The sequence below is a fragment of the Vicia villosa genome, linkage group LG3, assembly GCF_029867415.1.
Source record: "Vicia villosa cultivar HV-30 ecotype Madison, WI linkage group LG3, Vvil1.0, whole genome shotgun sequence".
NCBI lineage: Eukaryota > Viridiplantae > Streptophyta > Magnoliopsida > Fabales > Fabaceae > Vicia > Vicia villosa.
In genome coordinates this window covers 46257006-46324316 of record NC_081182.1, presented here as the reverse complement: position 1 = coordinate 46324316, position 67311 = coordinate 46257006, and the positions used below count along the sequence as shown (strand labels likewise).

General features: G+C 34.4%; 3 protein-coding genes across 4 annotated transcripts; 1 reads left to right on the top strand and 2 right to left on the bottom strand.

Annotated features, from left to right (window-relative positions):
• The first annotated feature begins 31410 nt into the window (after window positions 1-31410).
• On the top strand, window positions 31411-34934 carry LOC131655613 (uncharacterized). The gene is made up of 4 exons (XM_058925447.1): window positions 31411-31748; window positions 31832-33277; window positions 33350-34297; window positions 34380-34934. Exons 1-4 carry the CDS (start codon window positions 31566-31568, stop codon window positions 34869-34871), a joined length of 3069 nt encoding a protein of 1022 aa, XP_058781430.1. The 5' UTR covers window positions 31411-31565; the 3' UTR covers window positions 34872-34934.
• A 2575-nt stretch (window positions 34935-37509) lies between these two features.
• LOC131661268 (uncharacterized) lies at window positions 37510-44405 on the bottom strand. The gene is made up of 5 exons (XM_058930738.1): window positions 43948-44405; window positions 43547-43847; window positions 38350-38508; window positions 37930-38225; window positions 37510-37831 (listed from the first exon to the last, which is right to left on the bottom strand). Exons 1-5 carry the CDS (start codon window positions 44134-44136, stop codon window positions 37610-37612), a joined length of 1167 nt encoding a protein of 388 aa, XP_058786721.1. The 5' UTR covers window positions 44137-44405; the 3' UTR covers window positions 37510-37609.
• Window positions 44406-56930: 12525 nt separating this feature from the next.
• Window positions 56931-62479, bottom strand: LOC131661266 (uncharacterized). Of its 2 annotated transcripts, XM_058930736.1 has the most exons (6): window positions 62089-62477; window positions 61706-62006; window positions 58770-58928; window positions 58343-58638; window positions 57710-57839; window positions 56931-57152 (listed from the first exon to the last, which is right to left on the bottom strand). In XM_058930736.1, exons 1-6 carry the CDS (start codon window positions 62284-62286, stop codon window positions 57148-57150), a joined length of 1089 nt encoding a protein of 362 aa, XP_058786719.1. In that variant the 5' UTR covers window positions 62287-62477; the 3' UTR covers window positions 56931-57147. The 2 variants fall into 2 exon arrangements, with proteins under 2 accessions (XP_058786719.1, XP_058786718.1); XM_058930735.1 differs by lacking the exon at window positions 56931-57152 and having other exon boundaries at window positions 57202-57839; window positions 62089-62479.
• Between the last annotated feature and the right edge of the window lie 4832 nt (window positions 62480-67311).

The window sequence follows — 67311 nt, the reverse complement described above, 5'->3', positions numbered from 1 at the left end:
ACACCTAAAGAAGGTAGGCTACATGTCATAAGAAAAATCTTTTAAATCTATAAGACCTATTTAAATAAACATGAACAACTTTATTATTATTATATTGCATTTTGTTCTTGAATTTAAAATACGAAAATAAAGCTTAGTTATCTTGAAAAATTTATGAAAATAAGTTGAAGAAAGCTTATGAGCAATGTCTTAAGTTGTTGTCACAAGTTGTTTTCATAATTTTTCTTAATCAAATAGTATCATAAAACTTATGCTAATAGGTAAACTCGAATGCGACAATGAAAATAAATTTTAGTTTTATTGATCTTTAAATTCGTTAGTCTATTTAACATTAGTTGAATTGCTTATTTAAAAATGTTCAAATGAAGAAGGCTTTTAAGTTGGCTAGTAGGCCAACCTGACCTTTGAAAAGGCTAGACTCATGCCTAAAAATAAGTCTATGATAGGCTACTAACCAGACTTAGGCTTTAAATTTTTAACACGTCAGACTCAAGCTTGGCAAAGCCTAACTCGGCGCAGCCTATTCCCACCCCTAGGAGTAAGTAATTGTAGAGTTTTTTTTATAAGAAAGCTTTTTTATCATTAAGAAACAACAAAGGAAGTAGAGGAAACATTTCCAACACTAGGAAAACCTCAAATCTAGGTTCTGAATCCATACAGTTTATTTAAATCAACTACATGGTGAGCATCCACATTAAACAATCTGTTCAGGAACATAATTGAAGCATCCTTAAAAATACTTAGAAGTTGTCTACAATATATAGTTATTGGATCAAGAATAGTAAGAAAGTGAATAGAGCTCATGCAGTCTACAACATTCATTGTCTACTGAATGAGCAACCTTGCAAGGTTTAACTCTCGTGCGATTTGCAAGCCTCCACAAGAAGTTTCTCACCTTGGTCTGCATCGGAGAACGCCTCAGATTTATCCAAATTCACCGCTTGAATTGAAGAGTCTTGGTAATTTTTGTAGGGTTTCCATGATACAATCTGCTTCTTTGGAATTTTCCCTACCAAACAGTAAGTTGTTGTCAACAAAGAAAAAGTGGGATATGACTGGGGCCTTCCTAACCACTTGAATACCATGAATACTTTTCTCAACGTTTTAATATCCTCCTAGTTCGTTAACCAATTAACATCCTCTTGCAACAAGGTTTCAATCCTCTTGATTTCTTTAGTCACCGTCCCTAGTTTATATTCTTTGAAATGATCTTCCAGCTCTTGAATTGATTTGAGTTTATGATACCCTTAATTATTATTTCCATGCCACATCTTCCATATTAATTTTCACAGTTGGGATCTCTTGACCACTGCTCTTCAAACCTGAAAACATAAATACATTTCTTGCACTTTCCCCCAGAAAAGGTTATGAGTTAATATGAATAGTTGTGTGATCCGACCCAAAACGAGGGAGATGAAAGACTTTTATTGGCGAGAGACTGCTGATTAAACTAATTGATGCTACTTCTGTGTCAAGGCGACATTGAATATTTTCTTCCTCTTGTCTTCCATTTGACCGAGTAAAGGAATATCCCTCGAAGCCCAAGTCAATTAATCTACAAAGTTTCAGTGTTTGACGACTCCAAGACATTTATTTAGTTGCTCTATTATTTACTCGTTTTTTTCCCATTCCCATCTAATACGTTGTTGAAATCCCCAAAGCAAATAATTTGATCTCTACATCTCTTTACCAGCTCTTTAACAAGAAACCAAGTCTTCTTTTTATTATGCTCCTCTAGAAACCCATATATGCCATCGAAGTACCACATTTGGTTATTATCTTCCTCTAGGACCGAACACCTATATGGTTGATTGAGACGAACAAGATAGTGATTTTCAAACTTTCCTTCCATAATAGTATAAGACCCCATGCTCTATCTTTTTCGTTCCCACTCCACTCACTACTTGACAGAAATATTAACCACACTTAAACTTAATATTTTGAACCTCTTCATGATTGAATCAATTTTCCATAAGAAACAACATATCAGGGTTTTCCATATGAATGAGACTCACTAAGGCTCAAACTACATGGGGATTCCCCAACCACTACAGTTCCAGTTTAGGAGTTTCATTGGGGTAGGCAGTGTTGGCCATCCAACACTACCTGTGATTCTTTTGAAATGGATTCCACTGGTTCAATAATTCGTTTCCAATTCTTCTATCCACTCCCACTTTCCTCTGGTGTTTCGTATGTGATCATCACATCCATCAACTTTTGTTTTCCACCATCCAAATCTAATATCTTTGTTAGGTTTGGATCAACATTCCTTCCAACCTTTATCCTGGTCCATTTTTTCTTTTTATGCTTGTTTATTTTGAGTTCGAGCCTCCGTATTTCCCTATATTCGATATATCCACAACTTCAAGGGACTTTGCAATCGATTTTATCTCCAGGATGTTGCTCTTTTGAATCACTTCCTTCGTACCAATAATATATCTTATTGGTGTCCAAGTTTCTTTGTTTTGCTGTACTTCTACCTCCCATTCTTTCTTCTTTCCTTTTGTGCCACATTTTCTTTATCTTGATAAGATATTAAATAAACTTCTATTGCACGTACTGGAGCTAGAATACTTTTTCTTTTATTGCTCAGTGACTCTGGGCAACGGAGAGGCCTTAAGCCAAATGCCATATGATGACTCTTAGTCATCTAAGTCTTGACATCCCTCTTCACTAAGGTCACCAAACACTTCACAATCCTTCAACTAGTGCCCTAGTCCTCCACAAGCCAAACAAGATGTCGGTAGACGCTCATATTTGAAGTGAACTCATAGTTTCTTCTCTTTAGATCGCACAATGGTTCCTATTTTCAATGGTTGTTTCAGATCCATTGTCACTTTTATTCGAAGAAAGCAGCCATTTTCTGTGATCTCTGTTATGATCCATCTCCTCTAAAGACCCCAAAATCCCTTCAATTTTTCTTGCCATCATTTTAAATATGAGCATAAGTGGTAATTTGTAGATCCTTACCTAGAACACTCCAAAGTGCATTTTCAAATCAGAAGATTGTTCTTCAGCTGATACACGAGCTAAAACTAGTAAGTTTTTGTCGAAGCTCAAAGGACCCTTTCATAGCACGCTTTCCAAATTTATCTTGGTAGAAAAACAAAATACGATTATATTTTTCCTCAACTCCTGGGTTTTCACTGGGTTCATTAGTTTCCATGCGCTAACCATGATGCTCATGAAAGCTCGAGCGTTGAAGCTATTATCCATCCATAGTTTTCCTACTAACGTTTGTTAAAAAATTTCTTCAACACTGACATTTTTGTAGCAGTGAAATCTTGAGACTAGAGCCATTGATTGACTCAGCTCAGACATTTTTAGTAGAGTCGCCACTACGCTTTATTGTTTCCAAAGGAAATGGGAAAAAGAGCGAAATAAAACCCATAGAAGTTTTTAAAATCAAAACTAATAAACTTATCAGAGATCTTTGGATCGGGGGTTGATTATGAAAAGGGAAGATATTAGAACCCCTCACATCTACGGTACTCCATATGAACCTCTTTGAATTATATAACTATTATTATTGTTATAAAACTGTTTTTTTTTGTGTTTTTGTTTAAATAGAGTGGAAGGATGAGAAAAAAATATTTTAAAAGTGTGCTCGATAAGACATCACATCTTAGGCCTACATACCCATTAAGTGTAATAGGGAAGTCATAGCTTTTGTAGTTCCTCTTAAAAGGAAAATAAAGAGCCAAGTGGCAAAATCTTTTTGGGTGTTGAGCATTAACAATACTCAATGGCTTTTTAAAATGTTAAGCTTTAACAATACTTAACAAGTTTTAAAAGGTGTCAAGCTTTAACAATACAAGGCAAGGAGTTGATTTAAAATAGATTGGTTGAGCTTTAACAATACAAAACTAAGGGTTTGAGTTAAAAAGGTTGAGCTTTAACAATACAAAGCACAAAGTAAAAGATTTTGGAAAAGAGAGTGAGTACCTTGACAATTTTAGTCAATACCATTCCCATTCTTTTGGATTTTAGGCAACATCTTAAGCAATCATCCATGATGAATATCTCAAGTGGTGTGTATGATATAACATGTGTATCTGGACACAATCAAGGGTGAGTTTAACAATATCAATGTATAAGCTCAAGGATAAAATTTTGATGAATAAAAGGATGGCATACCTCAAGATCATTTCATGTATGAATGAATATGATGTGATGATGGATAAATGTATCATGAATATGGCGTTAGTTCAACAAATGTATATATACAAGTATAATAACATAACCAACGTAGAAGTGTACAAGGATGTAAATCAACAAGCATATGTACAAGAAAATATCATAGCAACAAGTTAACATTAATATGGAGTTGCATTGGGATCAAAAGATCAAGGGATCAAGGATTGGGGTATAGGGTTTTAGTTATGTACACCTAATTCTAATTGATTCACAAGAGTATCTACAAGTTACTTGGTGAATATCATTTGAAAAATATTTGATTTAAAGGGCCTTTAAAAGGCATAAAGACATCCATTTTGATTTAATTAAAACTTGATTAAATAAATGATATTTTGGGGATTTTAAAATATATACTTGAAATATACAAGGTAAATAAGAAGTGTACAAAATTTCAAGTGAAAAAAATTGATTTGCTATTTTAATCAATTAATTAAAGTTGCAAAAGAAACAAAGGAAAATAGTGGTAAAAATAAGGGATTGCTACCAATGAGGTTTGAACCCACGCCCTCAAGGTTGTAAGTTAAAATATTAGCAAACAGGTTATGCGCTTTCAATCATGAAAAAAATTACAAAATGGAAAAAGGGGGATCAAACCCACGCCCTTGGCAAGGTGAGAGACTTAGAGGCGTGCGCGCTACCACTGGGGTGGTCATACATCCAATGACCAAAACACAAACAATTCAATATATTTTAAAACAAATCTCTTAGTTCAAAAAGATGAACTTCATCTTCAACCTTGAGACACCCAAATTTTGGAAATTGTATCTCTCTCAAAACTCAACCTTTTTCAAAATTGTAAAATGAAAGTTGTGTATTTTTCACTCACGATTTCAACCATGTATCAATCATCAATTTATTTAACCTGTAGCTCACAAATTTCCCAGAAAACTACATGAACCCTGTAACACCCTATTTCTCTAAGCATGAGAATAAAAGGTTAGTGGGACCTAATATCTATCAAGTGGCAAGAAGGTATTTATGCTAAGAGTTGCTAATAGGAAAATAAATGGAGTGGTTAAAATCAAAAGGAATTAGTTGGAAAATGTTCGGGTAGATTCAAAATAGAAGGGCAAGCAGCGACGAAGTGATCTTCGGTGATGGTTGAGAAAAAATGGGGTTGTACACCATGCCCTCTAGGGGAGAGGGCTATTTATATTGCTCTACTTAGCATGTGACTAGGTCAAGCTATATTTTGGGCTGGATGCGTTTCCAGGGCCCGAAAATATAGGTGATGATTGAATAAGTCTTCGTTCATCCGGGAAGACTGAACTAGCTGTTGGCGGGGACTGGAGAGCCAGCATGCTCGGATGGTCCACTGTTGTGGAAAGAACACCATTTAGGCATGCCAGGTAGATGGGCAAAAGAGGAAATGTGGCCTCTGTTTGCTTGAGCGACTAGGCCAATACTAATTGGGACATTTTTATATTTATGGACGTATTGGGCCAATTATGACAAATAAGCTAGTCCAGAACAGGAGCCCCCCAAGTCATTGCTTCCGAGCGTTGGAGTAATGACTTAAGTTTATGTAACACCCGAGGCCGAAGAAGGTGACGGGTGCTTACACCGCATGTAACACTCGAGGCCGAATATGGCAAGGAGAGGTCGCAACATCGGAATAAGAGGGATCCTGAGGCCATGCAAGTATGGGACTGCATAGTTGAAGGAAAGCTTATAAGGTTTGATGGATAATACCTATACCAACAAGATGCATCTTCTTTTCAGTATCCCATTCCATAAGAACTCCACAATTAAGCGTGCTTGACTTGAAGAAAGCGTGTGAGTGAGCTCAAAGCATGCTGAAAAGACCTGTGTTGGTTTGTGGAGTCATTCGATAATCCTAAAAGCAGTTTGGGGAGTTATAAATGGTATCAGATCGATACCTTTCCCAAAACTATGTGGTTCAAGGACGAACCATGCGGAAGCTGGTGGATATGAAACACCTGAGGCCGAAGAAGGCGAGAGATGGTCACGCTGCATGTAATACTCCATGTAATACTCGATGCTAAAATTTGGAAAGGAGTGGTCGTAACATCGGAATGAGAGGGATCCTAAGGCCGTGCAGGTACGGGAGTGCATGGTTGAAGGAAAGCTTATAAGGTTAGATGGGTACTACCTATACCAACAAGATACACCTTCTTTTTGGTAGCCCTTTCCATAAACACTACACAGTTAAGCGTGTTAGACTTCGAGCAATCTTGGGATGGGTGACCTTTTGGGAAGTTTCCCATAAAGCGTGTGAGTGAGGTCAAAGCATGCTGAAAAGACGCATGTTAATTACTGGGGCCAGTCGATAATCCTGAAAGCAGTCTAGGGCGTTACATTTCAATTACTTAAAAAAAGTTTCTTATTATATTTTGGTGTAATATAGTTCTTATTGATCACAAAATATATTATAAATCTATGATTATGAAAATTTAAACACAAACTTGATATTGGAAAAATAATCATTAGTATTCATTATCTAATCCCAATGTATTTTTTTATAAGTATATACATCAAAAGAATTTGCAGTTCTTAAAGTATATATAAAACATGCTTATTATACCAGCGCTTTAATCAGAAAGTGCTTCCTAATGATGCCTGACACCAACACTTTTATAAGAAATTATAAAAAAATGTGTCTAAAGATACCTACGCCAACGTTTTTAATAAAAATTGTTGCCTAAAAAGGACTTAAGTCAGTGCTTTTATAAAAAGCGCCGCCTAAAGAGAATTTAAGCTAACTTTTATAAAAAAGTGCTTCCTAACGAGAACTTAAGCCAGAAAACGTTGCCTAATGATTCCTTGCGCCAACGCTATTATCAGAAAGTGCTACCTAAAGTTAAATTAAGTCAACGCTTATACATTAATAATAAGCGTTGTCTATACCTGTAGCAGCACTTAAAAGTGTTGTCCAAGATATAAAAAACATTGGCTAAGGTCTAATTTTTCATAGTGTCTCCTCTCTCATGAACAATGTGAAGGATAGAAAAACACTTAGAAAGGGGGGGTTTGAATAAGTGTAGCTTTAAAAACTTGACAGATAAAAATAAATTGCACAGTTATTTTTATCCTGGTTCGTTGTTAACTAAACTACTCCAGTCCACCCCTGCAGAGATGATTTACCTCAACTGAGGATTTAATCCACTAATCGCACGGATTACAATGGTTTTCCACTTAGTCAGCAACTAAGTCTTCCAGAGTCTTCTGATCACACACTGATCACTCCAGGAACAACTGCTTAGATACCCTCTAAGACTTTTCTAGAGTCTACTGATCAACACGATCACTCTAGTTACAACTTGCTTAGTTCACTCCTAAGACTTCCTAGAGTATTTTGATCAACACGATCACTCTAGTTCCTTACAAGTTAATGTAATCAATCTAAGAGTATTACAAATGCTTCTTAAAAGCGATAATCACAACTGTGATATTTCTCTTAATCGTTTAAGCTTAATCTCACTAATATATTACAACAGCAATGTAGTGAGCTTTGATGAAGATGAAGATTCTGAGTTTTGATTTGAACAGCGTTTCAGCAAGTTTGATATAAGTTGTTTTGGTGCAGAATCGTTAACCTTGCTTCTCATCAGAACTTCATATTTATAGGCGTTGGAGAAGATGACCGTTGAATGCATTTAATGCTTTGCGTGTTCCGTACAGCATCGCATTTAATGTTATACGCTTTTGTCAACTACCTCGAGCCTTGTTCACGCTGTGTCGACTGACGTAGCCTTTAATAGCTTTTAACGTTCCTTTTGTCAGTCAGCGTAGCTTGCCACTTGTACTTTCTTCTGATCTGATGTTTGTGAATACAACGTTTGAATATCATCAGAGTCAAACAGCTTGGTGCATAGCATCTTCTGATCTTCTGACCTTGAAGTGCTTCTGAGCGTGATACCATCTTCTGAGCTTCAGTGCTTCTGATCTCATGTTCTTCTGATGCTTCCATAGACCCATGTTCTGATTCTGCTTCGACCATCTTCTGATGTCTTGCCAGACCATGTTCTGATGTTGCATACTGAACCCTTTGAGACAAAGCTTCTGAGCGCTGAATTATGCGTACTCTTTATATATATTTCCTGAAAGGGAAATTGCATTGGATTAGAGTACCATATTATCTTAAGAAAAATTCATATTATTGTTATCATCAAAACTAAGATAATTGATCAGAACAAATCTTGTTCTAACAATCTCCCCCTTTTTGATGATGACAAAAACATATATAAATGATATGAATTTGCGATCAGAAAGAGTAGAAGGCAAAAGACAAATTACACAGCTATAGCATAAGCATATGAATATGTCTCCCCCTGAGATTAACAATCTCCCCCTGAGATAAATAATCTCCCCCTGAAATAAATACTCGAAGAACTTTAATAAAAGACTTCCCTGATTATTTCGGTAGAGACGATCATATAAGCTTCTTGTCTTCAGAGAATTCATAGCTTCTGACTTCTGCTTCCATAGGACAGCTTCAGAACTAGAATTTCCTTAGATCCCTAGAACACTCACAGCTTCTGATTCCTGCTTCCATCTAGGACAGCTTCAGAACTTGAATTTCTTTGATCTTCTGACCATTCACAGCTTCTGATTTCTGCTTCCATTCAGGACAGCTTCAGAACTTGAGTTTTCTGGATCTTTAGAACATTCGCAGCTTCTGATTTCTGCTTCCCTCGGATAGCTTCAGAGCTTTGAATTTCTACCAACATCACTTCATGCTAGATTTGTATCAGAACATTGTTGAATGTACCAGAGCATCATCTGAGCATCTCTACATCCTGAAATGTTACAGAACAAAAACTAAACGACAAAAGTCAGCATGAACGAGTTAGAACATAAAATGTATGTTTGAACACATTATATGTATCAGAGCCATATAGGCTGAAATAATGTATCAGAGCAAATAATGTATCAGAGCCATAACATTATATGTATCAGAGCAAATAGAATTTTGTCAGAATAAATAGACAAATATAGATCAAATTCTATTATCAGTGCTTCTGATTCATTCTTCTTTCTTGCTTCTGATTTCTGAAGCTTGACAGCACTCAGCTTGCTCCAGTTTCCATGGTTTTGCTTCTTGTGTTTGCTTTGAAGATTCTCTTCACTTCTTTATACCTGCAAAACACTTAAACCATATAGAACTTGCAGTTCTTGTTAGTGAATGTGTGGGAGCTTTACCCGGCAACAGATAGATTTAATCAAATCATTTATCATTTATCTTCTCCCCCTTTTTGTCATAACATCAAAAAGCAATATTTCAAAAGAATTAGATGCATAAAACGACAAATAGAGTCACTGGAATGTAAAAGCAAAGAAACTTTTCATTGATAATCAAAAGAGGATTACAAGAAGATGTTTAACAAGCAGATGCAACAAGGAAAAATAAAACTACTAAGACCAAATCCTAGGACCCTAGCTAAGACAACGTCTGTGCCAGCATGCCATGAAGGAGTGAAACGCCTCATTGACTGCTTCTTGGGCTTTCAGGCGAGGGATCAGGGAGACTTGGTCCTGATGCAGATCTTCCACCATCTTTACCAGAGACAACATTCTCAGCGGGTGAAGATGAAGAGATTTCTTCAGAAGAGATTAAGGGAGAGGAAAGGTTAGATGAAGAGGAAGCTGAGTCTTGAAGGTCGAAAGATGAGGAAGAATATGGAGATGATGGAGGGCTTTCACCAGGGGGATGAAACACACGTCTAGAATAGTTTCCAGACAACATTGCTTCGAAAGGATTCACCTTGAGAGGATCATAGGTGATTTTGATCTTTTTGGGTTTGGAAGGTGATGTTTCAACAGCTTTTCTTTTGTTGTTTTGATTATTTTCATGATTTCCTGGGCTTGATGAAGAGTTCATGATGGATTTGCAGAAACTGAACAGGTAGGGTTTGATATGAATGCAAAAAGATAGAGTGAATAGAGAAAATATGAGAGGGAAGGAGAAGTGTTTGAAGAGTATTTAAAAAGAAAATAAAATGAAACGAATGATGAAAAGCATTTAATGTTACGTGACATGAGGAGAAATAATAATGACAAAAGACGTGATTAGCACAGTTACCTAAGTAGACGTCCCTTCAACTGCACGCACGTTTATCCATGAATAGTAACGACAGGTTTACTATCCCGAGATAAAAACTTAACAGCTGTTTTGCTTTAAAAGAGGTTCTGAATCAACTTAGACAATGAAACGTTAGTAATAACCGAATCATAATTTCTAAAAGATTTCAATCAGAACTTCTGATATATAAAAAAATAATCCATTTTCATTTCAGAAGTTACTCATACATAAGAACTTCTCATCTTCTCATTCTGGGCATAAATCCATACTGATGTTCTTCAGAATGAACTTAAACCTATCTTCAGCCAGGGGTTTTGTAAAGATATCAGCCCATTGATGGTCTGTATCAACAAAGTTTAAAGATATAACACCCTTCTAAACATAGTCCCTTATGAAATGATGTTTAATCTCAATATGTTTAGCTTTTGAATGAAGAATAGGATTCTTAGATAAACATATAGCAGAAGTATTATCACAGAATATAGGAATGTTACTCTCAAATATCTGATAATCTTCTAACTGACTCTTCATCCAGAGCATCTGTGTACTACAACCAGCAGCAGCGACATATTCTGCTTCTGTTGTTGATAGAGCAATAGTTGCTTGCTTCTTGCTGTACCAGGAGATCAAATGACTTCCAAGAAATTGGCAACTTCCTGAAGTACTTTTTCTTTCAATTCTGTCTCCAGCATAGTCAGCATCACAGAATCCTACTAAGTTGTATTCTTTAGATTTTCTGTAAACTAAGCCAACATTAGTAGTACCTTTCAGATACCTTAGAATTCTCTTAACAGCAGTTAAATGAGATTCTCTAGGATCTGATTGGAATCTAGCACACAAACAAACACTGAACAGAATGTCAGGTCTAGAAGCAGTCAGATATAGAAGAGATCCAATCATACCTCTGTATAACTTCTGATCTACCTTCTTACTTACCTCATCCTTACCTAGGATGCATGTTGGATGCATAGGAGTTTTGGCTTCTTTGCAGTCTAGAAGATTAAACTTCTTCAGAAGTTCCTTCACATACTTGGTTTGGTGAACATACGTTCCTTCTGATGTTTGATTTATTTGTATTCCGAGGAAATACTTGAGTTCTCCCATCATGCTCATTTCAAACTCAGCCTGCATAGACTTAGCAAACTCCTTTCCAAGTGTAGCATTAGATGTTCCAAAAATAATATCATCTACATATATTTGACAAATTAAAATATCCCTTTTAAAGGTTTTACAAAAGAGAGTGGTGTCCACTTTTCCTCTAGTGAAACCATTATCCAGAAGGAAAGAACTTAAGCGTTCATACCAAGCTCTGGGAGCCTGTTTCAATCCATACAATGATTTCTTAAGTTTAAAAACATGATTAGGAGACATAGAGTCTTCAAAACCAGGAGGTTGATGGACATAAACTTCTTCATCTATATAACCATTTAAGAAGGCACTCTTAACATCCATCTGATAAAGAGTGATGTTATGTTGAGTGGCAAAAGAAATTAATAGACGAATAGATTCTAACCTGGCCACTGGTGCAAAGGTTTCTGTGTAGTCAATCCCTTCTTGCTGACTATAACCCTGAGCCACCAGTCTGGCTTTGTTTCTTACCACTTCACCTTTCTCACTGAGCTTGTTTCTGAAGACCCATTTTGTACCAATTATATTGAATCCATCTGGTCTAGGAACAAGATCCCAAACATCATTCCTTGTAAACTGATTCAGTTCTTCTTGCATAGCAATTATCCAGTCTGGATCTTCTAGAGCATGATCAACAGAAGTTGGCTCGATCAAAGATACAAGACCTAATTGACAGTCTGCATTGTTCTTAAGGAATGCTCTTGTTCTGATTGGATCATCCTTCTTTCCAAGAATGACATCTTCTGAGTGACCAGAGATGAGTCTGGATGATCTTCTGACAGATGGTTCTTCAGAAATGCTTAGATCCTCCAGAGAAGCTGATACTTGATCTTCTGGTTCTTTGCTTCTGAGGAGCTCTGCTTCTGATGCGTTGCTTCTTGGCTCAACAACTTCTGATATATCAATATCACAATCTGCAAAATTATCAAACTGCTTTGGTTTTTCAGAACCAAGCTTATCATCAAACCTGATATTGATTGATTCTTCTACAATCAATGTTTCAGTATTGTATACTCTGTAGCCTTTTGAGCGTTCAGAATATCCAAGAAGGAAACATTTCTGTGCTTTGGAATCAAACTTACCAAGATGATCTTTAGTGTTCAGAATAAAGCATACACATCCGAAAGGATGGAAATATGAAATGTTGGGCTTTCTATTCTTCCACAATTCATAAGGAGTCTTATTTAGAATAGGTCTGATAGAGATTCTATTCTGAATATAGCATGCAGTGTTTATTGCTTCTGCCCAGAAATGCTTAGCCATATTAGTTTCATTGATCATGGTTCTGGCCATTTCTTGCAGAGTCCTATTCTTTCGTTCTACAACCCCATTTTGCTGTGGAGTTCTAGGACAAGAGAAATCATGGGCAATACCATTTTCTTTGAAGAACTCTTCAAAGGATCTGTTCTCAAATTCACCACCATGATCACTTCTAACCTTTATGATTTTACACTCTTTTTCAGATTGAATCTGAATGCAGAAATCAAAGAACACTGAATGAGTCTCATCCTTGTGTTTCAAGAATTTTACCCATGTCCAGCGGCTATAATCATCTACGATGACTAATCCATATTTCTTCCCTCTGACAGATGCTGTTTTGACTGGGCCAAACAGATCAATGTGCAAGAGTTCTAATGGCCTTGAGGTAGAAACAACATTCTTGGACTTGAATGCAGGTTTGGAGAACTTGCCCTTCTGACATGCTTCACAAAGAGCATCTGATTTGAATTTCAGATTAGGGAGTCCTCTGACCAGATTCAGTTTGTTAATCTGAGAAATCTTTCTCAAACTAGCATGACCTAATCTTCTGTGCCAGACCCACTGCTCTTCAGAAACAGACATAAGACAAGTCACCTTCTGACTCATAAGATCTTGCAGATCTGTCTTATAAATGTTGTTCTTCCTCTTGCCTGTAAATAGGATTGAGCCATCCTTCTGATTTACAGCCTTGCAAGACTCTTGATTAAAGATTATATCATAACCATTGTCACTCAATTGACTGATAGATAAGAGGTTATGTGTTAATCCTTCTACAAGAAGTACATTAGAAATGGAAGGAGAGTTACCAGACTTTATAGTTCCAGAGCCAATTATCTTGCCCTTCTGATCTCCTCCAAACTTGACTTCTCCTCCAGACTTAAGCACCAGGTCTTGGAACATAGACCTTCTTCCTGTCATGTGTCGCGAGCATCCAGAGTCCAGGTACCATGACATGTTGTGCTTTGTCCTTTTTGCAGTCAAGGATATCTGCAATAGGAATAATCTTATCCTTAGGTACCCACATTTTCTTGGGTCCTTTCTTGTTAGATTTTCTCAAGTTCTGATTGAACTTGGGTTTAACATTGTAAGCAATAGGAGGAACAGCATGATAATTTTTAATGTGAGTTTCATGATATTTCCTAGGTTGTGTCACATGCTTTTTGGTGTGTGTTATGTGAAAACTTTGAGCATGTGAAGTGTGCCTAATATCATGGGAGTGGCCATACTTGAACTGATCATACAATGGCTTGTATGTGATTTTCATTTCATCAACAGGTTCAAGTTTGTATGGGGTTTCACCCTCAAAACCAATGCCTACTCTTTTGTTTCCAGACACAGCATATATCATAGAAGCTAGCTGACTTCTGCCAATACTTCTAGATAAGAACTTCCTGAAACTTAAATCATATTCTTTCAGAATATGGTTTAGACTGGGAATGGATTTTTCTGAATCAGAAGGAGATCCAACATTATTGGATAATTTTAAAAGTTTTTCTTTTAATTCAGAATTCTCCAACTCAAGCTTCTTTGTTTCAAATTCAAATTGCTTTTTCAGCTTTTTGTATTTGAGACTAATCTGAGACTTGAGTTCCAGAAGTTCAGTTAGACCGGAAACTAACTCATTTCTAGTAAGTTCAGAAAATACCTCTTCAGAATCTGATTCTGATGTAGATTCTGATCCGTCATCTTCTGTCGCCATCAGCGCACAGTTAGCCTGCTCATCTTCAGAGTCTGAATCATCTTCTGACTCATCCCAGGTTGCCATAAGACTTTTCTTCTTATGAAACTTCTTCTTGGGATTTTCCTTCTGAAGATTTGGACATTCATTCTTGTAGTGTCCAGGCTCATTGCATTCATAGCACATGACCTTCTTCTTGTCAAATCTTCTGTCATCGGAAGATTCTCCACGTTCAAATTTCTTTGAACTTCTGAAGCCTCTGAACTTCCTTTGCTTGGTCTTCCAGAGTTGATTTAGCCTTCTGGAGATCAGGGACAGTTCATCTTCTTCTTCAGATTCTGATTCTTCAGGATCTTCTTCTCTAGCCTGAAAAGCGTTAGTGCATTTCTTGATATTAGATTTTAATGCAATAGACTTACCTTTCTTTTGAGGCTCATTTGCGTCCAGCTCTATTTCATGACTTCTCAAGGCACTGATGAGCTCTTCCAGAGAAACTTCATTCAGATTCTTTGCAATCTTGAATGCAGTCACCATAGGACCCCATCTTCTGGGTAAGCTTCTGATGATCTTCTTTACGTGATCAGCCTTGGTGTATCCCTTGTCAAGAACTCTCAATCCAGCAGTAAGAGTTTGAAATCTTGAAAACATCTTTTCAATGTCTTCATCATCCTCCATCTTGAAGGCTTCATACTTCTGGATTAAGGCTAGAGCTTTAGTCTCCTTGACTTGAGCATTTCCTTCATGAGTCATTTTCAAGGACTCATATATGTCATATGTCGTTTCCCTGTTAGATATCTTCTCATACTCAGCATGAGAGATAGCATTCAGCAAAACAGTTCTGCATTTATGATGATTCCTGAAAAGCTTTTTCTGATCATCATCCATTTCTTGCCTTGTTAGCTTTACGCCTCTGGCATTTACAGGATGTTTGTAACCATCCATCAGAAGATCCCATAGATCACCATCTAGACCCAGAAAGTAACTTTCCAGTTTATCTTTCCAGTATTCAAAGTTTTCACCATCAAATACCGGCGGTCTAGTATAACCATTGTTACCGTTGTATTGCTCAGCAGAGCCAGATGTAGATGCAGGTGTAGGTGTAGTCTTTTCACTTTCATCAACCATCTTTTACTGAAGCGTTTTTCTCTTTCTGAATCTTTTCTAAACACGGTTAAGTGCTTGCACCTTAGAACCGGCGCTCTGATGCCAATTGAAGGATAGAAAAACACTTAGAAAGGGGGGGTTTGAATAAGTGTAGCTTTAAAAACTTGACAGATAAAAATAAATTGCACAGTTATTTTTATCCTGGTTCGTTGTTAACTAAACTACTCCAGTCCACCCCTGCAGAGATGATTTACCTCAACTGAGGATTTAATCCACTAATCGCACGGATTACAATGGTTTTCCACTTAGTCAGCAACTAAGTCTTCCAGAGTCTTCTGATCACACACTGATCACTCCAGGAACAACTGCTTAGATACCCTCTAAGACTTTTCTAGAGTCTACTGATCAACACGATCACTCTAGTTACAACTTGCTTAGTTCACTCCTAAGACTTCCTAGAGTATTCTGATCAACACGATCACTCTAGTTCCTTACAACTTAATGTAATCAATCTAAGAGTATTACAAATGCTTCTTAAAAGCGATAATCACAACTGTGATATTTCTCTTAATCGTTTAAGCTTAATCTCACTAATATATTACAACAGAAATGTAGTGAGCTTTGATGAAGATGAAGATTCTGAGTTTTGATTTGAACAGCGTTTCAGCAAGTTTGATATAAGTTGTTTTGGTGCAGAATCGTTAACCTTGCTTCTCATCAGAACTTCATATTTATAGGCGTTGGAGAAGATGACCGTTGAATGCATTTAATGCTTTGCGTGTTCCGTACAGCATCGCATTTAATGTTATACGCTTTTGTCAACTACCTCGAGCCTTGTTCACGCTGTGTCTACTGACGTAGCCTTTAATAGCTTTTAACGTTCCTTTTGTCAGTCAGCGTAGCTTGCCACTTGTACTTTCTTCTGATCTGATGTTTGTGAATACAACGTTTGAATATCATCAGAGTCAAACAGCTTGGTGCATAGCATCTTCTGATCTTCTGACCTTGAAGTGCTTCTGAGCGTGATACCATCTTCTGAGCTTCAGTGCTTCTGATCTCATGTTCTTCTGATGCTTCCATAGACCCATGTTCTGATTCTGCTTCGACCATCTTCTGATGTCTTGCCAGACCATGTTCTGATGTTGCATACTGAACCCTTTGAGACAAAGCTTCTGAGCGCTGAATTATGCGTACTCTTTATATATATTTCCTGAAAGGGAAATTGCATTGGATTAGAGTACCATATTATCTTAAGCAAAATTCATATTATTGTTATCATCAAAACTAAGATAATTGATCAGAACAAATCTTGTTCTAACACAATGTGAATGACATACGGTCACCTATAAACCAAGTCACTATTAAGTAATAGAGCTATCCATTTGTAATCCACCTTAGCTTTCATATTCTACCTTTGCTTTCAAGGTTATTGTTAGTACCCTATGAATCATATTGATAAAGGCCTTAGTTGGCCCACCAGTTTGGTTACTTGTTATTTTTTTTAAAGGATAATCACTCAAATCATCTTGCTAACTTTTCTTGTAATCTGGGAGACAAAAATGCATCGTATGTTGAAATCATTAGAGATATTCTGGCTTTCGATCATGCCACCACTAAAAGTTGGCCTAAATTCTTGCTAGAATCTTATTTTAACTTCCGGTCTTAGCTTTTACGGTACCTTCCTGGGTTTTTTGGCGGTTAAGGAATAAATGAGACACTTGTATGTTGGCAATGAATTAAGGATGCATCATGGTCACTCACATATTTAGGGAGGAAAGTCACTGGGTAGAAAATTGGCTAGTTTAGGTTTAACTTTTGCTAACTACACTTGGTGGGATGATATACATAGAATGTAACAAAAGCTTTTGATAGAAATAGGTTAGGGCTTCATAGCCTAGGAATTTTCTAGCCTTTCATTTTTTTGGTATCCCTACTTCTACCCCCTTAGTTTACCCTCTTTTTACAATATATTTAAATAATGTATCCGTTTTTGCTATAAAAAAATTGGAGAGTAAAAAAATAAATAAAAAGGTTTTGATACTTAATTTAGAAATTTGAAAGGAAAATTATAATGGATTAAATGTACTTTTGATTTTTTTTTTTATAAATAAATGTCCCCCCTCCCTCCAATTTTAAAAACCAATTTTTTATCCCTCCAATCTTAAAATTTTTGTTCCTTTGATATGGTCCTTTCCCTATTTTGAGGTCCATTTTGATGTAAGAGAAATGCCTAGTTGAATAAATTTAAGATGGCAAGTCAACCAAATTACCGCTAATATATGTTACAAATATTAAATTTGTTAATGTCGACGGTGCACGCAAATAAAATTGACCCAAAACTGTGGGGGACGTGACTAAACTTTAGTAAAAAAATTAAATTCTAGGGTAAAAAATGAGCATATCCATAATATTGTGTAACTAAAAAAATTAAAAAGAATGTTTAATAATTATCTTTCTTTCTTTTTCTTTATATAAAAGGAGGGGCGGTATAAGAGATTAATATATCTAATGAAATTTACAAATAAGGATTAAAAAAAGAGAGGACTGGGACCAAAACTATCCAAAAGAGCTAGTGTGGGTGCATTTCAAATTGTAAATGTGGGTAAATGTGGGTGCATTTTAAAAAAAGAGAGGACTGGGACCAAAACTATCCAAAAGAGCTAGTTTCATGCCCTATAAATGTGGGAAATTAAAAAATTTATGATATACCTTTCTAGAATGAAGAAGAGGTCTATAAAGCACCATAAAAATTTTGAGAGAAAATAACAATATAAAATTCATCTCGTAAATTTATACATGTAACAAGTTAAAGATTGTGTTTGCGGAATGTTTTCAATATAGTGGATATTTAGACGTATATAAAATATGAACAAATGACAATTAATTTCAAAATTATTTGACATCCCCAAAATAATTATGATATATCTAGTAAATATTATATAGTAGATATGAATATAAAGATAATTGATGGAAAATTAAACAGATTATATATGCACAAGTATTATAACATATAGAAACATTATTGAATTGGAAATATAAAAAAAATATTTCTAAAAATATATATAAATTTTTATTTAAATAATATATTATAAGTAGTTTGAACTATATCTAAATTAAATAAAATATAAAAAATATTTAAAAAAATTAAATTTGTGTAAAACTAGTTTCCTTTGAATATTAAGATTTAGAGTTTACTTTAAAATAAAATATTTCAAACAAGTTTTTTTTAACTTTTATCATGTAAAAAAAATTTAAAAAATAACATTGGTTTGGTAGAAAATAAATCCATTACACCTTTTGATTTTGAATTTACCACCATTGAGTCATAGAAATAATGAAAAAGGAACATAATAAACAAAAATATTATTACAAAAGTACCAATCAAAAATATTATCACACTATTCACTTGTTGGCCCGTAATTAGATTTCTAACGTCCACCTTATATTTTTTTTCTTGCTTATAAATAAGGTTCACAAATTCAACTTCAATCAACACACATATTACTATATTTTATAAACAATAGTCATGGCTTTGAACAAATTATCTTCCATAATTTTAGTGCTTTATCTTCTTTCTTACTCAACATTCATCAATGCCCAAGGTTCTCCACCATCACCAAATCAAACACCTTCACCCACTTCTGCTCAACCTTCATCCCAAGGTAATTGCCCCATAGACACCTTAAAGATGAGGGTTTGTGCTAATCTTTTAGGATTGGTTCATCTTGGAACTCCTCCTTTGGGTAGTGAATGTTGTGCATTAATCGATGGTTTGGTTGATTTAGAAGCTACAGCTTGTATTTGTATCGCACTTAAGGCGAATGTGCTTGGAATCAACTTAAACATACCTATCGACCTCAGCTTGATCCTTAGTGCATGTCAAAAAAGTGTTCCTCCTGAATATAAGTGTGTCTAGGGATTTAAAATAATTTATTTGTCATTATGGAACAAATGTGTCTAAGAATTTAAAATAAGTTATGTGTTTTGTTGAATAAGTATGTATGTGCACTATCATACTTTGTGATATAATAATTGTTAACGACATGTTCTCTAACATTTGCATTATTATCTGTTGAAAGTCACGAGCTACATTTAACTCAGAAATGTGACCAACATGAGTTAATAAATCTCGGGTAAACTTCAATCAATAATATAAAATATTTTGCAAAATGAGTAGATTGAGTATGTTGGTAACTTTTTATTATTGTTGTTGTTGTTGTTGTTGTTGTTGTTGTTGTTGCTTTTTTAAGGTGGTTCATTAAACTAATATATCGAGCAAGCTTGTTATTCCTAAATTCGTATATTATGTTTTTGTGATATATCATGAAATATTATGTTTGTCTGAAATATGTTCTAGAGGTTCTAGTTTTTATAATTGAAATTTTTTAAATTAATCTGCTGCAAAATTCTGAAGGAAATTTGATATAGTCGTGTTACTAAACAAGTTTTTTGTTGGCATTAAACCAGCTGAAAAAAACGTTCTACACAATTTCTTGTAGAGTTTTATGAAATAAAATATGATTAGTGAAGATTTGACATCTCGTAAATTTCATTTTGAGATGATGAGAGATGACAACTTGATGATCTTAAAATTCAAAATAAAATTCTTAAAAAATATAGAATTACTTGCGATGTGAAATTAGTTAGTTCTAGTTTTTGTTGACTCGGTTGTGAAAATTTCATAATCTTTAAACTCTGAAGTATCAAACTTTTTAAATAAGATATAATAAGCTGAGATGCAAAATGCTAGCTCTAATTTTAAAAGCATGTCTTGTGAGAGCTTAATGATATTAAACTCTAAGATTATATATATATATATATATATATATATATATATATATATATATATATATATATATATATATATATATATATATATATATATATATATATATATATATATATATATATATATATATATATATATATATATATATATTGTTTTTATTAAAAAGAATTGGTGGGGACGTGACATCCTATTTATAACCTAGTTTGAGACATTTAAGTTCCAACAATATAAAGATTATAAATTTGATAAATAAAAAACAATCAAACTTTATATCTACCGACACATAAACTACATGGCTTTGAATTCTTCATTAAAGTAGGAAATACGAAGGAGCAAGACATAACTCTTGTCAAGCATAATAACAATAAAAAATCGTTTTTTATCGTTGTCTAATAAATTGTATATTATAAAAAGAAAAGTACATATTTCAAAATTAACAATATATTAGCACAACTTATTAGTGGTAGCCATTGTCGAACAAATTTTGTAAGGTTCTAACACATTACCTATCCATAATCGATCCCCGAACCTAAACTCCATTTTTAATTACTGTTTTTTTTAAGGATTTTTCTAAATTTCCTCTATTTTAATTATTATTGATTGTGACTTCTTTCTTTTCAAACAATCTCGAATTTTTAAGCTACAACATAATTTGGAAAAATCTTATTTTTTTGTAAAACAACCTATGGCAGTTAAAAAATTTAAGCAGATATCAAGCAGCAAAGAAATAAGAAAAGAAATGAAGATAAAAGAAAATTAATAATATATTATAAAGATATACGGTTAGAGAGATTACACCAGAATTTATACAGGTTCGACATAACAACTAAGCCTACTCTTTTCTCCAATAATTTCTTATTGAGAGTTCCACTAATCAAACTTGTTGACCTTATAGGGATATACCTACAAACCTTATTAAAACAGATGAGAGATTACAAAGATATAGGGTTAGAGAGATTACACCAGGATTTATACAGGTTCGACATAACAACTAAGCCTACTCCTTTCTCCAATAACTTCTTATTGAGAGTTCCACTAATCAAATGTGTTGAGCTTCTAAGGATATACCTACAAACCTTATTACAACATATGAGAGATTTTATACAGGTTGATCCCCAAAATCAAACAGAGCTTTTAACGTATTAGCTCACAAACCAGATAGATATTTTGACGTACTAATCTACAAAAACATGACAGAGATTTTACAAACAGAGCCTTTAGATTTGGTATGTCACTGAGCTTTGTTAATTAAAAACTTTTATTTCTGTTTAAACAAGTTTATTTTATTATTTTCTAAGTAATACCTTAGTTTAAAGATTACATAAATGTTTTATCAGAATGGTACATAAAATGAAAGATTTGAAAGAAGACATAGTCAGGACAAGCATGCATCTAATGTTTAAGTAATTTCGAAAAGATATAGGTTTTCACTGTTTTGCATAAATGTAATTTTGAACTTGTTTAAGAGGGACTATGAAGTTTATTCAAATTTCAATTACTATAAAAAAGTTTCTTATTGTATTTTGATGTAACATAGAACTTATTGATTACAATATATTATAAATCTGTGATTTTGAACATTTAAACACAAACTTGATATTCTAAAAATAATCATTAGTATTTCTTGTCCAATCCCTTTGTACTGTTTTATAAGTTTATACATCAAAAGAATTTGCACTGCTTAAAGTATATATAAAACACGCTTATTATACCAGCGCTTTAATCAGAAAGTTCTTCCTAATGATGCCTGACACCAACACTTTTATAAGAACGGTTGTCGAAAAAGGACTTACATCAGTGGTTTTATAAAAATCGCTGCCTAAATAGAATTTAAGCGACGCTTTTATCAAAAAGTGATGCCTAAGGATGTCTTACGCCAATGCTTTTATGCAAAAGTGCTGCCTAACGAGCACTTATGCCAGAAAGCGCTACCTAATGATTCCTTGCGCCAATGCTTTTATCAGAAAGTTTTACCTAAAGTGAACTTAAGTCAACGCTTATGCATTAATAATAAGTTTTGTGTATACCTATAGCAGCACTTAAAAGTGTTGTCTAAGATATAAAATACGCTGGCTAAGGTGTAATTTTGCCTAGTGTCTTCTCTATCATGAACATTGTGAATGACATTCGGTCAACTATAAACCAAGTCACTATTAAGTAATAGAGTTATTCATTTGCAACCCACCTTTGCTTTCATATTCTACCATGTTTTCCATACTCGAAGATTTCAAGGTTATTGATAGTACCCTATGAATCATATTGATAAAGGCCTTAGTTGGCCCACCAGTTTGGTTACTTGTTGTTTTTTTTAAAGGATAATCACTCAAATCATCTTGCTAACTTTTCTTGTAATCTGGGAGACAAAAATGCATCGTATGTTGAGATCATTAGAGATATTCTGGCTTTCGATCATGCCACCACTAAAAGTTGGCCTAAATTCTTGTTAGAATCTTATTTTAACTTCCGGTCTTAGCTTTTACGGTACCTTCCTGGGTTTTTTGGCGGTTAAGGAATAAATGAGACACTTGTATGTTGGCAATGAATTAAGGATGCATCATGGCCACTCACATATTTAGGGAGGAAAATCACTGGGTAGAAAATTGGCTAGTTTAGGTTTAACTTTTGCTAACTACACTTGGTGGGATGATATACATAGAATGTAACAAAAGCTTTTGATAGAAATAGGTTAGGGCTTCATAGCCTAGGAATTTTCTAGCCTTTCATTTTTTTGGTATCCCTACTTCTACCCCTTTAGTTTACCCTATTTTTACAATATATCTAAATAATGTATCCGTTTTTGCTATAAAAAAATTGGAGAGTAAAAAAATAAATAAAAAGGTTTTGATACTTAATTTAGAAATTTGAAAGGAAAATTATAATGGATTAAATGTACTTTTGATTTTTTTATAAATAAATGTCCCCCCTCCCTCCAATTTTAAAAACCAATTTTTTATCCCTCCAATCTTAAAATTTTTGTTCCTTTGATATGGTCCTTTCCCTATTTTGAGGTCCATTTTGATGTAAGAGAAATGTCTAGTTGAACAAATTTAAGATGGCAAGTCAACCAAATTACCGCTAATATATGTTACAAATATTAAATTTGTTAATGTCGACGGTGCACGCAAATTAAATTGATCCAAAACTGTGGGGGACGTGACTAAACTTTAGTAAAAAAAATTAAAATCTAGGGTAAAAAATGAGCATATCCATAATATTGTGTAACTAAAAAAATTAAAAAGAATGTTTAATAATTATCTTTCTTTCTTTTTCTTTATATAAAAGAAGGGGCGGTATAAGAGATTAATATATCTAATGACATTTACAAATAAGGATTAAAAAAAGAGAGGACTGGGACCAAAACTATCCAAAAGAGCTAGTGTGGATGCATTTCAAATTGTAAATGTGGGTAAGGTTAGGCCTAATTTGGCTAATGTAAATGACTAAATGTACACTAGTTTCATGCCCTATAAATGTGGGAAATCAAAAAGTTTATGATATACCTTTCTAGAATGAAGAAGGGGTCTGTAAAGCACCATAAAAATTTTGAGAGAAAATAACAATATAAAACTCATCTCGTAAATTTATACATGTAACAAGTTAAAGATTGTGTTTGCGGAATGTTTTTAATATAGTGGATATTTAGACGTATATAAAATATGAACAAATGACAATTAATTTCAAAATTATTTGACATCCCCAAAATAATTATGATATATCTAGTAAATATTATATAGTAGATATGAATATAAAGATAATTGATGTAAAATTAAACAGACTATATATGCACAGGTACATATAGAAACATTATTGAATTGGAAATATAAAAAAAATATTTCTAAAAATATATATAAATTTTTATTTAAATAATATATTATAAATAGTTTGAACTATATCTAAATTAAACAAAATATAAAAAATATTTAAAAAAATAAAATTTGTGTAAAACTAGTTTCCTTTGAATATTAAGATTTAGAGTTTACTTTAAAATAAAATATTCCAAACAAGTTTTTTTTTTTTTTAACTTTTATCATGCAAAAAAAAAAAATTTAAATCACATTGGTTTGGTAGAAAATAAATCCATTACACCTTTTGATTTTGAATTTACCACCATTGAGTCGTAGAAATAATGAAAAAGAAACATAATAAACAAAAATATTATTACAAAAGTACCAATCAAAAATATTATCACACTATTCACTTGTTGGCCCGTAATTAGATTTCTAACGTCCACCTTATATTTTTTTTCTTGCTTATAAATAAGGTTCACAAATTCAACTTCAATCAACACACATATTACTATATTTTATAAACAATAGTCATGGCTTTGAACAAATTATCTTCCATAATTTTAGTGCTTTATCTTCTTTCTTACTCAACATTCATCAATGCCCAAGGTTCTCCACCATCACCAAATCAAACACCTTCACCCACTTCTGCTCAACCTTCATCCCAAGGTAATTGCCCCATAGACACCTTAAAGATGAGGGTTTGTGCTAATCTTTTAGGATTGGTTCATCTTGGAACTCCTCCTTTGGGTAGTGAATGTTGTGCATTAATCGATGGTTTGGTTGATTTAGAAGCTACAACTTGTATTTGTATCGCACTTAAGGCGAATGTGCTTGGAATCAACTTAAACATACCTATCGACCTCAGCTTGATCCTTAGTGCATGTCAAAAAAGTGTTCCTCCTGAATATAAGTGTGTCTAGGGATTTAAAATAATTTATGTGTCATTATGGAACAAATGTGTCTAAGAATTTAAAATAAGTTATGTGTTTTGTTGAATAAGTATGTATGTGCACTATCATACTTTGTGATATAATAATTGTTAACGACATGTTCTCTAACATTTGCATTATTATCTGTTGAAAGTCACGAGCTACATTTAACTCAGAAATGTGACCAACATGAGTTAATAAATCTCGTGTAAACTTCAACCAATAATATAAATTTTTTTGCAAAATGAGTAGATTGAGTATGTTGGTAACTTTTTATTTATATTGTTGTTGTTGTTTTTTTTTAAGGTGGTTTATTAAACTAATATATCGAGCAAGCTTGTTATTCCTAAATTCGTATATTATGTTTATGTGATATATCATGAAATATTATGTTTGTCTGAAATATGTTCTAGAGGTTCTAGTTTTTATAATTGAAATTATTTTAAATAAATCTGCTGCAAAATTCTGAAGGAAATTTGATATCTTCGTGTTACTAAACAGGTTTTTAGTTGGCATTAAACCAGCTGAAAAAAACGTTCTACATAATTTCTTTTAGAATTTTATGAAATAAAATATGATTAGTGAAGATTTGACATCTTGTAAATTTCATTTTGAGATGCTAGAGATGACAAATTGATGATCTTAAAATTCAAAATAAAATTCTTAAAAAATATAGAATTACTTGCGATGTGAAATTAGTTAGTTCTAGTTTTTGTTGACTCGGTTGTGACAATTTCATAATCTTAAAACTCTGAAATATCAAACTTTTTAAATAAAATATAATTAGCTGAGATGCAAAATGCTAACTACAATTTTAAAAGCATGTGTTGTGACAACTTAATGATATTAAACTCTAAGATTATATATATATATATATATATATATATATATATATATATATATATATATATATATATATATATATATATATATATATATATATATATATATATATATATATATATATATAAGTTTTATTAAAAGGATTGGTTGGGACGTGACATCCTGTTTACAACCTAGTTTGAGACATTTAAGTTCCAAAAACATAAAGATTATAAATTTGATAAATAAAAAACAATCAAACTTTATATCTACCGACACATAAACTACATGGCTTTGAATTCATCATTAAAGTAGGAAATACGAAGGAGCAAGATATAACTCTTGTCAAGCATAATAACAATAAAAAATCGTTTTTTATCGTTGTCTAATAAATTGTATCTAATAATAAGAAAAAGTACATATTTCTAAATTAACAATATATCAGCACAATTTATTGGTGGTAGCCATTGTCGAACAAATTTTGTAAGGTTCTAACACATTACCTATCCATAATCGATCCCCGAACCTAGACTCCATTTTCTATTACTATTTTTTTAAGGATTTTTCTATATTTTATCTATTTTAATTATTATTGATTGTGACTTCTTTTTTTTCAAACAATCTCGAATTTTTAAGCTACAACATAATTAGAAAAAATCTTTTTTTTGCAAAACAACCTATGGCAGTTAAAAAATTTAAGCAGATATCAACCAACAAAGAAATAAGAAAAGAAATGAAGATAAAAGAAAATTAATAATATATTATAAAGATATACGGTTAGAAAGATTACTCCAGGATTTATACAGGTTCGACATAACAACTAAGTCTACTCTTTTCTCCAATAATTTCTTATTGAGAGTTCCACTGGTCAAACGTATTGAGCTTTTAAGGATATACCTACAAACCTTATTACAACAGATGAGAGAATACAAAGATATATGGTTAGAGAGATTACACTAGGATTTATGCAGGTTCGACATAACAACTAAGCCTACTTCTTTCTTCAATAATTTCTTATTGAGAGTTCCACTAATCAAATGTGTTGAGCTTTTAAGGATATACCTACAAACCTTGTTAGAGCATATGAGTGATTTTATACAGGTTGATCCCCAAAATCAAACAGAGTTTTTAACGACTTAGCTCACAAACAAGATAGATATTTTGACGTACTAATCTAAAAAAACATGATAGAGATTTTACAAACAGAGCCTTTGAATTTGATATGTCATTGAGCTTCGTTAATTAAAAACTTTTATTTCTGTTTAAACAAGTTTAGTTTAAAGATCACATAAATGTTTTATGAGAAGGGTACAAAAAATGAAAGATTTGAAAGAAGACATAGTAAGGACAAGCATGCATCCAATGTTAAAGTAATTTCGTAAAGATATAGGTTATCATTGTTTTGCATAAATGTAATTTTGAACTTGTTTAAGAGGGACTATGAAGTTTATTCAAATTTCAATTACTTTTTAAAAGTTTCTTATTCTATTTTGATGTAACATAGTACTTATTGATCACAATATATTATAAATCTGTGATTATGAAAATTTAAACACAAACTTGATATTGTAAATATAATCATTAGTATTTAATGTCCAATCTCTTTGTATTGTTTTATAAGTTTATACATCAAAGGAATTTGTAGTGCTTAAAGTATATATGAAACACGCTTATTATATCAGCGCTTTAATCAGAAAGTGCTTCCTAATGATGCCAGACACCATCACTTTTATATGAACGGTTGCGTAAAAAGGCCTTACGTCAGTGCTTTTATAAAAAGCGCCGCCTAAATAGAATTTAAGCCAATGCTTTTATCAAAAAGCGATGCCTAATGATGTCTTACGCCAATGCTTTTATGAAAAAGTGCTGCCTAACGAGCACTTATGCGAGAAAGCGATGCCTAATGATTCCTTGCGCCAATGCTTTTATCATAAAGTGTTACCTAAAGTGAACTTAAGTCAACGCTTATACATTAATAATAAGTGTTATGTATACCTATAGCAGCACTTAAAAGTGTTGTCTAAGATATAAAATATGATGGCTAAGGTCTAATTTTGCCTAGTGTCTCCTCTATCATGAATATTGTGAATGACATTCGGTTAACTAGAAACGAAGTCACTATTAAGTAATAGAGTTATCCATTTGCAATCCACCTTTGCTTTCATATTCTTCCATGTTTTCCATACTCGAAGATTTCAAGGTTATTGTTAGTACCTTGTGAATCATATTGATAAAGGCCTTAGTTGGCCCACCAGTTTGGTTACTTGTTGTTTTTTTCAAGGATCATCACTCAAATCATGTTGCTAACTTTTCTTGCAATCTGGGTAACAAAAATGCATTGTATGTTGAGATCATAAGAGATATTCTGGCTTTGGATCATGCCACCTCTAAAAGTTGGCCTAAATTCTTGTTAGAATCTTATTTTAACTTGCGGTCTTAGCTTTTACGGTACCTTCCTGGATTTTTTGGCGGTTAAGGAATAAATGAGACACTTGTATGTTGGCAATGAATTAAGGATGCATCATGGCCACTCACATATTTAGGGAGGAAAATCACTGGGTAGAAAATTGGCTAATTTAGAACACTCGAATCAAGGTGTTTAGATTATTGATTAGATTCTTGTACATTGTGTGACTCGAATCATATAATTTATGAAATTTGGATTTTGGCTCTATGTGATTTGATTCCAGTCACATGTTTAAATGGACTCAAATCACAGCACTCCATGAAAGCGAGAATTTGGCTCTACCAGATTTGATTTGAATCTTAAATATAAGTGACTCGAATCACGACACAATATGACTTTAGTTATGGTTTGCACTTGACTCAAGTCACGGGTTTGAATAGTGATTCAAATCATAACCTCACAAATTCCAAATTTCCACCTTTGATTTAAATAGTTGTTTCTTTGATCCAATTTAATGAGACTCTCTCATTATAAACTTCTTCATAATGAAATAAATATGAAAATTTTAGAAAAAATTGTTAATTTGTCTTTTCTTCTCTAGTGTGTCTATTCCTATCACTCTTGTATCTTTCTCTTATTTTAGGAACAACTTCTTGAGTGTAATTCTTGTCAAAATACATCTTATTTTTGTTACACTTTATGTGTGTAATTTGTTGTTGAGGGAAACCAAAGAAAGTGAGTTGATTAATCTTGTAATGATTCAATTTTTTATCAAGCTCATGGTGATCATTAAGAACCAACACCCATTTTATCCAAAAAATTGAGAGAACCTTAGTATGTGTTCTTCTTTCACCAACATCTAATTCATTGTTGATATCTTGTGAATTAGATTGTGTGTGTTTCGGGGGGTTCTTTTGGCGATGCTCATTTTCTTCAACCTTAGTCCTAATCCAGTGTTGTGGACATTCATCTCTAAAGATTGAGCGCTTGGGGGAGACTAGTGGTACATCAGGGTATCTAATATTTTTGTGTGAAGTTTTTTAATTGTAATGGATGCAAGAATCGTTTCTTGAATGCGGTTTGGACGTTGTGTTATCTATCAAGAGAAGAGTTGCACTATACTCCATGGAAGACTTTGGTGAAGTCTAGTAAAGATTGTTCGTAAAAAGAAGTTTTATGTTGTTCAATTGACACTAAGCCAATGGAAACCACTCAAACGAGAAATTTGAGAATCAGGTGGATCTCCACATACGAAGACTTGGAGCAGGTTATTGTGGATAGCACGGTTATTGGATCAAGATCATTAAGGATTTTGTTTTTGTTAGCAGCTTGAATATCAGCATCAACAGAGGAAATTATCGTGTGATATTTTGCTGTAATCAAAATATTTGTATCAAACTTATGAAATAGTGGAAGATCATTATTATTTCCCGATGGTTTTAGCACCATTGAAGAGTGAAGTGGAAAAAGCAAGGACGAACGTCGAACCACTATATATCGTTGTTTACTCTTCTTTCTTCCCTCATTTCCTTTAACTTTCTGCATTCATTACAATATTTATTGCATCATGGCAGTGTTTGTATATCATTTAGGTTAGATCTTGCTTATTGCAATTTAATGTGTAAGCTTAGTTCTGCGATGCATCAAACCTATTGGATCATTATGAATCCAATTATGTTTTGAATGAATTTCTATGTAAAGGTTTTTAAATCGCTTTGTTTAAAGCAGCTTTGGTTACCTGTAATTGATTTGCATTAGAATGATTCATGCCTATAGTCTGTGTTTGGATTGATGAAATATAACGGAGCAGAATGGAACAGAGCAGAGCGGAATGGAATATACATTTCACTCTATTGTTTGGTTATTTTATTAAAAATATCTCATTCCATTACATACACTCCAAATTAGATGGAACAAAAAAAGAGGAATTGAATGGAATAAGTTGGAATGGATTCCATCATATTCCATTCGATTATATTCATTATTTTTAAATCCAAACAATAGAACCTAATTAACTACCACTTCATTACATTCAATTTTATCTCATACCACCAATCTAGACATATCCTTAGTAATATATTTTAATATTCTTATTAGATTAATTTTTTATTGAGACGCTTTCAAACTATCTTCGTGTTATGTTTTACTTCTGTATTTTTTATAATCTCTGATTTTGTTTTTATGGGAATTAAATTGTTTTTTTTTAATTGTCTTTTTTTGAAGATATGTTTATATAGATCTTTTGTTTCAATATTCTCACCCAACACTCCTCCTTCCATTAGATCAGTTGATTCTTATTCTTTACACTTTTCAATGTCATTAATAAAAAATAATTCTATAAATTATATCATGTTTTATTTTATTTTTGCAAAATTATTTACATCTTTTAACCGGCATAAAATTGTCAAAATGTGATTCGTAGTAAAAAAAAGAGAGACAAAAACAATATCCATTATATTAAATAATATTTTCCCTGCTTACTCTCATTTAATCATGAACCATGAAAAATCTAAGAAATTGTTTTGTAACTCACTTTGCAAATCTTCAAAACGGTTTATAAATATGTAGGGTTAGGGTATCACATACGATTTTTTTAATTTTTAATGTTCAAATAATATCTCGTAGAATATGTCATTAACAATAGGGACAACTCTATGTTAAGACCAATAAGGGCTCAAGATAAGATAGGATAGAGTAAGCATCATAAGCTTTACAACCTGAAAAATTAACACGTACGGTCAAAATGATTGTAGCCATAAGAAAATCGAAAAATCCACATACACTAATTTCAATGTTACTTAAATAATACATTTGTCAGGCCATTTTCAGTATCATATTATTTTTCATTTCCGTTCAACCATTTGTGAGGCCATGATGTTATCTCCATAAGATTTCAAGATTTTCGATAACGATGGAGAGTACTAAACAGAATAGTCCATTCCAATTCATTAACATAATATATATATATATATATATATATATATATATATATATATATATATATATATATATATATATGTTTTTTTTTAAATTTGATATTTAAGTATCAAAATCATTGTCTACAAGTTTAAAATTTTATTTTGTTTCATAAAAAAATAAATGCGGGGTAAAACGACCCTGCGGCCATTGCATTTTTTAGATTTATAAAGGGTTAAATAGTGTTCACCCCCCTGCCAAATAAGCGATATTCGGTTTTCCCCCTCATTAAAAAAAAATTTAGCCTTGGCCCCTTAACAAATAAAGATTCTCCAGAGGGAAACCTTAATGAGGGAGATTCCATCAGAACAGCCTACGTGTAATGGATCTTCTGGCTTATGTGGCATGGGGGTGACACGGTGGCAGTGTCTTCTCATATTTCTTCATCCTTATATACATAATCCCCCTTGCAATTTTAGGGTTTAACATTGTTAGAAACTTGAAATGGGGAAGAAGAAGCGTGTGTGTAAGAAAAAGGCTCCGCCACCGTCAAAGGCCACCAAACCGCCGTCACAGTCCAAGCAAAGGAAGAAAAAGGAGCAGGAGGCGGTAAAGCCCAAGACGGAGAAGCAAGTCAGGCATGCAAACAAGAACGAAGAAGGAGGAACCTCCGTTCGTGATGAGGAGGTATGTGTACCTAGTCTTTCGTTTTTTCAGTTAAGATTAGTATCAATGTTGGGTTTTTGTAATGTATGATTATTCTATTTCAGTTTAACGATGAGTTCAGTGCTGTTATCCAATATGGTGGGGAGTTTGTGTTTCTGAACGATGGTCGTACGATTTATAGAGGAGGTATGTCGTCGTTAGTTTCGGGACTCCGTTTAGAAGAGTTTACCTTGGATAGTATACATAGGTTGGTGATGGGTTGGGGTTACCGTGAAGGGACATATAGAATCTGGACTCTAATTCGTGAAATATATGAAGATTATTTTCAGATTAGAAAGGATGATGATTGTTATGACTTTGCTACATATAACTGTGTGAATCGAATTGACGGGGAACTTTTTATAGAGCATGATGTTGTAGATATTGGAGCAACCGTAAGACTTCCTAGGTGTGTTAATGAGGTTGGTGAGATGGAAGGAAGTGATGAAGAAGAGGTTGAGGGGCTAGGTGATAGTGAAGATGAGAGGGCCACTGCGCTTGTTGATGGTTTTGAGGGGATAGATATAAGTTTACCACAGAAAGAGGTCCCAAAAGTTGCTGAATATGTTAGTGTTAGTAAAGAGAAACCTTGCGAGGAAGATGAATATGTTAGTGATGAGTTGGAAAGTTCTGACCCTGATTTGTCTGACAGTGAGAAAGCTAAAGTCCAAAAGTTTGAAAAGTTCAAAAAGGAGCATTTAAATAGGGATTTTAAATTTCAGTGGGGTATGGAATTCAACTCCCTAGATGAATTTAGGTATGCCATACGTGAATGGTCTGTATTAAATGGGAGACAAATTACTTTTGTCAAAAATGAAAGTGATAGGGTTAGGGTGGTGTGCAGGGCCACTTGTGGGTTTTTAATGCTATGCTCCAAAGTGGGCCACAAGAGGACATTTGCTATAAAAACCATTGTAGACAAACACACTTGTGCTAGGGTTTTAGACAATAAATCTGCAAATTCAAGGTGGGTGGCTAAGATTGTTTTGAAGAAGATGCAGACCTCACAAGATGTCAGAATCACTGATATTATACAAGATCTGAGGCAAAATTACTCTGTAGGTATAACTGTTTGTAGGGCTTGGAAAGCAAAACTCATAGCCAAGAAGATGTTGGAGGGAGATGCAGATAGGCAATATGCAATATTGAGGAGGTATGCTGCAGAGTTATTAAGGGCCAGCCCTGGAAACACTTTGGCTATAACTGTTGAAAGGCCTAACCCAACAATCCCACCAAGATTTGGTTGCTTCTATTTCTGCTTTGAGGGATGTAAAAAGGGTTTCATTAATGGATGTAGGCCCTTTGTGGGAGTGGATGGCTGCCATCTTAAAACAAAGTATGGTGGTCAATTGCTAATTGCTGTAGGGAGGGACCCTAATGATCAGTATTTTCCACTTGCTTTTGGGGTTGTGGAGACAGAAACAAAAGAAAGCTGGAAGTGGTTCTTGGAGCTGTTGATGAATGATGTGGGCCAGAGCAACAGATATGTGTTCATATCAGACCAACAAAAGGTATGTTTTCATGAGACTTTTGTCAACCTCTATAGTTATTGTTGTGTGTTACTAATGTAATTCAACTTGCAGGGTCTTGTTGCAGTCTTTGAAGAGATGTTTGAGAGAATTGAGCACAGGGTTTGTTTAAGGCATCTATATGCCAATTTCAGGAAAAAATTTGGAGGGGGTGCACTCATTAGAGATCTAATGATGGAGGCTGCAAAAGCCACTTACTACCAAGGCTGGTTACAAAAGATGAATGAATTGAAGTTGATAGATCTTGATGCCTGGACATGGTTAATGGGTGTTCCTCCAAAGTCATGGTGTAAGCATGCTTTTTCCTTTTACCCTAAATGTGATGTACTAATGAATAACATATCTGAATCATTTAATGCTACTATTTTAAGTGTAAGAGACAAACCTATTTTGACCATGTGTGAGTGGATTAGGCTGTACTTGATGAATAGATGTTCTGCCTCATCAGCCAAACTAAAAAAATGGCCTCATAAAGTAATGCCAATACCTAGGAAGAGACTTGATAAAGAAGTCATGCTAAGTGGGCATTGGTTGCCCACTTGGGCAATGGATGAGACATTTGAGGTGAATCATTCATATAATGGTCAGAAGTTTGTAGTTGACATTGCTAAGAGAAGTTGTACTTGTAATTTCTGGGAGCTAGTTGGCATCCCTTGTAGACATGCTATTGCTGCTCTATCTTTCAGACAACAGAATCCAGAAGACTTTGTAGACAGTTGCTATCATAGGGACAAGTATGCCATATGTTATAGTTTTCCTATAAGTCCAATCAATGGTGAAGAAATGTGGCCTGAGGTAGATGCTGATCCAATAATGCCCCCCATGTACAAGAGAGGTCCTGGCAGGCCTAAGAAATTAAGGATTAGGGAGTGTGGAGAAGAAGGTGCTAGAAGAAGGAGATTACCAGGTGTGTCTTATAGGTGCACCATTTGTGACAAATTTGGTCACAATGCTCAAACTTGCAAAAGCACAACTCAGAATCCCAATGCACTTAAAAGAAAGGTATGTCTACTCCCTATTACAACTCAAAATGTTTTTTCAACCTGTATATGAAATTAACAAATGCTGTTCTTCATTCATGTAGAAAAAGGTTAAGTTGGATGCTCAAACTACTGCAACTCATGGAGCTGAGACTGGTGCAACTGATGTTCCCCAAAGTGATGCAACTGATGGAGTTCAAACTGATGCAACTCATGGAGCTGAGTCTGGTGCAACTGCAGTGACCCAAACTGCTGCAACTGATGGAGTCCAAAGTGCTGCAACAGATGGAGTTCAAACTGAGACAAATCAGACTGATTTTTTTGGAGACATTACTGATGATGTGATCTCAAGCCTGCCAGAGTTTAACTCTACCCAATGCTCTGCTGTGGATGGAGCCTCACAAAGGAGAGGTAAGAAAAAGATGTCACCTACCAAGCCAATCAAGAGGAGGACAAGTGAAAGACAGAAGTTGTTCTGGTTTAAAAAACCAATAACTGGCCCAGGTGCTACCTCTGAACAACCAATATCAGTGACTGATGAAGATAACAATGATGAGTCAAGGCGTGGGAAGAAGAAATTGAAGAAGAACTATTAAGTCATGATTATGTATAAGTCCTAGTTATGTATAATGCTAGTGAACTTCAATATTTTGTTTATGTGCTTTTTTTGGATGTACAATGATGATGTATTTTGGTACAATATTGGTACAATGGTTGTCCTTTTGTTATCCATTTTGTCTGTTAAGTAATGATATCCTTTTGTTATCCATTTTTTCTGTTAAGTAATTTTATGCTACATTATCAACCAAATTTTACAACAAATTATAACAATTTAATGAATCATACTAAATCACAATATTGTCTCAAATATGAGTCACATTTTTTCTGTTAACAAAAACACATTACATTGCATATAACTGTCAGTTACATTTTTGTCTCAAATATGACTTCATTTCATTACATATATGTGTACATTACACCAAACAAAAACCAGGACATAAACAATGCCAATTTCAGATGGGAAATGCTTCTCTTCAAAACAGCCTGCTTCAATTTGGTTTTTTCCAGAATTCCTTCCATCAACTTAACCTTCATATTTGCCAATTCACAGTCCTTGCATAAATGTTCTGAACTGCTGATTTCGTCATCCCAAATAAAAAAATCACAACTATGATCCATCTGCAACAATTACAAAACAACAATCTTATTCAATGTTCAGTAAACCCATTTAACAAAAAAATGAAATACCTAAAACCTTACTCCTGCATTCTTGCACTTCCAGAATTTTCGTCTGCGATTCTTGGACGTCTTAGCTACCCACATCTTCATGGGACGACTGCATCCACAGGTGGGGATCTTGAAATTCACGTTGGAGGTGTAGGAATTGCAGCTACCGATGCTTTTACTGGTTTTCATTTCCACAGGTGAGAGTATGAACGAAGAGAGGATGAAGCAACTGGAACCACGAAGAGAGGATGAACCCTAATATTTGGGAATAAACCCACCCACGATTGGCCCTGAAGAAGCAAGAATGGAAGAAAATCAGAATGAGATGACATCGTGAACCCTAAATCCCAAATTATAGAGGAAGACACTGCCACCGTGTCACCCCCATGCCACATAAGCCAGAAGATCCATTACACGTAGGCTGTTCTGATGGAATCTCCCTCATTAAGGTTTCCCTCTGGAGAATCTTTATTTGTTAAGGGGCCAAGGCTAAATTTTTTTTTAATGAGGGGGAAAACCGAATATCGCTTATTTGGCAGGGGGGTAAACACTATTTAACCCATTTATAAATTATAAATTTTCATGTTAATGTCCGCGCATGTAAACATGCAAATAGGGATGCAATAGATAAGATTTGGACAGAATATTATTATAGTATTCATCCTCATATCTGCAATTTAAAAAATTCCAGAGCCCATACGCGCGTGGGCACCAATATTTATACATGTATTTGTATGCTATGGGTGCCTAAGTACTCAAATTGGTACTCGTTTACCCGCATTTCTAATAATAATAATAATAATAATAATAATAATAATAATAATAATAATAATAATAATAATAATAATAATAATAATAATAATCGCTTAATTATAATTTATCATGTGATTTTAAGTTTTTAACAACATTAAAAAAAATTAAGTGATATTATTGTTGAGTTAAAAAGTGAACAAACCGTTATATTAAGATAGATGCTTATAAGTTTAATAAATACGTATTTAAGTTATAAATTAACATGTGTTATATATTACTTAATAAAAATAAAAATATATATCATACAGATGTGGAGCGGAGTGGATACTAAGGTACTCTTACCTACGCTCATACCAGATTGCTTGTGTCCGTGTCTGAGCTCATTTTGTAGATGTTTATCTTACCCGTGGTGGGTAAATTTGGAGGGTACCTACTACAGATGGGTCCAATTGTCATTTCTACCTGGAAAAAAAAAACAGAGTAGGAGAGGGACATACTAGAAAGTGCAGACTTAAAACCTTGATTTGTCCTGCAAAAAAGTGCAGACAAAACAGACATGTCCAACAGACAGGATCCATTTTATTACCACCCCACAAGAATAGACCCATTTTGCCATCCCTACCATCTACCGACAAGAGCCTCATTTAATGTCAAGCAAAATCCTATAAAGTCTCATGCAGAAACCTCGTTTAATATCAGAGCAATGTAAAGCCCACATGACAAAATTCAAACTAGAGAGCTTGAGAAAAATACATTATCAGCACCCAACTCTTCACCCACCAACAAAAATATTAATGTGACATCTTAGTTGTGTTCAATCATGCATCACTCACTATTTCAGTATCTATAATTTGTTAAACAGACATGTTTTACTCCAACGTTAAAAGTGGTCAAGTAATGATGAACAAACTCTAGAGTATATGCTTCCTAAGTGGTGGTCCTAAAGCATTCACTGTAGAAATATGTTTTGAGGTTGGAAAGTTCAAATCTGTGGTCCTTAACCATCATGAATAAATGTGGATGGGAAGAACTTTCGACTTTCAAATGTTAAAGTGAATCATCACATATGCTTGTGGACCTAAAAGACAACAAATACACATGTATGAATTACCAACCCACGTTGAGTAAAGTATAACCCTACTCATCCCACTCCAAAGCACGTTACTTCTCCAAAATCTCAATCATTATATGTCAGGTCACTGCATGGAACAACAGAAACACAATTGCATTACCGAACAGTGTTTACTGATAAAATTTGGCAAAATATAGATTGTGTTATACAAGAGTATTATGTTATATTACAATCTGGACTATACTAAATGGAAGTAGAAGAGTGTTCAAAAGAAACTCAATTTTAAGCATCCTGGGAATCTAATTGGAGGTTAATCATGTGGGAACCCATAAGCTTAGAGATTTCCTTGATTGCAGCTTGAACATCAAAATCACCCTCATCGGGAAACGTCCGTCTTGATGATGACTGTTGGTTCATTCTATCGTATTCATTTGCAGCAACGGTTGTCTTCTGTGAAGTGGCAAGGGCCTTCTCCAAATCTAATTGCGATAATGGTCTAGGTTCCTGAAACGCGAAAAAGAAATAAATCAGCTTACTAATTTTCATCATTAAGGCAATGAAGAATGTAGAAGAATGTAGAAGAAAATGAGAAATATACTAACATGAGTTTGTTTCCCTCTCTTTTCATTATCCAGTAGCTCTCTAACAGGAAAATATGCAGCCTTCTTGCAAAGATCGAATAGATCTGAACCAGTGTAACCCTTACATAATCCCGCTATATGATTGAAATCTATGTTGTTTTCGATACTTTCCCCCTTTAAGATAACCTTCAATATCTCAGCCCTCTCTTTCCGGCTTGGATATCCAATTTCAAAAGCTTGAGGAAGTCGCCGTAGTATTGCTTCGTCAAGTTCAGAAGGGCGATTAGTTGCTGCAAGTACCATAACTCGAGCATTCTCTACACAAAAATAAAAAAAATAACATAAAGCAGTCGGATAATAACTAAATATCCATAAAAATTATCACTTGTTTTGAAATTTTAGACCAAATAAAACCTACACGATAAGTAATTTAAATCTTACTGTTGGTGGTGAATCCGTCCCATAGAGCCATGAACTCGGTTTTCATATTTAGCATAGCCTCGTGATCTGATGAACGGCGTTGACCCAAAAAACTGTCAACTTCATCGATGAATATGATGGCAGGCTGAAGCTTATCAGCCAAGCTAAATACGGCAGACACTGAAGAACAGCAAAATATTAGAGATGAACCACAGCAAAGAATCACACTTAAACAAAGAACACAAAAAATAAGATACAAATTAATACTCCCTCCATAACAAAAATATAGGCAAGTTTTTGCTTAAATTTTATTATGGAAGGAGTATTGTATAATCAATCAGGGTTTGATAAATGAGGCGTAGTTAGGTGTTCCAGGTTTCCTAATATAAGGCCACTATCCATCTAAGAACAACAGATTGCAATTAGATGAACAGATGGCCACCCTTATCCATCAAACAGGCTGAGATATTGGCTTAAAAGAACGACTACACTTCCCAGTATAAATATATCGGTTTAAAAGAACATCCACACACTCCATAATATAAACTACATGCATAGAAAACAAACCTATTGATGATACATTTGGGAATTGGAAGCTAAAAAAACAAGTTCAATGATTAGTCACATTGTATACCTACATATTCTTTCACAGGACAAAATAAGGCAGCCTGGTGGATATGAAAATCCAACCTTGGCAGGGTCTAGGAAGAGATGTAGGCAGTCTTTTAGCTACATGAAGCACGGGGACACGCGTCGGAGTCCGATGCTTGTATGATACTCGTACTACATGTGTCGGAAAAGTCAGACAAGTATCCTCAAATAAATGGTTTTTTTTCTGCTTCGACACTCTTCAAATCGGTGTCCTACACCAGTATGAGACGCATACGACACGCTTCAGTTGTCGGCATCGGCAGAATTACTATGCATGGCAGTCATGAAAATGAAAGTTGGTCAATGTCCTGCCATACTTTCACCCTACCTGAGCCGACAGACGCCGGCAGTTAGTGGTTGGGGGCCTACAAGCAAGGTAAAACCGTGTTTTAACTCATAAGATCAATCTTCGACACTGAACAATCCTGATCCCAAACTGAATTGAAACATTGCTTGAGTCATTTGTGCTAACTTGTGAAATCACTTGGATCTCTAATCTTCGTGATTTCACTGGTGCAAGTACCAACTGAGTTACACTGGTTGAATTTCTCTAGTTTGTTACAAAAATCAGTTTTCTGGGTTTAAAGTGAAGGTGTCAACAGGATGTCAAGCTTAAATCTGGCGGCAAACTGTGCCAGCCTCCTTCAACTGAGTTTGTCAGCTGATTTTCTCTTTAGTAATTGGGTTTCTGCCAGTGTGAGCTGTTTGCACATCGCTCTATGCCCTTTGTTTGAGCTTCACTCTCCTCTGGGCTACAACGGCAAAGAATAGGTCAAGGAAAGGTTGGATTTCGATGAGGGGCGTATGGAGCAAAAATGTAGGTTTTTATATGTTGGGTCCATTTCTTTCAAACTAGAGAGCCAAACCCAAATTGGTCATAGTTACAATATTAGTGAAAAAGAGCAGGTTCTACTTTAACCTTTATTCAAAACACAATGGCCCAAACCCAAGCAAATGGAATTGAACGATATAAGCAACCATTCCCTTATTATTCCAACAGCAAGTCAGCAACATAGATCATAGGTCCAGGACAGAAGTGTTTCTATCAACTGTTAGATTGAACCTTAGAGGGATAGGTTAATTTTGAGGGGGTGGTATTCTTCAGAGCAAAAGTGTTTGTTATGCTTTTATTGTTAGGTTTATTGGTTAGTGAAAGAGGTGGACAGTGGACACACATAATTAGGACACGAGGAGAGAGGGGCATAATTCACATGTGGCATATCCATGGCTCAATACTCATCCTTTGTACTTGATCGGGTAACGACAATTTGCTTTTTGCTCTTCCATGAAATCATATTTCCATCAATGAAAACACTAATCTGATGTAGGTTGTCTATCACTTGCATTTCCTGCCGAATCAGCATATGAATATCCAATGATATCAATGTTGCCTCTTGCATTAAAAACCTTTCCAGGCGATGCTTTAATGTATTTAGGAATTTGAATAATTGCATGCTAATGGTTATCACAAGGAGAGTTGAAAATCTACACTAACCGGAAAAGATATAACAGATCTAATCATGGTGAGGTAATTCAATTTGTCCATAAATTTTCAGTATCTAATTGGATCAGTATAGGGTTCCCCCTGATTAGGAAGAAGCTTTACATTAGGATTCGTAAGAGTATCAACTAGTTTGCAATCTGCAAGACATGTCTCTTCCATAATATCAACAGCATACTTTCTTTGGGAATTAAAAATACCTGACTTCGATTGAGCCAACTCAATTCCAAGAAAGTAACAAAGAGGACCCAAGTCGTTAATATGAAAGTTTTGAAATATGTTGTTTTAATGCCTCAATACCTTAAAATCATCACCGGTAATCACAATGTCATCAAGATAAACCACTAGATAGATATACTTGTTTGACGAGGAGCATTTGATAAAAACAGAGTAATCTGCTTCACAATGTATCATCTCAAATTGTTGTAATTCTTTGCTAAAACTTTCAAACCATGCCTGAGGTGATTGTTTCAAACCATCCAAAGACTTATGGAATTGGCTTACCAGATTACACTTCTCATGAGCAGCAATTCCAGGAGGTTGCTCCATGTAATTCTCCTCCTCCTAGTCACCATGTAGGAATGCATTCTTGATATCCAACATAAATAGAGGTTGGTGTTTCATGGCCATGTCCAAAAAGAGACTGAATATATGCCATTTTTGCTAAGAAAATGGGTCATGATGTCTTACCACAGATTTAAGTAGATGCCTTTGCCACTAGGTGGCTTTGAATTGATCTATTTTTCTGTCAGGGCGACCCTAAAATTGGATAGCCACTTGCAACCTACAAGATATTTTCCAGAAGGAAGAGGAGCAAGCTCCCAAGAATGATTAGATTCTAAAGCTGCCATTTCATCAAATATTGTTTGCCTCTAATCTTGGTGGGAAAATGCTTCTTAAATAGTTTTAGGAATAGAAACATATAAAAATGTGAAAACAAGCACAGTAGGTGGGAGATAAATTGTGGTAAGACACAAATTTATAAATAGGATAAGGGTTTTGGGTTTAACATGGTAATGGGCAAATCCCGAGACACATGAGGAGCTGGAGTAGGGGTAGAGGCACTTGGAATACGAGCTGAATTACGTGTGGAGTAGGGGTAAGGGCGATGCCATGTAAGTTCAGGGGTGGGGGAGACTCTGTTGAGGAGGGTGTATTTATCACCAGCTAGAGGACCGGAAGATAAAGCAGAGAAAACATAGCATAGTGGAACAAGCAACGTCGCAAACGGATGCACAGAGGGTGGTACCTGACACGCACAGCCAGCAGGGTGTTATGACACTGGTTTTAGGTAACAGTTGATCATAGGATTCCAATCATGGTGGAAGAGATCCAGTAACGACAACAATACAAGGCAGTATAGCCAACAGCCAAAGAAAAAAATTAGAGTTCTTAACTTTGCTCTGTGTACCAAGTTGAGATTGAAAAGTACTTCTTGTATATTGTGTGAGAAGATATATGGACTCCGACACGACACCGCTAATATAAAAATATAGGACATCGCTGGTATATATTTATTATAATATAATTATAACATAATAAAATAAAATATTTAAAACAAAATATATAATAATTAATAACATTAATACTAGAGTTAGTATTAAAAATAAAATTTTAAAATAAAAACACTACTTTAAAAATAATATTAGTACAACTAGAGTTAGTACTAGAGTTACTAACTAATACTGTTAGTACTAAACAAAAAAATCTAGCACTTAATTAAAATGACATAGTAAAGCTTTCTTTAACAAGAGCAAATTTCTAGTACTGAACCAACAACAACAACAACAATGAAAACAAGCAAGCAAATTTCAATTTAATAAAGTAAATTGAACCAACAGTAACAATGAAGAAAAGCAAGCAAGTTTCTTTAACTATCAATAAAATTAATAACTTTTAAAAATTATCGTACAGCAACCACAGACAAATTACATCAAACACAGACATGATACATTACTGTACAGTAGCAAATAAAGTAAGCAAGCAAAGAGATATGAAAACACACTTTATGATGTTACACAGCAAAAAAAAAAAGATTACGCAGAAGGAAAATATGCTATGATGTTACACAGCAATGGAAAAAAGAGTTGAGAAGAAAGTTTGGAAAAGAGTATGAATAGGGCAGTGTTTTCCATGGCAGATGGCAGAGAGCCAAAATCCCTCCATACTAGACGCCTTGTGGCGCCGACGCGTCGTTATAGCAGTTTATGATGGAAAACCCCACAATACCGGCTGATATTTACCATTGCGGCGAGCCCAAAAACCGGCATGTATACCTGCCATAGCGCCGCAGATAGTTGATAAAACTGGAATAGGGCAAGTAACATAGTTTTACTATGACGTTCTGTGTCTTCTTTTTTTTCTTCTTTTTTATTTAAGGACACCTTTCACTTCTTTTGACACATGTCAAGCGGGTGTACGTAGACACGCAAGTTGCAAGCAATTTTCATGCTTTCAATTCCAAATATCTCAACGAAGTGAATAGAGAAATAACTAAGTTGTAGAATAGAAAAATCAAGTCTTATTGCATGTTTCATACATGTAGCCATCTTTATCCTTTCCAAGTAGTTCGGTAAACCAATCCCGTAGCAAAATTGCTTGTCATGCATTCAAAATTCAAGATTAAACTTTAAAATTTTTGTTGAACTACAATTACCTTTTAAGCAAAGAAACTATGTTGGAACTGCTCTAATCACTTATTATTAATGAAGGCATGACTAACCATACAACTCCACGCATTACCACTCTCAACAATGAGTAAAACAAGATTGTAACACATTCAACTTATCTATCCAAACTGACAAATTATACACAGCTATCATCATATAGTTGATATGTCAACCTTTTTTTACAGATGCAAAGCAAGCATCAATACACTGAATGGGTCTTTGCATGAACATAAGAATTTTGTGAAAAATATAAGACTTCTAAATTTACTGAACCAAGAGAATCATAACAACCATGTGAATAAAGTCAATAAACAAAAATTCAATCTATCATCAAATATACTACAAGATAATTTAATGGTGAATTATATAACTATTCATAAAGATAGCACACACTTACCAAGTTTCTGGGCATCCCCAAACCATTTGCTCATGAGGTTAGATATCTTCACATTAATGAACACTGCTCCGGACTCCTTGGCAATAGCTTTAGCAAGCATGGTTTTCCCAGTGCCAGGAGGTCCGTACAACAAAACCCCCTTTTGTGGTCCAAGAAGCTTGCCATGCGAAAACAAGTCGGGCCGTTTCAAGGGCAGAATAACAAGCTCAAACAAAGCTTGTTTAATAGTTTCCAGTCCCCCAATGGAGTCAAACTCCACATCAATATGGTCAGGGTTTATAACATCACAGGCTATTACATCCTACACACAGTAAAAGGCACAAATCAAACATCAAAACAAAACATCCTAGTTATCATCAGTACAGTATTACACCAAAAAAAAAACTTTGCGAAGCTGGTACCTCGTAGGGATTGGTTTGAATGAGGGGGCGACCTAGACGCTTGGCAATTTGTTTCTTTTGTTCAAGAGCTTTCTTGGTTGATTCACGGTTAGGGTCAAGGTATCGGAGTCCTGTGACCAATACCCAATAACTCAGCGCCGCCCTAGCTGCGTACAGCAATATCTCTTGCAGGAACTTTGTATCGGTCATTCTCTTAAAACAATCAAAATTATAACCCTAATATTAGGGTTAAATTTGTTGTCTAACTTTTCTTTCTTCTTTTTCTTCTTCAAAGTAAAACCTTACAATTCAAAGCATTATCAACTCTCACTGTAGAATACCGAGATTCTAGGATGAAATACGAGGTTATGAATGGAAAGAGGAAAAATCTAGAACGTAAGAAGTTGCCTTGCGGATGAGGAGGATATTGAAATTAATGGGCCTTATGAATTGGTCCATGAAAATATATCGGAGTTGCCTCGTGTAAAAGATAGGGGAAAGGAATTTCTTAGTAAGTTAGTAATACACTCATAAGTCTTCTTATAGATTTTTGGAAAAAAAAAATGGTGATTTCGCATTTGCGTTTTTAAAATAATATTTTTTTAAGAAAAAAATTTCGGATGTGCACTTTCGAAGGCACATTTTTTTCAAGAAAATGTAATTTCGCATGTGTACTTTCGAAGACATCTTTTTTTCAAGAAAATGTGACTTCAGATGTGCATATTTGAAAATATGTATGGGACATCAGAAAAACAAAATCCTTAAAACCAAAGCAACAAAGCATATATTCATCATAAATTATTGAAGTTTATCGTTACATATTGTTTATAAACGGGTAGTTGAGGGCGTCGCAACATTTTGATAACATCTTCTCCCGATCTTTGAAGCTTCTCATCCAACTTGATCGTACCCTTTGGAGAATATTGTTGAAAAGTTGTCCACGTAACCTTTAAATCGTCGTCGTTCTTGAGCTCAAATGGGGTGAACAATATTTTTCCTTCAGTGTCAAGCAAAGGTTAACGATACTCAAGTTTGACCACCTTTCAATTTTCTGGATATTGCAAGAGAGAGTTTGGTATTGGAATCAGATCGGCCGACCGGCGTATCGTGCGAGAACCTAAATTAGAGCGGCATCGTGTAACCACTACTGAAGTAGACAAAAGCAAGGTGAGGACGGGTTTGAGTCGTTTCTGATTGTGGCTTGTGATGTTGATTAAACGCTTTAGAGTGTGTTTGGATGGAGCATTTTAATGAGGGAAAGTAGTTTTTTGAGGGAATTTAAAATGATTTGACCAAAATCCATTGTTTGAATACAAAAATAAGAATTGTTAAAATGATAGAAATTTATGGAGTATTTCATCTATATTAAATTTAAGAAAATTTCTTTACCCACCTCCCTATGGGTGGTCACCTCCTGCGAAAAACCAAAATTACCCCTGCTTCGGAAGTTCATTTCCGAAAGCGTGTTTTTTAAAAAAATTGACTTACTTCGGAAGTTCATTTCCGAAACAATTATTTCGGAAGTTCACTTCCGAAATACTGCGATTTCTGCAGATTTATCAAAACACTCCCCCTCCCCCAATCATTTACCCTAAATCAAAACAAAAATTGGCAGAGGCGAAAATTTGTGCAAACAGAATTCCAAAGCTGCATCAAGGCTCCAATCACACTACTAAACAACATTCAAAAGCCCTCAATCCTAACACTTTGTAAGTTTTGAAATTTTTAGATCTATTATTCAAATGCATGTTATTTAGGGTTTTAATTGCATAAATGATATATGGCTAGGTTGTTAGTAGTATTTAGGTTGTTTAGAAGCATTTTGATTTGGTTTGAAGGTTGATTTAGGGGTCTGCCATGGAAGTTGCAGGAAATTGCATCGCAGGGGTGTTTCGGAAGTTCATTTCCGAAAACACCTCCATCCCAGTTTTCGGAAATGAACTTCCGAAATATATCAGAAGTTCAAATTTTTTTGTTTTTTATTTTGTCTCGCATATTAATCGATTTCAATTGTTTACAGGAACATGTCTTCTAGAGAGGGCGCTAAGGGAAGAAAGGATTCTTCAAAGAAAGAGGTGAAAGAGGTGAAGGAGGTGAAGGAGGTGAAGGAGAAGAAGAAGGTTTCGACCGGCTCTACTTCTCGTTCCCAGGGGGCCCGGGGCCCGGATGCTCAAGCTCAGTCTTCAGGCGTGAGAGTCGTGATCAACGCTGATGGTTCTGAGACTGAGTGGGATGAGGATTGGTATAATTATCTTCATTCGGAGGAGTTCGCTCGTCGGGAAGAATAACGTGTTTTTTTTTGTTTGATGTGTATTTTGTAACGCTCGTCGGGCAGAATAACATGTTTTTGTTTTGTTTTGTTCTGATTTCGGATTGTATCGCACAGTGTATTTGTATTGGATTTATCATGTTAGTTTTTGGAAGTGGTAACCGGGGTCGGAACATATGACGGATGAGGTGGATGTCTGGAGGAAGTAGAACTGGAGATACGTCCACCACGAGACAAAGTAGCCAATCAATGTAAGCTATAGTTTATGATTATCATCTGGGGACGTCATTTCTAAAAAATCAAGATTAAAAATAATAAGATTTTTTTTCCAATTTTTTGTAATGACGTCCCCTGATGATAATGATAAATTATAGCTTACATTGATTGGCTCCTTTGTCTCGCGGTGGACGTACCTCCGGGTCTTCTTCCTTCGGACATCCACCTCCTCCGTCATATGTTTCGGCTCCGGTTACACCTCCTCCGTCATTTGTTACTTTCAGTTGTACGTATTTTTATTAAAATAATAAATAAACCTTTTGAAATTTGGAAGCCTTTTTTTCTCCCCACCACTCTCTCATCCCCACCTACCCGTGTTTAACAATATGTAACTTTAATTTTATGTAATATTATCGTTGTAATTTTCACCCGATTAAATAAAGCGAATTGTTCATTTTCTTCTGTCCAGACCTATTTTCGGAAGTGCATTTCCGAATTCCTCCAAGGGGGGTGCGCTCGGAGATGAACTTCCGAAACACCACATTTTCTGAAAAGTGACTTTATTTCGGAGATGCATCTCCAAAATCAATATTTTATATTAAAAAAAACACGTTTTCGGAAGTTCATTTCCGAAAACACCTTTTTTCCAAAAAAAAGTACCGTTTCAGAAATGAACTTCCGAAACAAGGGGTATTGTGGTAAATTCACCAGGGGTGGGCAAGAAGGTTAGGAGGTGGGTGAAGAAAAAACCTAAATTTAATCATTTTGAAATGACACCAAAAACCAAAGAATTTGAAATTTCTCTCATGTTCATAGAATTTATTTGTTATTATTATTTCTTCAAATTTTACAAATTGGTCCTCATATTTTCCAAAATTATAAAATTGACCCTAAAAATTTTCAAAAAATTGCAAATTGATCCTTAATAATTTTTAATATTTACAATTTGGTCCTTCAAATTTTGGAAAATTGCAATTTGGTCCCTACTTTTCAATTTTTTAATTTGGTCCAAAAAATTATATTTTATAAAAAATGACCCCAAAAATCTAACAATGAATTACCTTAATACTTCATCCGAACAAAATAATTTAAAATGAATAGATTTAAATTGAATCATTTGAATTGCTTTGAATTTTAAATTCCTTTAAAATTTCTAATTACCTCATCCAAACACACCTTAGAGATCATATTTATAAACTTTTTAGAATAATATGGACCCAAGAAATCTTACCTTACTATCAGTGTATATTTCGGAAATGCCAATGCGAAATAAACAATAATGCGAAATAAGCAAATGCAAAGTAAAGGGGCAACAACGACAAGTTTGACGTGTCATCTCCAAATCCATCGGGTGCCTCTGATGCCTTGGGTGCCAGAGTAGGTGACACATGTATCATATGGGAAGACAGAGACGAAGATGCAAGAGCCCTAGAAGTTGACGCATCTACATCAATCAGGCTAGAAACGAAAAATGCCGATGATGATCGAGCTATATCCCTCATAACTGATGAATGTCGTGCAACTTTGTCGTGCCTCAATCTATCTTGATTATTAGCCATATAATGCATAAAAGTAAACCACACAAACATTATACATATGAAACATAATGAGGTGAAGCAAAAAAAATGCAGGGTGATAAATTATGGGGATACATCTATGAATTCTGGAAATTATAACGCTAGAAAATTTTGGAGATGCATCTCTATAAGTTTTTGCAACTCAGAAGAATATTCATGGCGAAAATACAGTTCATGCCAACATCCAAATAATGCATTGATCATTTAACTACCTAGCAAACACATTGCTCATTTAAATATTATTTCTAAACTATATATTACATAACCTTATGCTCAATTTCTACAAATGTATATAAAAATCAAACAAGTTTAGAAAAATAAAAACACATACCCAATGTGAGTTTAGTTTGATGTTGAGTGAGCTCTTTGATGGATTTGATGTTGATGGAAAAAGCTTTGAAGTGACTTAAATGAGTTTGAGAGAATACGAGTTGAAAGAATTTGAAACTTGAGATGTTGAGAGTTTGAGAGAGTATTTTGAGAGATGGGGAAGAAAAAAGGGTATGGCGCTCTTTTGATTAAAACAGTGTTTGGAGATGAATCTTCATAAATTATACGGAGACGTATATCCGTATTTTTTTACATGGCCTTAGAGTGTGTTTGGACGGAGCATTTTAACGAGGTAATGTAATATTTTGAGGAAATTTAAAATGATTTGCACAAAATTTATTGTTTGGATAAAAAAATGAAGAATTGTTAAAATGATGGAAATTTATAAAATATTTTATCTAAGTTAAATTTAATCATTTTGAAATGACAAAAAAAACCAAAGAATTTGAAATTCCTCTCATACTCCATAGAATGTGTTTGTTACTATTATTTTTTCAAAATTCACAAATTGGTCTTTATATTTTCCAAAATTACAAAATTGACCCCAAAAAATTTCAACAAAATGCAAATTGGTCCTTAATAATTTTTAAAATTTACAATTTGGTCCTTCAAATTTTAAAAAATTACAAATTGTTCCCTACTTTTCAATTTTTTAATTTGGTCCAAAATTTTTAAAGTTTATAAAAAATGAATGAATTTCAATTGAATCATTTAAATTGCTTTGAATTTTAAATTCCTTTAAAATTTTCAATTACCTCATTCAAACACATTCTTAGAGTCTAATTCATAAAGAATGTGTTTGATGTGCATTCAGAGATGCATTTTTGGATTCTAAAGATATTTTTTATTTTTCACGAGAGTGGTGAAATAATTTTTAGAATGCGTTAATTAAATTTAATATTAAATTACCGTTTTAGTTTGTTATTTTAATCTTTTTCAAAAATTAATCTCCTATTTTATTTTTAAATAATTTTGATTTTTTTGTTTTTTAATTTAAAAAATGTTGATGTGTGAATTTTTTTTGTTAACTTACGTGGACATTGTCATCTATGCAACTCCCTTTTATATGTCATTTACATTTCTTTTTTATTAAAATGTAAATATAAATCCTTGAGTTATTGTGTCACCACCTACTAACAACAACAAAAATCTTAATTTTGATAAGAACGATTGGAGACTAAAAAAAACTCATATTCTCAATCTTCGATTCTCATATCAGATGACACAATCTTTTAGGTTCTTTTTTACATTCTAGGTGATTTTCATCTAGGTATGGATGTTTTTTTTACCATATGGATTGATCATGATTCAGATTTCTTATCTATTTTTTTCTCATTGATTTGAGTTTATGGTGGATTCTAGGGTGAGTGCTCAATTAAGTCCCTCACCGGTGAATCAATTATTTGCACCGTGAGATTAGATGAACGGTTTAAATTCATCATAAAAATATATAGAACACGAAGAAACTACTGCACACAATTAATTCACCTCTCTGTCTCTTTGAGTTTTTTCTTTCCCCCTTCTTTCACGCAATTCCAATAAGGGATTGGAATGTTAATGAAACTAAAAAACTGAACAGACACGCACACACTTTTTCAATTACCTTTTCCCTTTCTCTTCCAATTCACAACTCCAAAGAAGAGTTTAGAGTTGTTAAAATTAAAGTTGTGACCATGATCAAATTCGCAGACACAATTGATTCTTTTATCTTTTCATTCTATTCTCATCAAAATTCTGCATTTATTATCGCCGCCGCTTGGACACCAACAATGCCAAACATCACCGCCCAAATAAGCTCTTCAACTATAACACTTTTTCTTCATTCATCTTTTCATTCCAGTGTCTTCAACTCTACTTAGTAAATCAAATCCTATATTTATTCCCAATTATATTCCTTAATGTTACTATAGATGCTGAACACTATTGGTTTTAAATCATCGTTTCTATGATTGAATTTGATATTTTTCACCTCTTTCACTTAAAAAAATACCATGAACTTTAAATCTAAAAAAGTTCATTATTAAATTAGAATCCAGAAAATAGTTTTCTATAATCCAATGGTTTTTAAACCCTTTGAATTGTTTGGAGTTAGTTAGAAATTTTTTATGAGGAAATTCTTAAAAATTCTAATTGGGGAGAACTTGATAATTTAAAAGTTTTTCTCGGTGGCAGTGTTTCCTCTGTTATTTGTATTGTTGATTGGGACTTAAGTTGTAGTTTTGGATAGTGGATTGTCACAAGGTTGAAGAGGTGTAGTACATTAGTTTAGATGAGAGTGGCTTTTAAATTTTAGAGGTTAAAGGTTTTGTATCAGACCACTACTATTTAGCTTGAAAATTTAAATTCGCAATGAAATGCAAGTGCTAAAGTTGGAAAATATCAACTGATATATGGTGAAATTATAGAGCATATTGAAGTGTGTAAGGTTCCTTAAACTTTTGTTCAATAGTTTGATTGGGTAGTCTCTGAATTTAAGTTCATTGTGTGAGGGGAATTTGACTGTTCAATTGCATAATATTTCTACATGACTACAAAATTTTCTGCTTTAGGGTGGTATGTACGTTATTGGGCTTCAAAAGAGCTTGTGCAGCCTTGAACTGGAGGTTGTTTATGTTTTGTCTAGCATGAAGTATTTTTGGCATTGTGAATGATAATGTTTCAACAAAAAATGATGTCTTTATTCCTCTCTTATTAGTATTGTTTTCAATTGTCATCTTTTAAAAACAATATTTGTTGATTTGTTGGAATACAAGGGGGTATTGCAAATTTGTTATTTTATGACATCGTTCAATATTTAATTCGGTTTAATATCATCTCAGTAATATAGGAAATCATTTATTAATATCAATACTTAACTAGTAGCCCTAATAAAATGTCAATTTGTCCATCTCCTCTGTCATTGTAGTACTTTCGATAGTTCATTCAAATAGGTCCAATTACCTTCCGGATCAACCAAATAGGTCCAATTACACTTCCCTGCAACAATAAACAACCCATAGACTAAGTTAAATGATTCTGATCATGTTATCATATACATGGCTACAAACTTAGTATAGTTGCTTGAAAGCAAAACAACAACAGAGATCTCAAAAGCCAAGCAGGCAAAACAACAAATATAATCTTCACAAAACTGATAAAAATATTAGCCCCCAAGCAAGCAAGAAACAATAGCAACACACACAAACTCATAGATATATTAAACGTGTTTAAATGAATCATGTTTTCTACGAACTAAATGCAAAATATATTATTAACAATTTGCTGCATCATTTTGTCAAAAACAGTGAAACCCTATCCTAAACACACCAATAACAATCCTTTGCAACATATTGTCAAAGGCATGGACAAATTTAATATGGGAGCAGAAAGAAAGATAAAAGATGCGTTCGAATTTAATTGAGAAATGTCAAGGATTAAGAAAGAAATAAAGGTAGGGAAGCAAGATACTTCAGAATCTATAATAATCCTGAAGAGAAAAAGGAAAGGGGAAAACTAATCAGAAATTTCAATCAAAGAAGATGAAGATTATTTATACGACAAAACAAAATGGCAGAAAAGCTAGACGACGGAGAACAAACATGAAACCCTTAAAGTTTAATTTTGAAAAGGAATAAAGGGTGAAAGATGATGTGAAACATTTGCCGAGTCAGTAATATTTAACTAGATTATTTATGATAATGTGTGACCAGATGTACATGCTCTCATTTTAAAATTTAGCAAATCTTGTCCATTGTTATAATCGAATGATTAAATTTAAATGACTCACTCGTGAAGCACTTGATAGGTGGTACACACTAGACTTCACCTGAGTTTATTGTCATTTAATTGTTCTGAGTGTCAATGGAAAATTTTTATTGCACTCATATGTTTCTTCACAGACCCTTGATAAAAATTCTAAAATATCCATATATGTTAGATATGCATCTTCGAAGACACAATTTTTTTAAAAAATGTGACTTCGCATATGCACATCCGAAGTTGCCATATTTCACACAAAAAAGAGTGATTTCGGATATGCATATGCGAAGTCACTTTTTTTTTTAAAATGGTGCCTTCGGAGATGCATATCCAAAATAAGTTGTGTTTTTTTTCAAAAAACGCAAACAGACACCCTCACTTTTTGCATTCTGTTCAAACACCAAATACTCCGTACAGCAACAAAAATCAAATTTTACCGAAAATTCTATTGAAGATTCACAGTCCACGACCTCCATTTAAGCATTCCAACTTCAACTCAAAGCTCAACCACTTTGTAAGTTTTCAATACTCTTACCTCAAGCTCAAAGTTAGAATTTATGGTTGTTAGATTTTAGGACAATGTGTAGGTTGATCTTATTATAGTTCAATGTTGGTGTTTAGATATAAAAAAATTGGATTTTGGATGAGTTAGGGCAAGAAATGGAAGTTTATCAAAAACGGTTGTTCGCAAGTTATTTCAGAAGTGCATATCCAAAATCCCCTCTTACCAGTTTCAGATATGCATTTGCGAAATGTGCTTTGAGTTGTTTTTTTTTTATTTTCAAATTTGTTCCATACTCTAACTGTAAATGTTATTAACCAGTGGCATTTTTTCAGGAAAATGGCTAAAAACCAGGCACTGACCGATCGACTAAGAGGGGGGAGGCCAACCCCGACAGCCTCGGCTCGGAGCGAGAGAGCCGCACATCAAGGACCGACTCGGGGACGGGGTCGAATCCACATGGAGGAGGTGCCTACATAATCCTCATATGCACCGAGGAGTCGCCTGTCTCGGGCGTCTTCCTCTCGTGAGGTTACTCAGGAGAAGGTACCCGAGCACAGTGAGGTACTTTAAGAGGAGGTTCACCCTGAGCACGACGAGGATGCTCAGAATGATGTTCATGATGCATAGGAGGGCAGCTACCTAGGAGGGCCTTGAGACACGTCCGTCTTTATATACTATCACGACCATGTTGTTCGACATATTTGGGATGGCGAGGTTGTTTTTTTATTGCACTTTTTAATTTAAACAGTTTATTAAGGTTCCAATAACAACTAACATTTTTTTTGTGACAAGAATGAATGCCCATAAAATCCGTGAATCATTCGCGAAAAATATTTGATCTCTTTAAACTACAAGCTCAGCGGTTTAATGATGTACCAGATATGTTACCATAAGCCACGACATGCAGGGGGACATTTGTCGAGAGGTGGCACAAAGAGACGTCATCTTTCCACTTTCCTGTTGGGGAGTTGATGATCAACCTCTATGACGTTGTCTGTCTACTCCACCTGCCTATCTGAGGGAGGTTATTGGATCATTTTTGGATACAGAGGGTTGAGGTCATCGAGTGGATGGTGGTTTATTTTGGTATGGACGCATATATGGCCGATTATGAGTGCAAAACAACGAATATGGCGCATGTTCGGTTCTCCAGCATGAACGAGCTTTATGAGAACCACTTGGTGGCGGCACCTGAGGCCGAAGATGAAGGGGATGTGGTTTTTGTTGAGTACCACCGAGCTTGTGCTTTGCGGTGTTGGTTCATGTTCTTGGTTGGCAAGTTCCTCTTTGTGGACAAAAGTGCAACCTACATGGACGTGACATACCTCCGGTACGTTATGGATTTGAGTACAGTTTACAAGTGGAACTGGGGGCCGTCATTAGGGGTGTACATGGGCCGGTTTGGATTGGGTTTGGCCAAACCCAATGTCCAACCCATATTAGACACTCCGGTTTGGGTGATGTAAATTAACCACCAGTTACATTAATGGGCCGGTTTGGGCAAATCCACTATTTTTCGGGTTGGGTTGGGTTGGATAGTGGGTTGTCCAAATAATTTTTTTTGTTTATTAACATTAAAGAACTAAATGATGAGTTATCATATTTTTTTTCATAAAAATTACTCAAAATTTGTATCTTCTTAAAAAAATTAGATAATTTATTTTCACTATCTTTTAGCATTCCATAATAATAAATAATAATATCAACTAATAAAAATTATTATAAAATACTAGCAACAAATTCAAGTTGCATGAGATAAAATTGTATTAGCATTAAAATATCCAAAAAATGAAACATTCAAAATTAGTTAGTGTCATGGTTCATTAAAATAGTAAATGTTTAGAGACTAAAATTACAATTTCTAAGTTAATATTCATCAAAATTATTAAAATTGTAATAATAAATATTTGATTAGTGGGTCAATGGGTCTTTTGAGTTTGGGTTGGGTTTTACCCGAAATCCAATTTTTTAAATGGGTTTTTTAGTTTTGAAACCCATATCCACCCAATTACCCGACCCAACCCACTTTTGTGGATTTTTTTTGGTGGGTTTGACCGGATTTTGTGGGTTGACCCAACCCATGTACACCCCTAGCCGTCATTATGGTATACCTATACTAGAAGTTGAATGAAGCATGCAACTGGAGGACTAGACAGTTGACTGACTCTTGCACACTCCTGACGGTACTTTTCTTTTTAATTATATAACATTTTAATATGTTATTTGTTAAATTGTACTAAAATATTTTCATAATTGTGTTTCAGAGTTGTATCATCTCTTACTTCCACTACATTCATGCCTATGATTATGTTCCGCTGTACACTGACGCCATGCCTAGGGTTGCACGATACGTCCTCCAAAAGGGGAATCAGAAAGTGGGATCATATCAGGTATACCTCGATTGTACTGCTCACTATGACATAACTGAACGCCTTTCCGTGATTATTAGGAGGTTGTCCCCTTCGATCACATGTCGTTATATTCTGGATGGTTGGCATGTGGGACCAACACCATGGTCGAATATTTGTCGGAGCGGTGCATCAGACAGTTTGGACGCGTACGGATAATACATTGGTCTCCATTTGTGGGTGCTCCCGACACTATTACCCGTTGAGATCTCACTGCCATCTTTCAGGATTGGGAGCATCATTTGATGCTAGAGGAGTATCTCCAGAGTTGTCATTGTGTAGATGGATATGTGACATGGTTTTATCAAGTGGAATATCCTATCATGACATTTGATGCTCCAGGGCGTTCACCTAGGACATCTCATAAGGAGCTCTTGGAGAATCAGCAGGCCGAGGATGACTATGCCACTGATCTCCTACCGATATGTCAGCGAATACAATTGATTGAACATGAGGCATTGGACAGAGGGATCATTCAGGAGAGCGGTGCAGAGGCGGTTGCCATAGTGCAGAGGATGATCAGTGAGACGTCTAGTGCGACGATGTATAGGAGGCAGTGGAGGTTGCAGGGGTTAGGATTAGGCATACTCAGTAGTAGTAGCCTATATTTTATGACTTGTTTTTGGTGTTGTAATATTTCTACATTTTGTACTTATTAGAATAACGATTACTATATTTTGATATTTTATTTTAGTCTACGTACTTTTTATTTCCATTACATTTTTTCGGATAAAAAGGTATTAAATTTAGTTATTACGATTATAACAATGTAATTTTGTAGTTTTTTTTCAAAAAAAAAAACACAAAGCACATTTCGCATGTACATATCCGAAACTGGTTTAGGGTGTTTTCGGATATACATATCTGAAACATTTTTATTTAGAAAATATTTGAAACATCTTAAAATGTGAAAAATGTGCCTTCGGATATGTATATTCAAAAGATATTTCGGAGTTTTCAAATATGTTTTTTATCCTATATGGGTCAAATGAGAAATTTCCTCAATGTTGATGCCTTTGCGAAATTTAATTATGTAATCTATTTCAATTGCCCATATCTATTATTTGTTTAGACAATTTTTCTTTGCACCTTTATATTTCCCTCAAGGTCTTTGGCAAAATTCTAAAAAAATTTAATGATACATCCCTAAACGCACCAAATCTCATTTTTTTTTGCAAAAGTTTAGTTTGGAAATACATGGGTGCGTCCGAAGACGTATCTCTGAATTCACCGAAAAGTATTTTCAAATTTGCATAGACGCCCCCCATATTGCCAATGAGAAATTGCTCTTCTTTATTCTTCTCCTTAACAACCCATTAGCAAAGAGATTGTAAGCTGGTTAACAACCCATTAGCAAAGAGATTGTAGATAAGAAAGAGAATAGAGAATGTGGAAGAGGAACCATGGAAAACAAGTTAAATTATGCACTAATAAATACTAATATTTTGTCATTAAATTCTATTGACAAACAAGTTAGAGAATTCCATGCTTACAAGTTACAAGACAATTTATACCCATTTTATTTAAATGTTCCTGTAGTTTTAATATTTAAATATAATTTTAAAATAATTGATGTTTTTTAACCCCCAAAAGTTAGTCAATTTATACCCATTTTATTTTATTTAAATGTTCATGTAGTTTTAATATTTAAATTTAATTTTAAAATAATTGATGTTTTTTAACCCCCAAAAATTAGTCTAGTGATGGAGGCTTGAATCTTTAGAGTGTGCTCCTCTCAAAGTCCTAAATTCGAATCCTACTAAGTGTTAACAATCCTTGTGTTAGGTCAGTCCATTCAGAGCAGAACTCTGGCTTTAAACGGGATCCTCGCTAGTAAACGGTGGGATTGGTCCTCATGTTTTAAAAACACTATAACTCATCATTATTTTCCAATCTTACTCATAGTTGTAATTAAGATTTCTTCTTACCTTTATATTGAAAAACTAGAATTCACGAAATAATTTCAGATAAAAGTATCGGTACTTGTATACATTTATGTACACATCAATTATACAATTGTTTAATACAATATGTGTGCAAAAAACTCAAATTACCCAAACATAAAGAGTGAAGGGAGTGACCATGACACACCCACTCCAACGCCAGTTATTTCCCCCACATCTCAATCATTGATGAATGTTGGCAACTTGATAACTGCATTGTCTTGGTGAATCTTAGCTACTCTGTTAAAGTTATTGGACATTTCAGTGTTAGATCCAATTATATCACTCAAGGATTAAATCATATAATACAGCAATGGAGATGAACTTTGGGTAGTATTCAAATTAAGTGTTCTTTGAAATGAAGCGCACCAACAAGGACCGAAAGTAAGTGTTCTTTAAAATTATTTCCAGATTATAGTTTTTTTTTTCTCCATCACAAATCTTTAACAGAGCAAAATGGAATGTCTGATTCAGCTCTATCCTTGACCTTGAGTGATACAATATTACAAGTTCGGTGTAACAGCAAAAATATAAATGGAACCACACATAACAAAATGCAATATGCAATAGCCAATCTTGGCACTAAAATAAAAATTGTATATCATATTATAAATAATACATTATCTAGAACTAGTATAACTAAGTAAGCTACGTCTGTAGTAATTATAACTTAATAGAGCTGTAGAAGAATGCTCAAAAGAGAAATTCAAAATTTTAAGGATCCTGGGAATCTGGTTGGCTAATCATACGAGAAATTATAACTTTATATAATTCATTGATTGCAGCTTGATAATCACCTGAATCAACAGGAAATGTCCGTCTTGATGATGACTGTTGGTTCAATCCATCGTATTCGTTTGCAGCAACCATCGTCCGGGTAGTGGAGAGGGCCTTTTCCAAATCTACCTGTGACAATCGTCTAGGTGCCTAAAACACGAAGGAAAAAAACTGCTCAGTAATTTTCATCTCCAGGACTAATGATATGAAAAAGGCACTGAGAAGGCCAATTAGTTAACAAGAATAAACAAGAAACAACAGAAAAAAAAATATTAAGTAGATCTCCAGCTCTTGTTTTTTCTGTTGTTTTTTCTATAGAGAATGCCCGAATTATGGTACTTGCGGCAACTGATCTCTAACATTAAAGTAATTGCAATCAGTGACTAGTCATTTATAACATACATGTTATTTGGGTGGAGAGTAGTTTAGTTTCATCTTCAAATAAAACAGACACACTCAAATTGACTTATTTTTCTCTCTTCACATAGCAGAAATTGAAACGCTTTCCAGCCGAGGTAGCCCGTACAAAACATATTCACTATTTTGAGAATGTAAAATTATAGCAGAGAAGAGCGTGAAAGAGAACAGCATATTATTGAGAATGCAAAACTATAGCATAGAAGAGAGTGAAAGAGATTGACAGATATACTCACAGGAGATTGTTTCCCTTTCTTCTCATATTCCAGGAGTTCTCTAATAGGAAAATAGGCGGCCTTCTGACAAAGATCAAATAGATCTGAACCAGTGTAACCCTCGCATAAGCTAGCTATATAATCGAGGTCTATGTTATCTTCAATCCTCTCACCCTTTAAGATGATTTTCAATATATCAGCCCTTTCCTTCTGGTCAGGAAGTCCAATTTCAAAGGATTGAGGAAAGCGCCGAAGTATTGCTTCATCAAGTTCCGAAGGACGATTAGTTGCCGCAAGTACCATAATTCGGGCATTCTCTATAGAAAAAACAACAGAAAAAAAATATTAAGTAGATGTCATTATTAACAAAATCTGCATCAAAATTGTCAGTTGTAAAGAAAGTTTATACATTAAACAAAAACTACAAGACAACTGCTATAAAACTTACGGTTGGTAGTGAATCCATCCCATAGAGCCATGAACTCAGTTTTCATGTTTAACAAAGCCTCGTGATCTGATTGACGACGCTGACCCAAAAAACTGTCTACTTCATCAATGAATATGATGGCAGGCTGAAGCTTATAAGCCAAACTAAATACAGCAACCACTGCAGAAGAACAGCAACTTATTAATGATAGACCAAAACAAAGAACCGCATTTAAAACAACAAACATAAAGCAAATCGATTGCATAAAAAGTTAGAAACAATTCTAAATGAAGTATAGTTACATAAGCCAAGATGCCCTCATTAAATATCCTAATGAAGAATTTCGCCTATGAGCGGAAGAACAACTTCAAGCCTCACAGATTTTGCTAATTTATAACAATTAGTGAATCAACAGGGGGTGGCCAGCACTTTACAGATACACTCCTCAACGAGGAATACAGAAGGATGAAAACCCTTATACTCATTCTATAACTGGAATTAATTGTACCATTTTAACCTTACTTGAAACCACTTCTCATAATCACTTCTTTCAGAAAATAGTGTATTACTGACTGATTTCACTTCTTAGCAGCTAAAAAGTTTCCCTGCTATTTTGAAGGGACCCTCGTGCAATAAACTCATTTTCCCAATACAAGGTCACTATCATCAATCTGAGAACAGCAAGCTGCCATTAGATGACCAGATGGCCTTATCCATCAAACAAACTGAGACAATGGTTTAAAAGCACTCAATAGTATGGATATGTTAATTTAAAATAACATCCACACTCCGCAGTATAACTTTGAAGCACATCAAACAAAAAGTAGCCGGTTTTATAGCAGAAAAAGTTAATAATAATAATATTGGCATGGGACATGCATACAATACAACACAAAAATACAAGAAAATAAACTCATAAATATGGAACAATATACCTGCAATATTGGTCAAAGAATTAAAACAAGGCTAATACTGAAATATAGATTTGTAGTATGACATTAAAAATTAAAAATTGCTGTGAATCTTTTAAACATATGCATGATTTTGGGGATAACTTTATAAGCATCAGTTGTTTCAACAGCGGATTGCTAAAATTCTGCAATGCAATAGTGATATAGCACCACTACAACTATTTGACAATATTTTGTACTAAATAGCATATTGCAGAACAATAGTGGTTTGTCCAATCCAAATTCCGCTACGCCATTGCGGCTATTTCACAACATTGATGAACATTAATAATACATTGCAAATTCACTAGAGATTGAAAACTCAGAAGATTACACGAAGTATCATCATTTTTTTAGATGTTCTTAAAAGTTCATTCATAGAAGCAAGAAGTCAATAAGATTCATCATGTTGAAATTGACACAGAATATCTGTCAGATAAACACTTCAATATAGGATTTGCAACCTTATAGAAAGAAGTGGCTTGATACTTATACATTGAAACAAAAGACGGGTACAACAACTAGCCAACTACATGACATTGACGACAAAGACTATTTTCAACAACCACATCAAAGAAAGTTAACACTTTTTCGACTAATAAAACATGGCAAAAAAAATTTGGTCCAAGATCACTTATCTTCAAATTAAGGGATACTAATATAATATAAGGTTTTAACCTACTATTACTTCTTCAAATATCTTCATTCTCTTTAGAGGCTAATTGCCCTACGTACTATCATAATACATGATCAGAACAATCTTGCATGTACGATATAAGTACTCGTATTGGCGATTTTCTGCATAAATATTTGTAGTTCCACCCTAGACAATGTATTAAGAATGCTGGCTTATATTTTCCATTTTGTTGCTGTGTCTCAGTAATAGGGTGATCAAGCATAGAGATGAAGCCCCCCACAATGGCATATTATGCAAAGCAGTTTTTTGCTGTCTTGGGAACTGTTATGCATGGCAGTCATGAAAATCCAACTTACACCATGTCACATGTAACCCATTGGACCCTGGCAGTTACCGGACCACTTCCAACAGCTAACATGGCCCATGGGTGCCTGCCAGTAACAGTAAAGCATATCTCTTAAAGGAAATATTTGATTTTGATGAAGAACAACTACATGGAACGAGAGCGGGGTTTCTATACAATGGATCAGTTTCTTTTACCTAATGGACCAAGTCAAAATAAGTCATAGTAACAAGATTGGTGAACAAGGAGAAGAGGGAAGGTCCTATCAACTAACCTTTGTTTTAGGACATATTGGATCGGTCCAAGCAAATGGAACAGATGTGGCCATTCTCTTATTTTCTTATGGCAATAGGTTACAGGTTCAGGACAAAAGTGCTTGTTATGTTAAAGCTTTTATATTACAATCTTAAGGCCAAGGTTGATTTTGTGAAGATATAGAAAAAAAAGAAGTTAGAGTAATTACTAATTAGGATTAAATAGGTTTATTGGTAAGCTAAAGGAGTTAGGATGTATAATTAGGACACAAGGGGAGAGGAAAATAATTCTGATTTGTTGGTAAGTTAATGTAATTACTAAATAAAGCATTGGCTCTGTCGTTCGTAGTCGATAAGACTCAGAGGAGAGTTTTCTCTCCTATTCTAATTCTTCAATAAAGTGGTCTATCGTCTCAATTCTTTTCTAGAGTTCCAAACATTGCATCACGCTGTCCATTCAAGGTAATTCAGTAAACAAATTTCAAGGGAAATTTGGTTCTCCTACATTTTAAACTCAAGACTACAGCAGTATAGTTTGTGCTAAACTAAAATTTCCTTTTAAACAAAATAATAACAACTGTGTTGGAGCTGATCTAATCATATCTTACCAATGCAGAATGAATTATAGGTTTTGGTTACACCAGAAGGAATGCAATGCTTTTAGACCGACGCAGAGAAAGCATCATAAATTTTAGGGATGTTATTTTGCATACTACCATTTCATGGTGCATTAAAGAACTAAAGAACAATTCACAATAATCCAACAAACTTACCAAGCTTTGAGGCATCTCCGAACCATTTGCTCATGAGGTTGGATATCCTCACATTAATAAAAACCGCTCCGGACTCCCTGGCAATAGCTTTGGCAAGCATGGTTTTCCCAGTGCCGGGAGGTCCATACAACAGAACCCCCTTTAATGGTCCAAGGAGCTTGCCATGCGAAAACAACTCAGGGCGTTTTAAGGGTAGAATAACAAGCTCAAACAAAGTTTCTTTAATAGATTCCAGTCCCCCAATGGAGTCAAACTCTACATCAATGTGGTCAGGATTTATAACATCGCCTGCTATTATATCCTGTACACAATAGAAATCTATTACCCTAACAACAACAAGAACAAGAAACCCTAATCCATCAAAGAAGTGCGCATTTTGGTACCTCATATTGATCTGTGTGAATGAGGGGACGACCTAGACGTCTCGCAATGGCTTTCTTGTGTTCGAGAGCTTTCTTGGAAGATTCACGGTTGGGGTCTAAGTAATGGAGACCTGTGAATATTACCAAACAACTCAACGCGGCGCTTGCGGCGTATAGGAGAAACTCTTGCATGTACTTTCGTTCTGATGAACCCTTCATTCTCTTATTCAGCGATGGAGATTTATGAGACGATTCAGATAGGGAAGGGGTTAATCTATGGTTTCTTTGTTAGTTCATTTAATTCGCAACTCTCTTTGGATCAGAGAGGGAAGGGGTTCCGGTTAGAAGAAAGAAGAGAATCCCCAATGCTTGGAATTGCGGATGACGATTGAGTGAATTTCGAATGGTTTTTTTTTTGGGGCTGGGCTGGTCGGTGATAAAAAATGCTGTTGGGCTTCAATCATATGCATCGACGGGTTACTTTTTCCACACCCTTGTGAAAAACTAAAACCACATTTGGAATACGAAAATGTATTTCTGGATGAATTATTGGCTGGTTCGAATATTGCATGTTGTTCCAAGAGAGATCTTTGTCATGCTCCTTCCACTATGGCTCACATAGATGTAGATATATATACTAGTTTCTTAATTATCTAGTATCGAATGAAGCACGGGGTATCGTAGCTCCTAGCAAATGAAGTTGTGCATACGAATACGTTTAGATGTATTACAAATGTCACATTCTTATATGACACTAGATGCATAGATATATTCACTTAGGCTAGCTCATCAGGAGATATTAGAGGAGAAGTAAGTTATGACAGATTATGTCGTTGATTTGTTACCTACATGTCTTCGAATTATGGATCTTGTGCGGGCGAGATATAGACAGAGAATTTTCATAAAGGACTTATGGGAGAGTCATTGTAGATGTCATTTTTACTAAGGCACGGACGTCATTACAGTACAGGAGGCAACAAAGAAACAAGGGAGTCTGACATATTAATATTTGTATTATAGATAATATTATCGTTCACAATTTATTTTGATTGTATTATGAATTCAGGAATGATTCATTTATATATGACATCTTCATCTTATTAGACACGTGTATGGTTTAATTTAAATATATATATATATATATATATATATATATATATATATATATATATATATATATATATATATATATATATATATATATATATATATATATATATATATATATATATATATATATATATATAGGGGACGACTCAAGTGAGAACACTTGGTTATTATGAGAAATGAGAACAATGAATCACGACCATTAAATTTTGATTTTGTTGATTTTAATGGACTAGATTGGTTTTTATTTCTAATTTGATTTAAAATAAATATTAAGGATCATAGAAATGAAAACCAATCTAGTCCATTAAAATCAACAAAATCAAAATTTAATGGTCGTTATTCATTGTTCTCATTTCTCATAATAACCAAGTGTTCTCACCTGAGTCGTCCCCTATATATATATATATATATATATATATATATATATATATATATATATATATATATATATATATATATATATATATATATATATTATAATACATGGTCTATGGGGGCATATCAAGTGAGAGTATTTTATAATGAGAGATGAGAGGAATAAATATTAACCATTGAATTCATCAAGAGAGAGAATGTTAATACATTAATGTGGCTATTAATTTCTCTCTCTTGATGAATCCAATGGTTGATATTTATTCCTCTCATCTCTCATTATAAAATGTTTTCACTTGATATGCTCCCCATGGCCTATTACATCGGCGCATTTATAAAAATATGTCAAAATTTAATGCCTAAGATGAATACGGAAGTGTATATCCATATTGCAATATAAAGATGCATATATGGACAAAATTATGTCAAAATGAAGGTGTCTTAGTTAGGAATAGATAAGGTGCATATATGATGAATACAAAAGTGTGTCTCTGGACTAATTTTTGGTAAAAAGAGAGGTGTGACTTATTTACACATGTATTTGGTATGAAATTGGTGCATCCATAAATGCTTTCAGCTTCGTAGGGGCGTTTTTCGGATTTCTATAAGGTGCTTTTCCACCACCTAGGATGGGAGAAGTAACCTTCTGCCTCGATAAGTTTTTTTTTTTGGATTTCTTAATGCATTCTTATTGGTGCTCACACACCTCTATGAAAAAAATCATAAATGCCTCTCAAATACGTAGATGCATTTTCATAAGCACCAAAAGTTCACACCACAACACTTTGTAAATAATTCACCCTCATTTTTTCCATAGATTAGTATCAAAGTTTATCTGCGTAAAAACTACGAAAGTGTATCTCCATACGCGCTTTTAGTTATATTATCGCCTCAGACCTCCCTCATTACTTATTTCCATCAGAACTTACTCTCAATCAACAAAATAGAGCTCATGCGAAGCACCATTCCCATAATTATCAACCTTTCTCACAACTTATACTTCATTGTGTCTAATCCAATAGCTTTCTCAATTTGTACTCCACTTCATTCAATTCAAGAGATTTCACTACTTTCTTTGGGTAAGTTTGTCCATTTCCTTCTTCTTCTTTTTTATTTGTGATGCATGCATTACTTAAATATGTTTTTTAAGGTTCATTAGGATGTTATTACACTCATAATACGTAGTTTATTTAGGCCATTGATATTTTTTTATGTTTAGAGCATAGGGCATGTTGGGTTTATGTCGTTTGTTCCATTTTAGTGTTTCACGTTTTACCGAAGTGCACTTATGTATTTTTTTTCTTCTGAATTTGATTTTCTTAAGTTACGAAAGTGCATTTCCGTATTTTGTCTGCAACCTGAGGTTGTTTGATTTTGCATGTTTGTCATCTGAGTTTGAGTTCTTTGATTATAATATAATTTTTTGGTTTATTATAGCTAAAATGGCTAACAACCAAACTAAGGCAAAGTAGAGTGGCCTAATATACATATACTGGTAGGGATAGCTAGAGCCTCGCGAGTCGCAACCACCAGTTAGTTTCAGTTCGTTTGATTTGGAAACGTCCACTTCCGGAGTTCAAGTGTCTCTGACTTCATCTTCTTGGAGGCATGCGTCACCTACTGCTACCTCAAAAGCCCCACTAGCCCATGTTGATATTGATGCAACCTGAAGAACAATGGTTTCATGATGTCATGCAGCTATATGGACTGCAAGATTTATGCATGATTGATTATACTATTATTAACTATGTTATGATGTTAACTTTTTCGGAGAAATGATACTCAGAGATGTAATATTTTCAACTTTCGATGGGTGAGATGTACATCACACTTGATAATGTGTCACCTCTACTACATCTACCAATAAGGGGAAGATGATTAAACCATAATCACTAGATTTGATGCATTAGACATGATGGTGTAATGCTTGGGAGTTGAACAAAGGTATGCCCAAAAGGAGATTGATGACACCAGAGGGTGTCATGCTAGATTTGCATCTTTGGATAAGTTGTACTGATACCACCTGGCTGGGACAGTGGAGGATGATGGTGATGATGCATAGGTTATTGATCATAGAGCATGTGCATTGGGGTCATACCTCATGTTGACACCGTATAATTTTGGACAAAAATGCTTATTATGTCAATGTCGTTTACCTTAGATACTTCATCGACGTCGAGCGGATTCATGAGTACAATTGGGAGGTTGTTTGTTTGATTTACATATACTTGAAGTTAGGGTGAAACATGTCTTTAAAAGACTATACTGATGACATCAATTAACACGCTATTTATGGTAATATATTTGTACCTTTAATATTACTAATATTTCATAATACTTGTGTTACACCGTTACTAATATTTTATCTAAACCATTTTCAAGCATGGATCATCTCTCATATTCTACGCATCTCTGGATGGTCATATGAGGATGAATACAATGAGGCTTGGCCACATGCTTGCACCTTCGTCCTACTGAGATGGAATCAGACGATCAGATTTTTTTGAGTGCTTCTTGACCGTATTGCAAGGGATGATATATGCTACTCAGCACACGACGATCATTGTCAGATGCATCCCTTGGATGAAATAGCCTTCTACTTCGGATAATTGGCTTGTGGGTCACGCTTGATTTATTCAAATCTTCCTGAGCGAGTAATGTTCCAATTAGGGTTTCTAAAGGATATTCCAAGAGGCCATTGTGTCTCCTCCTACCACTATTGTGTGTGGAGATGTTGATGTGATGTTTGATGACTTTTTATAATCATCCAGTACCAGAGGAAGAAACACGAAGTGGTCAATCTCCCCAGTCATGGAGTGGTGCATTCAGTTTCATCCCATGGTATTTCAAAGCTTCACATCCTTACACAACACCATGTGCTCAATGATATTCATATAGGTCAGCTCATCAAGAGATATTAAACGAGGAGCGAGCTAGGGCAGATCATGTTATTGATGTGTCACTTGCATGTCAGCGTATTATGATTATTGCGCGATCGAGTATAGAGAAAGGAAACTTACAGAAAGGAACTTTTATGAGAGCCACTATAGAGATCATTTTATCGGAGGCACAAAATTCCTTGTAGTACAGAAGGCAGAGAAGGAACTAGGGGTCAGATATATCCAACAACTCACTTTTACTCGTATTTTGACAATATTTGTATAATGGTTTCTAATTTGTCAACAATGATGTTTCATAATGGGTTTTAGTTGAATTAATATATGACATTTTAATTAAATTACTTGTGTGTATGGTTTAATTGAATAAAAATTATGTATACTTAGTATAAATGACCTAAAATATAAAGTTTCTTTAAAATGTCAAATTTATAACGAACTTACTACCTGAGGGTTATTACGGGAGTATACTTCCGAATTATTCATTGAGTTGTGAAATAAACACACTACCATGAGTTCAAAATATGTCAGATGTTATTACGGAAGTGCACAGACAAGCCCACTTTTCCATTGAGATGCACTTCCTGACTAATTTTTGATAAAATGGAGAGGGTGACTCACTTGGAAATGGATGTGGTATACTTTGGGTGCGTATAGAAGTATACTACCAGATTTGAGAAGGACAATTTTGGGTTTTAAAAGGGTAACTATTCGCCATTAAGGGTGTGAAACCCCTTATATAATAACATGTTAATTTTGACCCAATCCAATAAAGTTCAAGACTCGCCAGGACTGGCTCGTTAAGGACTGGGTAGCCCGTTTTGGTAGCTCTATTTGTATATTTATGTGTAATAAGAAATCTCAT

Excerpts from the sequence above, each read along its gene's own strand:
- LOC131655613 (XM_058925447.1), top strand. The coding sequence starts at position 31,566 with ATGGGGAAGAAGAAGCGTGTGTGTAAGAAAAAGGCTCCGCCACCGTCA. Across the intron at positions 31,749-31,831 it reads CCTCCGTTCGTGATGAGGAG|TTTAACGATGAGTTCAGTGC; the intron begins GTATGTGTACCT and ends ATTCTATTTCAG. Across the intron at positions 33,278-33,349 it reads TCATATCAGACCAACAAAAG|GGTCTTGTTGCAGTCTTTGA; the intron begins GTATGTTTTCAT and ends TTCAACTTGCAG.
- LOC131661268 (XM_058930738.1), bottom strand. The coding sequence starts at position 44,136 with ATGACCGATACAAAGTTCCTGCAAGAGATATTGCTGTACGCAGCTAGG. Across the intron at positions 38,509-43,546 it reads TGGGGATGCCCAGAAACTTG|TGTCTGCCGTATTTAGCTTG; the intron begins GTAAGTGTGTGC and ends GCTGTTCTTCAG. Across the intron at positions 38,226-38,349 it reads GGACGGATTCACCACCAACA|AGAATGCTCGAGTTATGGTA; the intron begins GTAAGATTTAAA and ends ATTTTTGTGTAG.
- LOC131661266 (XM_058930735.1), bottom strand. The coding sequence starts at position 62,286 with ATGAAGGGTTCATCAGAACGAAAGTACATGCAAGAGTTTCTCCTATAC. Across the intron at positions 62,007-62,088 it reads TTCACACAGATCAATATGAG|GATATAATAGCAGGCGATGT; the intron begins GTACCAAAATGC and ends TATTGTGTACAG. Across the intron at positions 58,929-61,705 it reads CGGAGATGCCTCAAAGCTTG|TGGTTGCTGTATTTAGTTTG; the intron begins GTAAGTTTGTTG and ends GTTCTTCTGCAG.